This window comes from Pelophylax lessonae (genome assembly GCF_965119305.1).
Source record: "Pelophylax lessonae genome assembly, chromosome: 5".
NCBI lineage: Eukaryota > Metazoa > Chordata > Amphibia > Anura > Ranidae > Pelophylax > Pelophylax lessonae.
In genome coordinates, this window is record NC_138772.1 from 404,554,890 (window position 1) to 404,626,978 (window position 72,089).

Consider the following 72,089-nt stretch of genomic DNA (forward strand, 5'->3'; position numbering starts at 1 on the left):
ATGTGTAGCACCCTCCTGCTAGGCTGCTAGATTTTTTTTGCTTGGGCAAATTTACTTTGTGGCTCTCTTGTAATGAGCAGAGCATAACTGACTGCTTTGGGCTGCTCTGGGTTCTGTAGGCTGCAGGTCCTGTTTTCTGGAAATTTCCAGAATATAGTGGGTGGAAGAGTCAGATAGGCTGCCTAATATTTATGCAGCCTGAGCCAATCCCACACAAGGTGAGGCCAGATGCTGGCTGGGAAGTGCATATATTAGTCTGGAGCCTAGTGACCTGGTTTTTGTCCAGGAGGTGAAGTTTCCAGCCAGGGAGGGCTGCCTGCCTTCCTGGCTGTCCTGCTGAAGGTCCATTCTGCTCAGATCATGCTGAAAGGGTCTGCTCAGGCAAAAAACATTCCAGGGACTAAGGAGGGGTGCCACTGAAGACCTGCCTTTTTAGTTCAAAGGGGGAGCCTGTGGAGAGCAACATTCCAAGCTGGAAGGACACTGTGAGTACTGACCTAAAGAAGGAAGAACTTCAGTGACTGTTTGCTTTTAACACCCTCTGCTTCACAAAGTACAAGGCTTGCCTAGCCTGGGTTATTGCTATTGGCGCCCCAGTGCTGTCCACTTAATGTCCCACTGCTTAAAGTGATTGTAAAGTCTCATCGTTTTTCACCTTAATGCATTCTATGCATTAGGGTGAAAAACCTTCTTTGCTGCAGCTGCCCCCAGAGCCCCCCTCCGTGATGTGGTCCTGCTGCTGTCAATCAAATCATGTGACACGGTAGCGGAAGGCGGGGCTCCCACAGCTGTCAATGAAATCCTGTGACACAGGAGCATAGAAGAAGCACTTGTAAAATTCAGCCATATTATATGTCATTAATAGACACAAAAAAAGATGACATCACATCGGAATCCCTTTTTCTCCTTCGTAGAAAGGAAATAAGTTTCACTCACTTAATGCTATACTAAAATCTATTTTTTTTTTTTAGTTAAAAATAACAAACATGTCATACTTACCTGCCCTGTGCAGTGGTTTTGCACAGAGCAGCCCCGATCCTCCTCTTTTTGGGTCCCCGTCAGCACTTTGTGCCCCTTCCCCTTATCGAGTGCCCCCATAGCAAGCCGCTTGTTATGGGGGCACTCGTGCTTGCTCGTTCACAAAAGCTGGACACAGAAAGCATGGCTCTTCCCCCCCGCTCCCATCTCACTGGCTGTCATTGACAGCAGTAAGGAGCCAGTGACTCCTGCTGCCCTGCTGCTGCATCACAGTCAATCAGGAGGGAGAGACCTGGGAGAGCCTCAGGTCTCGTGCACATCGCTGGATCGGGATTGGGTTCTGTATTCTGAGAATGTAATCTAAAAAAAACTGAAGTCTGCCTCATCAAAGATTTTGACATCCAGTAATTGGTTTATTTTGGTGAAAGAAATTAATCAAAATGATGAAGGTTATAACATTGAGGACCAGTCATGCTGTGGGGAAACGGGGGGGGGGGGGGGGGCTTAGGAGGGCAATACTGGTGTCTGAGGTATGGGTGCTGATCCGTTCTGCACACCAAATAATCCATACTACCATTGGTTTGCATTAACAGACTATAAAATAGTCACTGCTGTTGAATGCTGCTTCTGTCATTGTTCTTGGAGGAACAAGAATGCTTAAGGGTGGAGAGTGGCAGCAGGGCTGGGACAAGGGGATGCATAAGGGACAGCTGCCCTGGGCACTGGTAACATGTGAGGTGGGGGGGGGGAGTTTCTGCCACTACAAGCAGACGGGAGTAGTGATAGTGGCATCGCTACTCCTGTCAGCTTACAGCTGGATAAGAGAAGCCAAATCAGGAGAGAAGGAGAGAGCCAGGAGGTACGCTGCGCTCTCTCCCTTCTAGTTTCACACTCCTGTCACTGCAGCGCTGTTGCATCGGGACTGAAGTCCCGATCTGACATCCAGCAGTGTTCCCTAGCCAAGACCCCTTTCAGCAGAGGCATCTCTCCCGCAGACTGCCTGTAGGAAGGATTAGAAATCGGCTTCTGCCAGGCTCCTTCTCAGCTGGGGTGTCAAAATGAGGAGGAGCCTAGGTAGAAGAACAACATACAGCCATGTGTCATGCTGTATCTTAGGTCTGTTTATTTGAGGGAGGGGTCACTGAAGACATAACTGGGGGGTAAAATAATTAATATTTGTGGTGAGGATTAGAGTATTTGTACTAGGAGGAGGTTGAGGGAGAAGATAATTGCTTCTAGGTGGGGGAATTCTGGGGGTATTTGTGCTATTGTGCTGGGGGGGGGGGGGGGCGACGTGATTAGGGGGATAACGGGTAAGATTTATCCTAGGAGGGGAAATGTGGAGGGATGTGCTAGGAGGAGTTATTTGGGGGTTTATTTTAGGGGGATGGGGGAAAGAGAACTTGTGCTGGGGGGGGGGATTAGTGGGGTTATGCTGGAAAGGGTGATTTCGGGGGGGGGGGGGGGGGCTGTGCTATCAGGGGACATTTTGGAGAGATTTTGGGGGTGTTAAAAAGGGGAATTCGGGGGGGGGGTTGTTCTAGTAGGAGTGATTGAAGGGGTACTTGTGCTAGGAGGTATTATTTGGGAGGAAAGGGAATTTGGAAGAGTAAGATTTGTTATATGAGGGGAAATTTGGTGGGGATTTATGCTGGTAGGGGGAATTTTGTGGGGATTTGTGCTGGAAGGGAAAAATTTAGGGTGTGATGGGGGAAATATTTGTTCTAGGAGGGGAACTTTGGGGGGAATGTACTAGGAGGGGTGATTTGGGGGTTTGTGGTAGGCGGATGGAGGGAACAGGATTTGTTTTAGAAGGAAGGGTTTGAGGAGTTGTGCTAGAAGGGGGTATTTGGGAGGGGGCATCTGCGCTAGAAGGGGAATGTTCGAGCCAGGAGGCTTGTGCTAGCAGGGAAGATTTGGAAAAAGAAAGAACTTGAACTGAGAGGAGAGGAAAGGTGGTTGGGAAAGAGTTACACTGGGAGGAGTGGAAATTTTGTTTTGGGAGAATTTCGGCTTGCAAAGTGAATTTATGCTTAGAGCTAAACATGCCAATTAGTAATTTTTTTGGGGGCGAGAGGGAATTTTTCCTGACACATGAGGGTCTTGGAAAAGGGGGGCAAAATTGGCATCTTTGCCCTGGGCGGTAAATTACCTTGTCCTGGAATTAAGTGGCAGTCTTTCAGCTGGAGGCTGCCATATTTGGTTGTGTTTGGAAAAGCTTGGGTGAGTTGGCTGCAGGCCAAGGCTTGATAATATTTCAATATAGCTTCTCTTTTAGAACCCTCCAAAGATTTCCTATGCTTTCTTAAAATTGCAGTCATCCAGTAGGCCTCTCTCTTTTCAGTGACTTTCCTGTCACTCTGTAAACAAATATATAGGCTGTGTAGTTGCCAAAGTGTTAGTCTGGAATGCATGATACCCTAAGTATGTAATTTGTTCATTGTCATCATAATCACTGTCAACATATGAGAAAAATGAAGGAAAAACCTTAGGTAGCTCATCTCCAAGCTTTGGGGGCTGCACCATCAGTCCTTCTCACCCTCACTCTCTTCTCTCTCCTAGTCATCCAGCAAAATATGATTATGTACAAAACTCTCCTGTTGCATCTTTCCTTTTTCCGTAGGTTCATTCACATTTACTTGTGCTCTCAACCAAACTGTCAAACCATCATTTGGTATAATAAATCATGCTTCAATAGATACTCGGTGACAACTTTGCTCTGCTACTGTAGGTGTTGGATCAGGTAGAGAAAGGATTTCCACTTGGTGTAAAGGTTACAGATCAGCTGTTGTGAAGTAGTCCAATGCATGGCTTCTAGTTTTGTGGTGTAGGATTTATATAACTGTTAGCTTAGTCTCCTGGTCAGGGCTTTTACTTCCTTCAGACCTGAAATTGAAACAACAGACGTGCAAAGACACCTGTTACTTGTGTGGGCTTTTAGGGCACATCATGAGACAGATAAATTAACACAAAAATTTAAAGAAACATTTATTGATTCCATATTAAAACCAATACAGATACAATGACGGAACTATCCCCAAAACAAAAAAAAAAAGGATTAAGCTAAACCTTTAAAGAAACACATACAAAAGGATGTTCTACTCAGTATAAGTCATGTACATAATGACAAAGAGTGAAATACATATCAAAATCACATAGATGTAAAAGTACGTCTGTTCATTGGTCGACGCGTTTGGCTTGGAAGAGACCGTAGTATCCCGATGTGAGCTAGGAAAACAACTCACACTCCCCCACTGGTATGTGATCCCACTCCCAATGAACTGGCCACAAACCGGAACAAAGTGCCTTCCATTCTCATGGACAAGGCAAACTCACTGTAAAACAACTCATCCTGGTCCCCTGGATGCTTGGTAACGTTCCTCCTTACACCTCCTCCTCCCTGGGTTGATAATGCAGGTATATGTAAAAGGAATAACTTCCACTGGATTATATTGTTAAAGGGGTTAATACAGTATCACACCAGATAGAGGACAGACAATAATCTTTACTATGTATTTTCTACTAAGAAGGCTTCCAGCACACCATACACTTCAGTAGTTGTTTCCAGGCTTGTATGTCATTCATTCAGAGTATCACCATGGGGTCAGTCCATCTAATTATAGCATAAAGGAAAAACAGCAAAGGTTTGGAGGTAAGTGGAGATATGCCTTACATCTAGACAAGTTCCTACTTTAATTTTCGAAAAGCTATATACCCATTAGGTCCTGACTAGGAAACAAATATTTCCACAGTACATGATGACTACCTCTTTTGGCTATTTGTAGAGTACAGGACGGTCATTTTTAAGATATGAAGATATACCTATCTACCACTCCTATATGGTGACTGGCATTATAGTGCATAAGTAGTACTGTATACTCTTCCCCACCCTATGATACACACTATATACATCTTTTTGTATGTTTTCTTTCTATTTCTAAATATATCTACTTATATATATCTGTGTATATATTGATTTGCCACATGGTCCCATTATCCCTTGTGTCCGCCTCAAGCGGATTTTCATTTGAGTGTTTGGAGGAGGGTTGCCTGCTAGTAAGCTTATGTTTGATCCATTATAACATTTATAAGTATACCTTGTATGATTATGAATTACTAATATTGATTTTGTTTATTTCAAGAGTATATTTGTCTGTGCATCCACACGGTCTTGATGAAGCTTAGTGCGAAACGCGTCGATCAATGAACAGACATACTTTTACTTCTACGTGATTTTGATATGTATTTCACACTTTGTCATTATGTACATGACGTATACTGAGTGGAATATCATTTTGTATGTGTTTCTTTACGGTTTAGCTGAATCCCATTTTTTTGTTTTTGTTTTGGGGTCAGTTCCTTCATTGTATCTGTATTGGTTTTAATATGGAATCAATAATGTTTCTTTTAATTTTTTGTGTACATTTATCTGTCTCATAATGTACCCTAAGAGTCCACACAAGTAACAGGTGTATTTGCACGTCTGTTGTTCCAATTTCTCATATTTATAGGATTGTGGCACGCTTTTGATAGGTCCTTTTTTTTCACCCTTCCTTCAGACCTGGTTACCTCCTCAAAGATCTTTTCGCAATCAAATAAACAAATGTTGTTGCTGACTATGGTGCTCACTAAAACAGCTGTTGATTTACTGTTGGAGACAGGACAAAAGCTCAACATCAGTATGATATTTTTCCCTAAAGTGTTTGTCAGAACCTGAATCTGAACCACGAACCTCTGCTGTGTCTGGCAGTAGCTCTCTGAGCCACCTGAGATACTGGACAACCCCCTGATCCCTTGGATAAACTTACTTTCTATCTTGTTTCTGATAAACATTAAACTGCTTGCTCCTCCCATAAATTTCCTATTTAGGCTATGCCTTTGCACTTCCTGTTTGCTAGATTACTGTGCTCTTCTCCGACCAATATCTTGCTTATATGTTCCTGCTGCTGCCTGCATCTTTATTACCATTTATAAAACTAAAAACACACCATGTGCCTGGAGATCCTGCACTACATCCATGAATAAAGAATGTATGACAATAGCCTTGGGATTTTGAAGGTGACATCAACATATAAAGGAGGGTGGAGATAGCTAGGTGTCCTCTGCCACACATGTCCATCAATAGCTCCAACAGCCTTGGTGAAGACCTGAGACTGTCAGCCCTTATATCCCAGTTAAAGCATTTATCCATCAGCTTGCAAAGTAATATACTTCTGTTTGTCTGTCTTAATCCTGGTACCTGCACTCCTTTGTCTGCACTATGCTCAGATTTCTGTTCTTGCTCTGCTATGGATTTCCATCATGCTTCTGTCATAAAGTCTTTCTCCCCAGGACTTTCCAAAATATCTACATAAAGCCAGAAATTCTCCTACTGCCTATAATAGTATGCAGCAAAAATCCTTGAGGGTACTTACGTTATCAGAGATTATATCCTCTTCCTGAAAGGTAAACTTATATGCCCTTTGTAAAAAGGTTTGAAACTAAAAATCAAACCAGAAAACAAATACTAAAGTACACAATATTGTCAGTTAAGGTAAGCCCGGGAACCACCAGAAGGCCCTCCCGCTGCTTCTAAAATTGATCTTGTGGTGAATCACTTTTACCTGAAAATCTGGCGCCTGAGGGAAAAGAAAATACCAGGGTTATGGCATCTAGCTGCAGCCACAACTTCGGTATTTAATGTCAAACAAATTACGTATTTTCCCAGTTAGGCAGTCGGCAAGTGGTTAATAACCAGCAGGTGGCAAAAATTAGCCATATACTTGTTCGCCTGCAGGCTAAGCAAAAAATAAATTAATAGATTTCGCCATCGATACTAAACAGCACAGATAGAAAAATCTCTTCTGCTGGCTATTGTGATCCGACACCTGGCTCCAGTGGTTGTATTTAATTTGGGCATACATGGCTCATTTTTTTTTTTTAGGTCTTGGGTCTAAATCCTTTGATGACTGTGGTCCATAGATGCCTATTCAAGTATTTAAACTTGATAATATCTCTTCACTTATCTAAAACTGTTTACACTTTATTTTAAGGAAAAGTAAACTTTTTTTTTGTAAGTTTGCCATATTAATTTTGTAAATACCACCCTGCTCAGATTTTTTATGCTCTGACAAATGGACAAAAAAATGCATTTTAAACTTTAACAGCATATAATAATCTTTTAATTGAATAAATATGTTTTTTTGCGTATTGCACTTTACTTTGCAAGACAGAGTCTGCCAACTACTTCTGTTAAAGTGCCTTTCTCTTTCTGAGGCACAATGACAGTTGACCTGGTGCTGGTTTGTTTGTAAACAATGTCATGTGATCACTATGACATGATAGCATGGTTCCTGATTGTTGCATTTGACAGGGTTTCTTGTTCTTTAGATCTAAGCAGCAAATTGAAATAAGTGCTAGAGGAGATGCTAGAAATAATAGAGAGGTCCCCAATCTCACAGCAATGTAAATTGTGACACCGAATGAAGATATAAATAAATAAAAGTTCAATATAGAAATGAAACAGAGGAGTTTCTAAAGAACTCTTAGTAGCGCAATAAAAGGATAATAAACCTAATATGAAAAAAGTGTGTAAGAAGTGCTTCAAATGTCCATTGATAAATATTATATCAACACAGTCTCTAATTAGCCACAAGCTGTGAGGGATCCTTCAAAGGTGCTGATAATGGGACCACCTTAGGGTAACACCACCACCAGTGCTGGGATATGGCCAGAAAACTCACTCACCAGAACTCAATGCCTGACCACTCTCATGGACTAGGCAAAGGCAGCAAAGGTTTAAATGAGGATAAGGTCAACTCTCTCCTGGCAATCCCGATACTTGTACGGATACCTCCTCTAATTGGCAATATATGAATAAAGAGATAGAAAGCACTCCCATAGCGTGATACCGTTTATAAAATTTTATTGAAAGAAAACCATAACCATCACACTCACATTCACATTGATCAAAATAGGCAGAAAGCTGATGGTTCCAGAGTCTGGTGCGTTGTGACCGCTATCCGAAAGCTCCTTCACCCTCAGTATGCAATAGTCTAGTGAACGCCGTATAGCCACGCCGGGGCATTATCAGCACCTTTGAAGGATCCCTCACAGCTTGTGGCTAATTAGAGACTGTGTTGATATAATATTTATCAATGGACATTTGAAGCACTTCTTACACACTTTTTTCATATTAGGTTTATTATCCTTTTATTGCGCTACTAAGAGTTCTTTAGAAACTCCTCTGTTTCATTTCTATATTGAACTTTTATTTATTTATATTTTACACTTGAAGTAGCAGCAACTTTGTTTTATTGTATTTTATCTACATCCGGTCAGCGCAGAGGATCACATTCATCCATTTTAGAGTTTTTATTTTGTGGTATTTATTGACCGAATGAAGATAATTGATCCCTCAAAAGCAGCTTACCTTGCTGCTAATAAAACCAGATTACTTTATCATAAATTCATAAATTGCTTATCCCTACTAAACTTTTAGATGCAATATATACAGTAATAATGGTAAAAAATGCTCCTCAGAGTGACATATACTGTATATATCTTTTACTATCTATACCATTAGGGTGTGGTTCCCTGTAACACATATATAATTATGTGCTGCTTTATGATATATATCCTGGCTAGTAATGAGACCTGCTATTGTATACTATTCTTAACATGATACGACAGGTTTTGCTGAAATCAACGGCTCCAGGCTTCCATAGATAGTAGTTAAACAAGTGTTTGCAACCTAGCATTGTCAACATGTATTGTTGTATAAAAAAATAAATGTCAAGAAATGAATGCTCTCAGCCTGTTTAAGGCATAAATAATAAATGTTGATGATGTTAAATAAAGATCTCAATTTTGTTTTATAGGTACTATGTTGTTGTTTACTCTATTAGTGCTAAATAAGAAACATAGAAAAGTAGTCCATTGAGTTGTTTTTATATATATATATATATATATATATATTTTTTTTTTTTTTTGTTTTTTTTTATTTTTTTATTTTTTTTTATTAACTTTTTTGTCTGAGTATCGATCTATGTTTGTCCCAAGCATGTTTGAAGCCATTTACTGTTGACTGTCTCACGACCTTATTAGCTTATTAAATGTGATTATATTTAAGTATAGATGTTGCCTTCATGCAGAGTGTTAAAAGATGAGCTATTAATAGTGTTTAAATTTATATAAATCATGGAAGCATTAAGTCTGCAGGTCATTAAATCTCAAAGTAACGGAGCCAATACATCAAGTATGAGCAGAGGTATGGAATAAGTTCCACTGACAGATACTGTAACTCTCTTTGTTACAACTTTTAGCTAAAAGATTTCTACAAGGTATGATTCATCCCTGCATTTTACTCCTACCCAGATATAGGTGAATGCCCATGCCACTTATCTGTCTTTTACTCTAAATATGTGTTCAGCTTGCAAGGACTGGTGTCAGAGTAAATTGGTTTCTTCATTGTCATGCTTTGGTTTCCTATTTCGGGATTCTTGTTAGTGATTCAATAATGACCTTGGTCTTTCTTCTAAATTCTGTTGCTTTTTACCCAACTGCTCCAACTTGTTGACTGCTAACTATCCTGACCTGTGTCTGATTTACAATTGTGGTTGAACTCTTCCTGCACTAACCACAGCTTATTATTGGACTACAATGGGACTACAATGGGAGAGAATTACTAAAACTGGAGCACTCGGAATCTGGTGCAGCTGTTCATGGTAACCAGATTAGCTTCTAACTTCAGCTTGCTCAATTAAGCTTGGGCAATAAGCCCCTGTTCACATTGGCGCGATTTGTCATGCAATTTGACATGTCAAATTACATGCCAAATCGCAGCCCATTGCCGGCAATGGCACTGTCCCAAACGGTGCGATGCCGACTTTTGGGGCGATTTGAATAGACATCTGTGCACACAGATGTCTTCCAAATCACCCCCGAACTCGCACTGAAAATCGGGTTGGAAATTGTGTGAGTTCAGCTGAACTCGCACAATTGCAATCCCGCGTTCAATGTGAGCGAAGGCTAAAACCTGGAAACTGATTGGTTTCTATGCAGAGCTGCACTAGATTTTGCACATTCCAGTTTTAGTAAATCTTTCCCAATGTTTCCTATCAATTAAAGCGGAGTTCCACCCTAATTTACAACATCGGCTGCAATTTTTGCCGACCGCATCCCTATTCACTTTCACATAGTTTTTTTTTTAAATTTCATCTTCTACCTTTTACTGAGGGAAAAGGCTGCACTTCCATCCATCCTTGCCACAGTCATTTCCTTTTTCCCATTGGCTCCTAGGATAGCAGAGTCATCAATCCCAGGAGTGAAAGGGCTGCTAATATTGCGGTATTTTACCTGCTATATACACAGTGGGCCGTGATTTGTTCCCTCTGCATATGCGTGAGATCAGGAGATGCATGCTGGGTAGCCAGTTGATATCAGAGAGAGTCCCAGAGGGCTTGAGATGCCCACATTCAGGATGGCTGCTTGCTAGATCAGCAGTTCAAAGTAAGTCCTAAGACTTGCACAAAGGCGGAAACTCTATAATATACATACTTCAGTATGCGACCATATCAGTGGACTCAATTTCTTGGGTTATAAAATAAAAAAAACAAAGAAAAGGCAACCAGCTCTCAGTCTAGTATTAGTGAAAATGGTGGTGTGCAGAGGAGAATTTAAATGCACCCACATTTTGGAGCTGAAGCATTGGCATTACTCATAAAGTCTAGTTGATGATGACCTCTTATCAAACCATGATGTTGATAGTAGGCACAGCAAAGTTCCTAGTGGATATCCTTGACAGCCAGTGGGGGTACACCTTTTCCAAAGTATAAAACAATTGTAGGCAAAGAGAACGTTTTTGCCACTCTAAGTGCAGTACCATATTTATTATAATCAGTACTTACAAAATTAAAAACAGCATTGCACGCAGGTTGGTAATACATACTGTAGATAAATAGGTATTATGAGCAGATATCAGCAGATGGTGCAATTTCATAGAATCCAATGGAAGGCAAATGGATGGCAAATGGATGACACATCTCCAATGACCACAGATGTATGGATCTTTCAGGGAATGAAGCAAGCCAACCATAGGCTGGAAATCAGGAAGAGACAACACTGATAGTATGCAGTCAGATGGGAGGCAGCAGTGGACAGCATGGAGGGGTGATGTCAACAGGAAGTGGGGTGGAATATACTAGTTTTTACTCTGCTTTGCACTAGGCTACATACACCACCCCTCCTAGGGTCTGTACTTGTGTATTCCATTTTCCATTTGTAAACTAAACATCTGGGTTTGTGCATCAGGGCGGTCTTTACATCATAAAGTATCTACACAGTTCATGATGGTTTTTTTTAACTGCAGTGTTGAAAATACTGTAGAGTTTTCCCGTGGTAGGTTGTACTATTGTATTGTAATATATGGCCAAGCTCAATACAGTTACAGCATCGCACTAAGCACCATAGGTGTGAACAGTAGGGAAATCTGCTTTGAAACAGGATCTTGGGGTTTCAGATCATTAGACATCTAAGATTTAAAAAAAAACGAAATCTTTAAAATGTCTGTCTTGTGTGGCTGCCTTACTCACGATGTTAAAAAATCAGCAGTAGGTAGGTCTTTTTTGGTTTTTATTATTGCGGATAAAATTCTGATATGGCATGGGGTACTTTTTGAGTGCACATAGAATACATATTTCATGAAGGTCAGACAATGTATCTATATTTTTATATAAGGATGGAACTCTACAATAAAGGGTAAGTCCACTTTCGCGGGGGAAAAAAAAACAGCAAACAAAAAATAAACAATATAGCGTATACAATTGTGACACAAATCATATTGTATTTGAATGTTATTAAAAATGACGTTTCCATTTAAATCTGCAGCTGTTGTAATTTTCTGAAAATGCAATGCAATATGGCTACCTGGAGGTGTTCTATACACAGAATGTATACTGACCACACCTCAGAAACATAATTTCCTGCTTGTGTGATTGGCTCACCAATATTCCCAGATGTCTGCCTAAGATACAAGTCAGATTTCTGGCATCCCCTGCAACAAAAGTGTCATTGGTGAGATACTCCCAATAGGAACACGTCTAAAGGGATGCAGGCCCAGCAGCTTTCCTCATTATAGGCCTGCAGCTGCCACAGCTGATAGATAATTATGAAACCACTCCCATTAGACCCACTCAGCACAGAGGCACAGAGGAACAAACAATGATTTCTTCAGAATAACAAAAGGTAGGAATCTGCATCAAAGTTTGTTAAAATACCTGCAATGTATAGAGATCACTCAGAGGGGAATGTTTTTTCTCAACAAAAGTGGAGTTATGCTTTAATGATATAAGTTTAACATCACTACTGGATATTAATGGATGTTCTCTAAGGCTCTGGCCTTTGGGTAAAATTGGCATATACATGGCCTCTAAAAGATGTAGATTACAGGTTGCTGAATAGAAATGTCTGCATTAGATAACGTTTACATGTATCATTTGTTGATAAAATGCCCTAAATGGTCAATTTATAAAAGGTCAGAATTTATATTTATGTATTTTTCATGGGAAATATTGACTGTATGTATTTTCCTTACACTTTGGTAATAAAAAAAACCCAGCAACATTCATTTTGAAGATAGAAATAGCCAATTTATAAAGGTTTTATGGTAGTTTTTTTCTTGGAAAACTTGCTATGAATTGACACTTCCCAAAATGTAGCATATTCTATTATTTTCAAAGCCAGTAAGCTGCTCTATTTTCTGAAATCTATCAATAGACCCAGTTTATAGACATACATTCTTCTTGGAAAATTGGTAATGGTTTGGAGTAAATTTTACATTTAAATTTGTTTTGTCAGTCCCTATCAATGGGACAAGGAATTTCTGTAAGCTATTTAGACACTATAGTTCTTTGTTTCTACGGTCAACACCACTGTGGGTGGCTCATACAATAGTGCAATGTTAAAGTAAGTTTAAATAGAGGGTTAGACTGTGCTCAAATTAGTGCACAAACAAAACAGTGATCAGTCCATCCAAATATAACTTGTTAATATCTCTTATAAAGTGCTCTGTGCTACAGTTCATTTCTAAATAGAATGTTTTTCCTTGTATCCTTAGTGCTGGTTCACCAGTGCATAGGAAAAATTGAAATGTTGAAATGTGTCCTCCACCAGGTGTCCTTCACCAAACCCTCAAGCCTCACAAGCTTCTTACCAGATCCCAGTGACCCCTAATTACAGGTGGTCAAAATGGGCATCAATAACCAGGAACAGCGATCCTTCTTGGAATTATCCTCATCAAGTATGACAGATGTGGGTGGCACCAGGCGATGACCCCTGATGATGTCAGTTGCTTACTGATAAAACGCGTCGGGACGTGGGAACGCCATACATCACATCCGGTCCCTGGAACGCAGGTGGAATGGGGAACCACGTCCCCTGAATCACCATCACACCAGCTTTCGTTTTAGACCGGCTGATTGCGGCAAATTTGAATGTAAGTCTCTACTTTATTTTTCCTAAATGGATATAACGTACTACACCATGAGGAGTATCTTGTTGTGTCTTCTGTTTATCTAAACCTTGCCTGGTGCCACACACATCTGTCATACTTGATGAGGATAATTCCAAGAAGGATCGCTGTTCCTGGTTATTGATGCCCATTTTGACTGCCTGTAATTAGGGGTCACTGCCATCTAGTAAGAAACTTGTGTGGCTTGAGGGTTTGGTGAAGGAAACCCGGTGGAGGACACATTTCAACATTTCAATTTTTCCTAGGTACTGGTGAACCAGAACTTAGAAAACAAGGAAAAACTTTCTATTTAGGAATGAACTGTAGCACAGAACACTTTATAAGAGATATTCACAGTTTATATTTGGATGGACTGATCACCGTTTTGTTTGTGGACTAATTTGAGCATGGTCTAACCCTCTATTCAATCTATGTTCAAGGAGCACACATTGTGCTTTCTTTTTGACGTGAAGCTCAATTATTTATATTTATTTCTAATTAATTTATTTATATATATATATATATATATATATATATATTTATCAATCACATATACAGAAATTGATGTGCAATAATTCATTCACTGGTATACATATTATTTAGGTGTATGTTTTGGCACTGCGTTCACTAAAATTGTGCGTGGCCATACATTTTTCAATGTTAAAGTAAAGTTAAGCAGGTGAGCTGAAGGGAAGCTTTGCCAATTATTTTTTTTTATTTCCATCTGAGATGGGACCATATACTTCTCAGCTCTCAATCTGTTGTAATCAAATTCAAACCCAGACTTTAAAGACTGCTAAAATAACTCATTCTCATTTATTTTTCCATAGAAAAAAGGATGACATCAAATTGCTTTCCTTCAGCAATAACTGAATCAGCCCCTAAACAACTGCATCATAATATACAAGTTTGGGAATGAATCATGCATACATGCTTGTTAATGGGGAATTGCAGTAAATACCAAATATAATTTATTGTTTTCATTTAAAAATGCCACATCTAACACTGTGTACAGTATACAATATGTTGTTAGGAAAAGAAAGTTTAAAGAAAAAGATCAATAACACAACAGTGACCCAATTGTTATCTGTAGCCTTGAATTAATGCACATCCTTGAAAACAAAGCAAGAAAAGATAGAAATAAAATTGATATACAGTATAATAACAGGATCAACAAAGGAAAAGAATTATCCATTTCAGTGATACAACACAAATGTATACTTCCCTAAATCGTTATTTACAGTTTCTCACAGAAGTGAGTGCACCCCTGACATTTTTGTAAATATTTTATTATATCTTTTCATGTAACAACACTGAAGAAATTACACTTTGCTACAATGTAAAGTAGTGAGTGTACAGCTTGTATAACAGTGTAAATTTGCTGTCCCCTCAAAATAATTCAACACACAGCCATTAATGTCTAAACTGCTGGCAAAAAAAGTGAGTACACCACCAAGTGACAATGTCCAAATTGGGCCCAATTAGCCATTTTACCTCACCGGTGTCATGTGACTTGTTAGTGTTACAAGGTCTCAGGTGTAAATGGGGAGCAGGTGTGTTAAATTTGGTGTTATCGCTCTCACTCCCTCATACTGGTCACTGGAAGTTCAACATGGCACCTTATGGCAAAGAACTCTCTGAAGATCTGAAAAAAAGAATTGTTGCTCTACATAAAGATGGCCTAGGCTATAAGAAGATTGCCAAGACCCTGAAACGGAGCTGCAGCAGTGGCCAAGACCATACAGTGGTTTAACAGGACAGGTTCCACTCAGAACAGGACTCGCCGTGGTCGACCAAAGAAGTTGAGTTCACATGCTCAGCCTCATATCCAGGGGTTGTCTTTGGGAAATAGACATATGTGTGCTGCCAGCATTGCTGCAGAGGTTTAAGTGGTGGGGGTCAGCCTGTCAGTGCTCAGACCATATGCCGCACACTGGATCAAATTGGTCCGCATGGCTGTCGTCCCAGAAGGAAGCCTCTTCTAAAGATGATGCACAAGAAAGCCTGCAAACAGTTTGCTGAAGACAAGCAGACTAAGGACAGGGATTACTGGAGCCATGTCCTGTGGTCTGATGAGACCAAGATAAACCTATTTTCTTCAGATGGTGTCAAGTGTGTGTGGCAGCAACCAGGTGAGGAGTACAAAGACAAGTGCGTCTTGCCTACAGTCAAGCATGGTGGTGGGAGTGTCATGGTCTGGGGCTGCATGAGTGCTGCTGGCACTAGGGAGCTACAGTTGATGGAGGGAACCATGAATGCCAACATGTACTGTGACATACTGAAGCAGAGCATGATCCCCTCCCTTCAGAGACTGGGCTGCAGGGCAGAATTCCAACATGATAACAACCCCAAAAACACCTCCAAGATGACCACTGCTTTGTTAAAGAACCTGAGGGTAATGGTGATGGACTGTCCAAGCATGTCACCAGACCTAAACCCTATTGAGCATCTGTGGGGCATCCTCAAATGGAAGGTGGAGGAGCGCAAGGTCCCTAACATCCACCAGCTCCAAGATGTCATCATGGAGGAGTGGAAGAGGATTCCAGTGGCAACCTGTGAAGCTCTGGTGAACTCCATGCCCAAGAGGGTTAAGGCAGTGCTGGAAAATAATGGTGACCACACAAAATATTGACACTTTGGGCCCAATTTGGACATTGTTACTTAGGGATGTACTCACTTTTGATGCCATTTAGACATTAATGGCAGTGTTGAGTTATTTTGAGGGGACAGATACTTTAACATTAAAAAAAATGTGAAATGATTAAAGTTGTAATGAAGGAGATTATTAGGCAGAGCATGGTTTCATTGGTAATATGTACAGAAAAAAATGGAAAATGAAAGTTGAAAAAATGCAGTTCCCACTACCATGCTTGACTGTTCTTTTGAGAGAACCTGAAGTTTTCCCCAAATATTTATTCATGTGAAGGTGGCACGCTATTCTGAATATAATGAAAGATGAGAATAAAAATAAAAGTGCTAATCAATTTGCAAAAGCATATTCAAACTCACACAGCTAATTAAAATATATATCAGCATATACATATGTGCCAATAATGCACCGTGCAATAAATCCAAAGTAGGTGTGAATGAGTTCATACAAATAGATAACAAATGACAAGGTATTGTGAAGAGAATTATCCAATAAATAGTGCATCAGTGAATCACTTTTAACATGCGGTGCTTCTTCAAAAAAAACTTCAGTGCTCATTGTGCTAAAATCATCCACCAGATGTCCACCTTTGAGTGCAATGCGCGCTCACCTGCAGCACAAAGGTAATGTGCAGTGTATAGAAAGCCAATACCCCTGGGAGAGTCCTATGATTTCCCTGGTATCCTCCTCATGAATCAGACTGGGTATGCTCCATGGTTATATGTATATGAACAGAATGGTTTCATAGTGTAGTAGGTTTTTAAAACATTTATTCAGTAAAAGATTTTCATGCAGAACACTCACATTTATGTAGACATAAAACCGCATAAGATCTTCATCTCTACATTTCATGTGCAGCTACCAATCCCGACTGCCCACTGTGGACAGACAAGGCTGAAATCACTGGCTCCTCCTACACGTTGCGTCACTAGTCACTTGACTTCTTCAGAATCCCCAAATATTGACTTGCTGGATTTAATACTTTGTATGTCATAATACTTTGTATGTCATTGACTAGAAACAAATATGCAAATTAGCAAGAGCAGGTAAAATCCAGAACTCCTGAACTGTTCTGGATGACTTATTCAAAGTGTTGAAGTTAGAGGTTCAGTATGACATCCAGGTAACTAGCATTTCCAGAATTTGATGTCAGCAGTGTCAGCCTCTATTTTCCTTTAAGAGTGTAGACTCTAGAGGGTCTTAATTACTGGGTGAGTACATTTTTTAATTTTACAAGAAATTTGATACACAAGCATATCAGCTCATGAAACCATTAAATGTATTAAAGTTGACCGATAGACATCAGGTGTAATTATGTGTACGAAGATGCTGGTAATATGAAATGTTAAATCCTTATCCAAAAAAAAAAAAGAAAGCTTACAAGAATTTAACCATTAAAAGATATAATTAACTTTTATCCTGTTGGATTGTGATTAGCAAGCTGTCGGTTAAAGGCTGAGCAAATGTTTGATAAATATACAGAACATGCTCCATATGGAATGAAGGAGATGAATAATAATGAGTGGAGCTTTGCATATAAATGTGAAACCATGCCTTTATTTTATGAAATGAGAAAGCAAAGAACTGGAATACAGTTCTTGTCTAGAAGTAGGCAATCTACACAACTGAAATATAAGAACCTTGTAAGTAATTGTTATTGCTAGTCTTTACAAATCCTCATCTTTTTTCAGCTTCTAATATTTCTTTTATGAGCCTAAAGGAGAAGTGTGCTTTGAATATAATATTCATTTTTACGTCCAACACTTCCAAGTTTCATACTTCCCTGCCCCTGCTCTACTGTATATTGCACCCCTCTAGACGTTGCATAGGATGTTCTCCAAAAATATCCCAGCTCTGCTCCTACTGTGAATGCATGTCAGTCTAAATTAACTCCTATGAAAAGGTAGAACAGCAAATATATTGAGGCCAAAGCATGCTAAAAGTAAAGTTGACCTTAAAATTGTTGCTACATGGTACTATTGTACTTACCCACTGGGTCTTTACTACTTCCCATATTCTTTTGAAGAAATTTCCACCCCTTCTTTAGCATAGTTGTGGTTAGGGTGCAAAACCGATTCCACCATCAGAAAAATGTTGTTTAAGTGGAATAACTCAATTCCACTCATTGACCTACTTAGATGAAATATGCCTAAAAAACCTCAACTATTGTTCATTTTTAATTAAAGAGCCTCTGTGTGTGTGTGTGTTTTAGTTATTTATTGTAGTTTAGTTTAGTTAATTTAGTTTAGTTAATGCTATCTATGTTCTTTGTATTGTAGTAATTTTTTGAGTATATGTTGCCTTAAGTTTTTAAAATTCTACATGCTTTTTTACTCTTTTTTTTTATTTAGGTAAAAAATGTAAAATAATAAGGTTATTGAGATGCAGTTTTTTTTGGCACAAGAACAGGTCCAGGTTAGTTTAATGACACTTCTGTAACCTTCAGGCACCAATTAAAGTGAAATGTACCCCTTACAAACCAAATACAAACCAAAAAAAAAACTTTAAAGGTCCATGCACACTGGGCTTAAAAAAAATGGCAATACTTTTGGCAGAAAAAAAACACTTATAAAAAGCCTTTTTGTACAGGCATTTAGGAGTGTTTGCCATTTTTTTCTGCCAGAAAACTGCTCTCAAAAACGCAAAAGGTTTTTTTTTTTCTGCCTCTAAACGCTGAGCTTAAAATATAATATAAAATATAAATAATATATAAAGCCTCGTACACACGCGTCGAAATTCGGCCGGGAATTTTTGTCCCACGACCGATCTGCCGATTTTCGGCTTGTTAGTATGATGTTTCCGACAACCGACTCTGACTTTTCGGCCGAAAAAATCCTGGTGTGCAGGCTATAAAATTTTTGTCCACCGTCAAAACACGTCCGATTTTCGTGCAGTCAGTACAGATTTTGACAGAGAAAAATCTTATGAGCAAGACTGGGCATGCTCAGAGAAGAAAGAACACAAAGAAAGCAAACCAACACATGACATCACTTCTGAAGTAGAATTTTGTCGTGCGGGAAAATTCGTGTGCAGTCTAGGCATATTCCAACCAACAAAAAACCACTCTGGACAAAAGACGGATAACCGGTCGGCGGAAATTCCTTGCGTGTGTACTAGGCTTAAGCATCCTAATGTGCATGGACACTTAGGATAACATTGAGCTGCTTCCACAGGCAAAACGCTTCCCCTTTGTCTTTAATGCATTTTGCCAAAATGGTAACATTTCACAGAAATTACTCTCAAGCTATTTTAGCTAACCAAGTGAGTATTCCATATACTACTATGTGGTTAGAAGAAAAAATAAATAATGAATAATTTGTTTGTACTTCAAACTTTAAAGAATTATCTTGTGGACAAAGGTAACTTAGCTGAACAACCAATCTAGACTCTTGCAATTGTGCAAAGGCCAGAAGATCATGTTGTAAGTGCCTGGACAGAAGAAAATACCTGGGGCAATCATACTTAGACATGGTGATGTAAATCAATAGAAAAGTGAGATTTCTTAAATTGCATACACAATTCAAAAAAAATCTAACTTAAATAAAGTTGCATAAGTAAGGAAAATGTCTTCTCTTCTTTGTCTTAGTATGTGCAACCTGCTCATCATGAAAAGATACTCTGTAACTAGAGATCCCCAGAGCTAAATATTCAAAAGTGACAGGAGAATTTCTAGTGGCACAGCAGCCTGCAGATATATATTTATGAGAACATCACTTTCTATTTCTTTACTTTATTATTTACAAGCTTCCTGATTGCTGGGAGACATGCCACATCAAATTCATTACCACTCCCACATTTCTTTCAGTCCAGTTCACTTTTTGTCTTTGTTGATAGCTGGTAGGGAGTTTCATAATTTTCTAAAAACCTGCGAGGTTGAAGCCTGGCACTTACAATCTCTCAGCTATATGGAAAGTTCATATCCTTTTCCTTTTAGTTTCCCATAAAATATTATGCAGTTTGGGGCCAATTCTCCTAGACCCAAGAAATCTAGGTCTTTGTCATTGTAAAAATGAAAACACATTAATCAAATTATTGTTGTTTTTATAAATAATGTTATTATATTTCTTAAATATTTTTGTTACAGTAAATAGTCTCTAATATAAGCTGATAAATAATGTATTTATATAATACTTGCTTTGCAATCATACAAATATTTTACAAGGCATATAAATGTACATATTATCTATGACATTGATATCCTATTGTCTTGATGCTACTCTACATAAAAATATTTCTGTATGTATTTATTGACTCCAAAAATAAAAGATAGAGGAGAGGGAGGTGACTATGTATAATTAAGTTCTGGGCACTGCTGGTGCTTCCATCACATCATAAAAATTGCTAATGCTAAGTAGGGATGATCGAACTTTTGAAAAGTTTGGTTCGGCCAGAACACCCGAACTTCCCGAAAGTTCGGGTTCGGATTCCAGAACCCCATTGAAATCAATGGGACCCGAACTTCAATGGGTGTTTTTGTTTCAGGCATTTAATGGGCATTTTTTGGGCGTCTTTGGAGGCAGGCATGACATCTGAACTTCTGTATAGGGGTATATATATATATACACACACACACACATGTATATATACACATACACACATATAGGTGTGAAAGGAGGGTAACACCATCCCTGCAAAAATTTCAGTAGCACAGGGATAGGGTTCTGCTCCTTTTACACCTATATGTGTGTATGTGTATATATACATATATGTGTGTGTGTATATATACCCCTACACAGAAGTTCAGATGTCATGCCTGCCTTCAAAGACGTCCACAAAAAAGCCCAATAAACGCCTGAAACAAAAACGCCCAGGTGTGACAGGAGCGGAGTCCCATCCCTGCTCTACTAATAATTCTAAGAAAAATGATCTTTTTCTTATGGCGGTCACCCTGACATGGATGAGTTCTGTCACCCTGGCATAGCAGTCAGAATCAGTTCACCCTAAACTACACTACGGTCACCCTGACACTTAACACTTTCCCTAAAGAAACTAGATTATTGAATCTAACTATAGTGGTATATGGTACCCTAATTACACTAGATATCCCTTTCCTCACACTAATAATTGCTAAATGACACTTTTGCAGCAGGAGTAACAGAACTGCTTCCACTCTCTTCCACAGCCCCTGTATTACAGTGCTAGAGATTTGGCGGGGCTATGTTATATACTGGGGGGTGTATTCACTACTGATTGGCCTCTGGACCCCCTAGTCACTCCAATCACATTCCTAGCATCCTCCTGTCCCCTCAATTGGCTTTTACTCACATTTCTGGTCCAATCACGGGCTTTTAAAGCCCAGTTCCTGTCCCATTGCATTTTGGGCGGTTCTGGTGCCGAATTCCGAATTTTTACCGCAAAAAGTTCGGAATTCGGCCGAATTTCGAACAGTCAATGTTCGGGTCGAACCGATGGTCGACCCGAACCTTTCGATCATCCCTAATGCTAAGCATTTATAATGTGGCATTAATGCCACTAGTAGGAAAATACGGTGTATATGTATCCGTTTAGAACCACTTTAATCTATTTAAGATAAAAAAAAAATAATAATTAACATCTCCAAAGACATAACATGATTGTTGGTCAGACCAAAAATGGTCAGATCTGGAAATAATAGTATGTTGGTGGATGTGCTAATCGATAAACATTGATACCCATGTAGCTTTGGGTATAAACTAAAATATACCTTCTCTGGAATCAAATTGCAAATGGATTTGTATTAAAGTGGATGTAAACCCCATTCATGAAATTTGACCTGGGCACATTTATCTGTAGTGTTTACTTATTTCTCTTCAAAGCCCCAAGTTCCATGCCTTTCTCCTGCTCCATTCTTTTGTTATCACCATGATAATGACATGATTTGACAAGTTTGTCGTCAACTGAGATAAAACCAGGCTGAAATTTGTGTCGGCGTGGATGCATAGAAATAGATTAGCAGACAGCTGGTCTATTTACAGCACAGCTCTGCATTGTTTCTACCTTTTTCTGCCTATGTGGAGAGGGAGAGTGTGCCTTTCTTCCAATCAGCTGTCTCACAGTGTAGCGCAAGAATCCACACCCACAGGTGAATCAGAAACAGAAAATTCTAAGAGGACGTGCACTTCCTAAACAGTGTAGAAAGCTGAAGACAGCACATATACAACTAAAACTTAAGGCAAAAAACTACAGCCTACAGCCTTAGATGATATACAGAGATGAAACTGTAAGGAGATTTGTTTCATCTCTGTATATCATCTAAGGCTGTTCACTTCACTGGGTATATGTGAGGGTTTACATACACTTTAAGGCAGATGAAGATTGTAAAGCCAATTGTCACCAAAAGGACTGGATGAATGCCTAAGATTGTACATCGAGCAGCAGGACCCCTGGTCTTGTTGACTGCTCACTCCTATTCAGCATTGCAGCATGCTTTCTGGAGGAAGCATCATATGGTCATTCTGTGGAATCATCTGCTCGAATACTCTGAGCCTTGAACAGGAATGATCTTTTGTGATTTCTGGTGCGAGATTTCTTCAATGATGAATGATGGATGTGATTCACTGGGATCCAACTGAGAACATGTCCCAGGACTAAACAAGAAGCACTGGTGTGAAAAATTTGGTCAGAATTGTTGTATGCTAGCTTAAGCCTGGTACAAACTATGATTTTTTTTTTTTTGTTCAACCTGCTGGGTACTAACTATCTGAAGTTAGTACACCAATCTCCCCCACTAAGCTGTTGTGCTCTGACATGGGGACACTGCCCCCCCCCCGCTGGAACACTCTGATCAGTGATATCTGCCATTGTCCGAGAGCGCCGGTCGGGAGCTGTTTGGCTGCTGGTTTTCCAGCATGTTTGCCGGACAGAAGTCGGTCAAACAGCCGGCTTCTGTTGGATCTGCTGGCATACACACAGGCTAAATGTCGGCTGTTTTTTTTTTTTTAACTGCCCAATGGCACCCAGCATTCGGCCCGTGTGTACAGGGCTTTACATAAGACCCCCTTCATTCCCTTCCCATCTCCCTCTATCTCCCTGTTACTTGATCCCCTTTTCAATTTCCCTATTTGTAATTATAATCTATGTATATCCATTTGTAAATAAAACCAACCCTTGTTTTAAGAGCTAGGGGTCCTTAATTAGAATCGAGGTACCCCATACAGAGCACATTATACGGTGGATATCCTGTTCAGACACCCAGAGGCTGGCCAATCTGGAAAGAATAATCAATCACAGAGTATACAGAAGGTATGCATGCTTGGCTGATGTGATTATGTAGGTTGGTGCTGCAATCATTCTATCGGGTGTGCAGCAGTTGTATCTTTCAATCACTGCTTGATTTCTGTTGGTACCTTTAAGCAAGTTACTTGCTAAACTAAATTCAACTGTTCCTACCTAACTAGACACACACACTCAGTGCGTGTTTTGAAATATCTACATTCTGATTATGGGTTAATAAATCTGTTCAGTCCATTTTGTCATTTAAGGCTGATGTTATATCTCTACTAAACCTCCTCAGCTCCAGGCTAAGTGTGTTAGCATATCTAATCTTTGTTCAACAACTCTTCTCTCACATTGATTTGGTGCTAGATAGAAATCATGCAAACTGACATTAGGTTTAGACTGTCTCCTAATACAAATTCTTCATAAATGTGTTGAGTTATAGACGAATATTTAATTTTACATTATTGACATTGTATTTGTTCTCTAATTTGATAATTCTTCAATTCAGGGTAATAAATTCAGTTAAAAAGACTGATGAATTTGACATTTTTGCTATTAAAATCACACAGTTGCTATCTTTTATACCCTGAAAACTGGATTTAATTCTTGATTAGAGCATTGGTGAGGGTACACATGGCTTCTGAGTCTAATATCCATTATATTTCTTTATGAACACAGTTGCTAAGCAAGTGTGTTTATTTATGTCATCATAGTGTTGGTGGAAGTGGTGGTTCGTGGTGTGGGGAGGGTTAGGCTACACTGACAACTCAGTATGTATGATGTCTGAAATACATATGCACCTTTTGTGTGCATGTTACTCATTATGGCATACTGTAGAAGAAGCAGATAGAAGCTGCTCTTGCATCACGAGATTTACATGAATTACTATTAGCCTTGCCTTTCCAGAAGAAAAAGGATTCACCAGTATGCTTCTCAAAGGCATAGCTAAAATTCATAAGGGTTCATTTCCTAAACCTGGAGAGTGAAAAATCTGGTGTAGCTCTGCATAGAAACCAATCAGTTTCCAGTTTTATTTTTGTCATAGCCTAAAGTAATATTAAAGTCTCTTTTTTAAAAAAATTTTAAATAACAAACATGTTAAACTTACTATCACTGTGCAGTGGTTTTTCACAGAGCAGCTCAGATCCTCCTCTTCTCAGGTCACTCGCCAGCTCTCCTGGCTCCTCTCCTACCTAGTACCATCATAGCAAACAGCCTACTATGGGGACAACCAAGCCGAGCTGCTGCTCTGTGTCCATTTACACACGGAGCTGCAGTTTGACCCCACCCCCTCTCTCTCCTCATTGGCTCACTGACTTTGATTAACAGCACCAGGAGCCATGGCGCCTGCTGGTGTGTCCCAGCCAATCAGGAGAGAAAGTCCTGTACAGCCGAGGCACTCGTGCAACATCGCTGTATCAAGATGCGACTTGGGTAAGTATTAGGAGGGCTGAGGGGGGCTGCTGCACACAGAAGGTTTTTTTTATCCTAATGCATAGAATGCATTAGGATAAAAAACCTTCCTGTCTTTACAAAATGAATTGCTGAACTTGGAAGTTGATTGGCCACCATGCACAGCTGCACCACATTTTGCATTCCCCAGTTTTAGTAAATCAACCCCACAGGGTTCTAGCTTGTGATCTGAACCTGGACCCCGTTCTATCCTCCTTGCTTCTTATTAATCAACTATGGAGAATCCCCTGCAGCTCTCAGCTACTGGGTTTACGGTACAGTTTCTCTAGTATTTAGGGCAAAAATCGATGACAAGTGAATAGAGGATAGAACCGCAATTCTCATATAAAAATCACATTTGTGTTTGGACTCTGGACTGTGCCCTAACCTGAGTAATACTTCTGTTCCTTGCATGAAGCAAGATTCCCATGACAGTCAGTATCTTTCAACTAATAAAATATAGTGGCTTAATTTACTAAAATCTAATGATTATTATTCACCATAATAACTGTTGTTTTTAGCAGACATGGCCCATGAGAGTTAAAGTAACTGTTATATGGCTAAAAATAACAATTGTAATGGCCAGTAATAAATGGTGTAGTGTAGAAGTAATTTGATCCTAATGTAGCATGTAGGGCGGAGCTGGTGACTTCACTACGCTATCCAACAAGTGAGCAGACACCAGGCAGAATAGTGTTGCCCATAGATGCATTCCTTAGGAGACATATACATGAGACATACCACTGTCCAACGGAATAGTGAACTATGCAATGTGAGAGTATGTATTGATTTTAATAAAGGTGACTGATTTTTACAGTAATGTTTTGCTTTGTGCCTTTTAGGTTATTTGTGTTAAAAGCATGAAAGCACAAAAACCTCTGTAGTGTATATTAATGTGTTTTACGAAACAAAAATGCTACACATACAATTGAAAGAGAACCAATTCAAGACATACAAAGTATTACAAAATATGCCTACAACATGCCTACAACATGCACAAGCTATCTATCCTTCCTAGCGAATAAGCATATACAATCAAACAAACAGTTACTTAACTTGCTTCTTCCTGGTGATGGAGTCTTCTTCCTTTTATTCAGGACCTCTCCAGACTACTCCCTCCTTCTTGAAGTCCTGGAAAACTGCAGTTCCTTCTTTTGTGCCCTGTGTCCAAGTCCTTTGTTCCCTCCCCATACTTCCTATGACTTCCTGTCATAAGCTCATGAACCAGTCCAACAAACTCATTAGCATATGAACATGGGAAGCCTAGCTTCTAAAAACAATACATGTAACTAAAATGGATCATTCTTATATTTATGCTATAAAAATCACTAAAATAGCTATAGCAATACAATTAAGCACTATGGTGAAATTTTTATTTTGAGCTGAAACATTGATGGCGGTAAGAGGTTAATGTTTGAGCCATTACCCTGGAATATGGAAAAAGTAGCAAGGTCGTTTCATATGATTCAAGGTTGCACTGAGGGAAAGAAGAAACCTGGAGTGTGAATAGGAGGACACCAAAGACTTTAGCCGCTTTAAGGGGAAGGGTCATTTTGACTTACATGATGTACAGTATGGGTCATTTGCAGAGGTGAAAATATTGTGAGCACAATAGGGTGAACACGTGGAGTGGAATTGGGGAGTATCACAGTTTATTACTGGAGCACAACTATTGAGCTGTTTAATTATAGAGTGGGCTTTATGTTTCCACATTCATGATAACAGGTTATGCATGGTATTGTGGTGGTAGTCTTATGGAACATGTTTATATTTACAATATAAGGGTGTGATGCAAATAGCACATATTTTCCATGCTGGATAATCATTCATGTTTCCACTGTATTAAGATGTATGTACAGTTTTTTGGTTTTGTTGAAGCTTAGGATACTGCATTATGTTTGTGATTTAATCCAAATACACTGCATGAATATATACAGTATGGATTTGTTTTAGGCAAGCTTGATTTCTGTGTTCATCAGTGAAGCATACAGTATAAATACCACGTTTTCCTTCTCTCAGTAATTCAACACCATTATTATATTAAAACTACCACTGAAAGCCAAAGCCTATTTTTAACCACTTGAGCTCTGGAAGGTTTTACCCCCTTCAAGACCAGGCTATTTTTTTCTATTCTGCACTGTGCTACTTTAACTGGTAATTGCGTGGTCATGCAACACTGTACACAAATGAAATTTAGATAATTTGTTTTTCACACAAATATAGCTTTCTTTTGGTGGTATTTATTTTTTGCTATATAAATCAAAATAGACCGAAAATTATGAAAAAAAATATTTTCTACTTCCTATTATAAAAAAAAGTATAACATCAAATTTCTCTTTAGAAATTTAGACCAAAATATATTATGCTACATGTCTTTGGTAAAAAATAAATCACAATAGATGTACATTAATTGGGATTTGTGTGAAAGTTATAGCATCCACAAACTATGGTATATATATTTTTGAAAATTAATCAATCCTGATGTACTGATGGCCTATATAATTTCTTGAGGCCCTCAAAATACCCCCCCCTTCCCCAAATCGCCCATTTTTTTTTTTCAGAAAGTAGGTAGTCTGAGGTATTTAGTTAGAGGCATGGCAAGTTTTTTGAATTTGTAATTTTTTGTCATATTTTAGAAAATAGAGAAATGAAATAAATTTTCTTTTGCATTTTTTCACATTTCGCATCACATGACTGCTGTGCCGGTGATCAGGGATACTGAGTGGTGACAGTATGTAAAAAAAAAAAATTGTAAATAATTTTATATTCAGTTTTTTTAACATTAACTGCGGGCGGTCCGGAAGCGTTTAACCTCATAATAACACATCAGCATGTCCTTCTGATGACAAAATATGATCAAAATATTGAATTTACTTGCTGGTAGGTAACATTTTTCTGCACTGAATTTATTTTCCCCTGGATATTTCAAGTATGATTTTCAAATGGTAACACTACTTTTGTTGAGAAAAAACAATCTCCCTGAGTGATCAGTTTACATTGTAAAGATTTTAAAACACTTTGTTGCAGATTCCTACCTTTTTCTGATCTGAAGAAATAGCTGATTGCTTCACCATGTACTTTCCAGGTAGATTCTTGAATTGGAGGGTATGTACCTCATGCTCATTCATGGAGTTGGGGTAGTATCTGGAGGTTCCTTATTTTTAAAGTGGGCTTCCAGATTCTGATAAGCCCCCCCACCCATAGTCTCCCACAACCACTGGGCTAGGGTTTTGGGGAAGAGGCCCTTTGTCTTCATCAGCATGCCTCCACTGACTGCTGGCTGCTTGCACCCTGCCCTGCTGTGGGTGGCTTGCTGGCACCCTGTTTTGGGGTGGCTGGCTGCTGTCACCCTGTTGTGGGTCGGTGGCTGATGCCTGGCAGTGTGACTGGCTGCTGTCGCCCTGTTGTGGGTCGGTGGCTGATGCCTGGCAGTGTGGGTGGCTGGCACCCTGTTGTGCGTCGTGGCTGATGCCTGGCAGTGTGGGTGGCTGGCTGGCACCCTGTTGTGGGTCAGTGGCTGATGCCTGGCAGTGTGGGTGGTTTGCTATCACCCTGTTGTGGATGGATTGCTTGGTGTCACCCTGTTGTGGGTGGCTGACTTGCTGGAACACTGTGGTGGGTGGCTGGCTTGGTGTCACCCTGTTGTGGGTGGCTGGCTTGCTGGAACACTGTGGTGGGTGGCTGGCTTGGTGTCACCCTGTAATGGGTGGCTGGCTTGGTTTCCCCCTGCTGTGGGTGGCTGGCTTGCTGGAACACTGTGCTAGGTGGCTGGCTTAGTGTCACACTGTGGTGGTGGCTGGCTTGGTGTCACCCTGTTGTGGGGGGATGGCTTGCTGGAACACTGTGGTGGGTGGCTGGCTTGGTGTCACCCTGTTGTGGGTGTCTGGCTTGCTGGAAGACTGTGGTGGGTGGCTGGCTTAGTGTCACCCTGTGGTGATGGCTGGCTTGGTGTCACTCTATTGTGGGTGGCTGGCTTGCTGGAACACTGTGGTGGGTGGCTGGCTTGGTGTCACCCTGTTGTGGGTGGCTGGCTTGCTGGAACACTGTGGTGGGTGGCTGGCTTGGTGTCACCCTGTGGTGGGTGGCTGGCCTTGTGTCACCCTGTTGTGGGTGGATGGCTTGCTGGAACACTGTGGTGGGTGGCTGGCTTGGTGTCACCCTGTTGTGGGTGGCTGGCTTGCTGGAACACTGTGGTGGGTGGCTGGATTGGTGTCACCCTGTTGTGGGTGGCTGGTTTGGCATCACCCTGTTGTGGGTGGCTGGCTTGGTGTCACTCACCCTGGCCTGTTGTGGGTGGCTGGCTTGCTGGAACACTGTGGTGGGTGGCTGGCTTGGTGTCACCCTGTGGGTGGCTGGCTTGCTGGAGCCCTGTTGTTGGTCGATGGCTGGTGGCTGGCACCCTGCTGTGGCTGGCTTGCACCCTGTGTTTGGTGGCTGGCTGGAACCCTGTGGTTGGTGGCTGAGGCCAGGGCTTGTGGGTGGCTGGCTGGCTGGCACTGTGACCAGAGTGCAGCTGGCTACACACGAGGCTGTGCAAGGCGGTTTTAGACGGCAGAGCGTGTGCAGCGTGCCAGAGAATGACATCACGTGTGCGTCGCGCACAATATCGGTAACTGCCGGGGCCGATTCCGATATATTGGGGGAAGTGCATATCGGCCCTCGATATATCGGTGTTGCTGATAATCGGTCGATCCCTACTAATAAGCATCTTGATATGCCTTACCTGTGAGGTGGATGGATTATTTCAGCAAAGGAGAAGTGCTCACGAACACAGATTTAGACAGATTTGTGAACAATTTTTGAGAGAAATAGGCCTTTTGTGTACATAGAAAAAGTCTTAGATCCTTGAATTCAGCTCATGAAAAATGGGGGCAAAAACAAAAGTGTTGGGTTTATAATTTTGTTCAGTGTATTATAAACAACACCCTTCCAGCACCAACAGACCATAAATCAAGCAAAAGTGAAAAATAAACATGATAGTGAAGCAAATAACTAAAAAACGACCTGACTAAAATATACTATATACATATGGAGGTAAGCTCACATAAGCAGAGCACAGTAAGACTGGGACTGAGAACAAGGGGAGCAGAGATTGAGTAACAGGATACAGGGTACGGGATCAGGCAGGGAATACCCTCACAGACAGAATACTGAGACACATATAACATTTAAGTGAGAGATTTCATAGATAAGATTTTTTATTGAACCAAAAGTAGCAATTACAAACAGCTTACAAAGCATTTCCAGTGCCAACAGACTTACTGTATACAGTGTGGTCAAAGGTACATCACAAGGAAACATTATAATTAGCATAATTTGAAACAAGTCCAACTTCACAGTTACTCAAGCAACATAAAAGAAAAAGTGGAATTTGTTCCCCCCGTATACTGTTGGTCAGCATTCCCCCTGTATACTGGTGGTCAGTGTGCTCCCCTATACTGGTGGTCAGGGTGCCCATGCACAGTGGTGGTCAGGATGCCCCCTGTATAATGGTGGTCAGTGTACACAGAGACATTGTTACAAATCATATTGACTAAGTGGTTAGTTCTTCCACCTAGCAGCACTAGCGTCGTCAGTCCAAATTCCAACCATGGCACTTCCTGCCTGGGGTTTGCATGTTTTTCCTATGCCTGAGTGGGTTTTTTTCAGATACTCTGGCAGATACTTATCTGTAAAAATACAGGCAGATACCTATCCATCCTATCATACCATCAGGGAGATGTGTGAATTACCCCAGATTTTTTTCGCAGCTGGACAACAACCTTAAGCATACAGCCAATGTCATTAAGAATTGTCTTCAGTGTAAAGAAGAACAAGGAGTCCTGGAAGTGATGGCTTGGCCCCCACAGAGCCCTGATCTCAACATTTTCTAGACCATCTGGGAATAAATGCAGACACAGGAGGATTCGAGGCAGCCTACATCCACATAAGATCTGTGGTTAGCAAGATGCTTGGAACAACCTACCTGTGGAGTTCCTTCAAAAAAATGTCAGCAAGTGTACCTAGAAGAATTGATGTTTTGAAGGCAGAGGGTGGTCACGGCAAATATTGATTTGATTTAGATTTCTCTCCTGTTGATTTACTTTTCATTTTGTTAATTGATACAAATAAACTATTAACACTTCTTTTTCTGAAAGCATTAATAAATTAATTTACAGCATTTTTTCACAGCTGCCTAAAACTTTTGCACAGTACTGTACTGGGATATATATAGTTTTTACTAAATATACCTTCAGATGAATGTTGCAGCAGAGTCCAGTTGCGGAGGCTCCTGAGGATGATCAGGATGCAGCTTCCATTTTGGTGTCAGGAGACCTGAAGACAATATCAGCAGTCATGGGGAGAGCCTCCAACCAGCCTGGAACGTAGCTTCTTACCAGCAGAAACTGTGGTATGGCACTGGAATTCAGAGTTAGCCTATTTACTCTGCATCTTATTCCCTTGTAGCTTCTAATCTGTCATGCAGCTAGACCTAGAACTACCAAGTGGCCATTGGAGAACTTACTTGGCTCTAGCCTATGCTGGTGATTAAGGCACTAGCCAAAACTAGCTTTAGAATCCCAGACCAGAAGGGACAGGGTTAACTAAAATAGGAGGCACTGCATATAAACTCTATTGCAATAAATATGTTGACCTACTGATATACTGAAAGGTAACCGACACAGGCCTAACTATCTGGCACTGTGCATTTGAGATAATAACAATAGGACAGAGATTTGCCAATCATTAGTATTCAGATCAAGAAGTTTTGGGCAGTTACAGTGAAACAGACAGAATACAGGAACAATTACCTAATAGTCTCTGCTTCTAGCTGAGATAAAATATAACAGCTCCTGTATGTGGAGATGTGGTCTCCCAAAAAAAGCTCTTTATCTACTTCCTTCTCCTGGAGTTTTTAACCCATCCTCCCCGAGACAGGAAGTGCATATATATTTAACTGTGTTGTATTAAGTGTACAGTAGTTCACAAATATGGACCGTAGCAGCAGACCCCTACACAGTGACCTGTTTATTGTATTTAGAGTACCTGGTGCTGCAAAGATCTCCAGTTTTGGTCACCTTGTAATTTTCTTTTACTGTGCTTGCAATTTAGAGACGGGACATGGGCATTATTGTGGGCATACAAACAGTGTTTAACAAAACCTCCATGACTCCAGCTCTATGTCAAATCAACAACTACAAAATTTTAAAAATTCCTGTTGTATTAAAACTTGGTGTTCATCAGGGTGTTTTACTCAACCACCTCAGCTTTGGAAAGGTTTTATCCCCTTCATGACCAGGCCATTTTTTTTTCTATTTAGCACTGAGCATTTTTGGTGGTATTTGATCACCACTGCGGTTTTTATTTTTCATTATATAAATGAAAATAATTTTGAAAAAAAAGAAAATATATTTTTTACTTTCTCTTATAAAACATATAAAAGAATAATAACAATATCAATAATAAAAAAAAAATTCTTTATAAATGTAGGCCAACATGTATTCTGCTACCTGACTTTGGTTAAAAAAAAAAAAATTCCAATAAGTGTATAGTGATTGGTTTGCATGAAAGTTATAGCGTCTACAAACTATGGTTTACATACTAGAATCAATGGCTGGGACCTGCTGACAGACTCCCGCTATGTACAATTACAGTGGGTGTCGGCGTGGGAGGGGGCATGTGCATGCCCTAAACCCGGAAACAGGCAGCGATGTACCAGTACCTTGCTTTGCCTGTACGGGCCACCTGTCTGCAGTACATTGCGGGCAGGCAGTCTGCAAGCAGATAAACATAAAAGAGTTCAGCATATAGTGATTTACTGTCATTTATATATAGCACTCTCTAGTGCTAGCATGAGATTTTTCTGTAGTGCAGGAAAATTGTTCATGCTTAGCTGGCACCCAAGCCTGTGTTTGTTATCTGGGTTGGGTGAGTGACTCAGGGAGGGCTGGGTGACTCACAGGCAGCATCTCAGAGACCTCCCCTTACTTCTGGAATTGGCTAGGAACTTCCAGAAGGATAGGAGTGAAGGTGAGGAGGAGCTGTCTGGAGTATTCTGAGGGCCCTGACCAATCCCCAACAAATGGGTTGGCAGGGGGCAGGCCCCCTTAAATTCTCTGGGTCAGCCCATCTGGGGGCAGTGGAGTTCAACTGGAATCTGGAGATGGAGTGTTAGGCCCTTGAGGGTGCCCCCTAGTCTGGGGGGGTGACCTCGGGCCTGGGCTCGCGTGCGGAATGGACCCCTTTCACCACACACAGAGGTGTCCTGACCGGAGGCACAGGAGCAGGAAAAGGAGAGCAGGACAACACTGCTGGACAAATCTCCAAGGAGGAAGACAGCCAGGTGGGCTGGTGAGTGTTACAGTTGAGAGAGGACTGAGAGGCATGCCTGAGAGAACTGGGAGAGAGCATTCTGGGATGGATGCAGAGTCAGTCTGGGAGGACTGTGGAGGAGTAGCCAGGAGGGCTAGTGATAGGGGCAGCTGCAGTCAGGTGGGCTGGCAGTGCCTGAAGAGGTGGTGCTGGGATCAGTAGCCACAGAAGGACAGCTGGGCACTAGGGCTTTGCTTCACAAACAAGTTGCCCTTGGTCCCTGTTTGTAAAGGGCTTTTGCTACCTTTCTGACTGAGCGTTTTTGTCAGATCAACCAACAGTGTGTCAGCTGATTCTGGAAGTTGTAGTGCTGCAATCAAGATAGATTTGTGCAGGAAACAGAGGAAAAGTGTAAATATGGACTGTATATAGTTGTTTCCCTGAAGGCTCTTTTCTACAAGTCAAGTGGGCATCCCATAATATTTCTATCCCTATCTAAGTGTATTCCCCTCAATAAAATATATAAAAAAAAACAAAGCACTGGACTGTTCTTCTGACTCAAGTGTGCTGTAAAGTGGTGTGCCTGGCTGTGCAGGGTGGGAGATTCCTTTACACTTGCAGCTTCCACTATGGCTTAATATAATAAAAGGGGTCAAGAATAAGATAAAAAATTGTAATCCTAAGGGATCTGATATCTGCTTCAATGTTTGTGTCCAGTGTAAAGATGAAGTGTATACTTGCAGTTTGGACCAAGAACAGGCACCCTCCCACCAACTTCCGTCTATGAGAGCCCTGTGGAACAGGCGATGTGGTCTTCCGGCGTCTGGAAAACCTGCTGCTCTCTGCTGCCTCAGGATATTTAGTCAACCTCCACTTTCTCCCTCAGTGATACTGCAAACTAGACATCCGCAGTGCAGTGACAAACATCCGCCCTGCTGAGGCTGAGTTCTTGTCAAGCCTCGTGCAGTAGGCCGCAATCAGCTGTCTCACACACCACTCAGCAGGCTGATGTGCACTCCATGGGTCCCAGGAGCAAGGGAGTTCAAGTTTGTCTCGCAGATAGTTTTATAACCCCTCCCAAAATGCTTCACTCCCTCTTGTCCTTCTGGGAAGGTACAAAGTAGTTTCCTGAGCAATCCAGGCACATAATCAGCACTCTGCACAAGACTACAGTTACCACAATGCTAATCTTCCAGTTCCTGCAAGATGACGATCCCATCTGAGTCCAGCATTAAAGGGGCACAGAAACGATTTCAACAAACAAAAGATAAGTCTGTATACTTAAACATGGTAGTCCGAACTCAGCTACATCAAAGTGATATTAACCACTTCTGGACCTGAAGGTTTTGAGCAGACCATTTTTTTGCAATTTGGCACTATGTGAGTTAAACTGGTAATTATGTAGTTATGCAATGCTGTACCCAAACAAAATTTATATCCTTTTTTTCCCACAAAAAGAGCTTTCTATTGGTAGTATTTGATCACCTCTGCGGCATCCGAAACTGTGATAGGTAGTGAGGAGTGAAATCAACAATTTACGCCCTTAGAATGCCTAAAGGCGGTGATTGGTTTTCAGGGTCCTGTACGCGGCTAGGCTTCCAAAAAGTCTCACACATGTGGTATCACTGTACTCAAAAGAAGCAGCAGAATGTATTTTTGGGGTGTCATTCCACATATACCCATGGCACGTGAGCAAAATATCATTTAGTGACAACTTTGTGTAAAAAAAAAAAAATATTGTCGTTTTCCCAAAACTTGTGGCAAAATATAAAATATTCCATGGACTCCACATGCCTCTCAGCAAATAGCTTGGGGTGTCTTCTTTCCAAAAAGGGGTCATTTGGGGGGTTTGTTTGAACTGTCCTGGAATTTATGCTTAATATTAGAAGTTTATGCCACACATCACCCACTCTTCTAACCACTTGGAGACCAAGCCTTTTCTGACACTTTGTTTACATGAAATTTTTTTTTTTTTTTTTACTAGAAAATTACTTTGAACCCCAAACATTATATATTATTTAAAGCAGAGGCCCTACAGAACAAAATGGTGGGTGTTGCAATTTCTTATGTCACACGGTATTTGAGCAGAGATTTTCCAAACGCAATCTTTTGGGAAAAAAAAAACCCTTTTTTAAATATAATGCACAAATACACACTATATTGCCCAATTGTTTGGTAAAGTATAAAAGATGATCTTATGCCGAGTACATAGATACAAAACATGACATGCTTTAAAATTGCGCATGCCTGTGCAGCGGCAACAAACTACAAACATTTTTAAAAGCCTTTAAAAGCCTTTACAGGTTACCACTTTAGATTTACAGAGGAGGTCTACTGCAACAATTAATGCCCTCAATCTGGCGTTCGCGCCGATACCTCACATGCATGCTACAATTGCTGTTTACATATGACACCAGACCGATGCTTGCGTTCACCTTTGCGAGGGACACGGGTGTTTACATTTTTTTTTTGATTATTATTATTTATTTTGCTTTTTATTTTATTTTGACCCCTTCCGTTTAATTTTTTTATGTTTATTGTTATCACAGTGAATTTAAATATCCCCTATGATAGCAATAAGTAGTGACAGGTACTCTTTTTTTTTTAAAAATGGGGTCTATTAGACTCCAGATCTCTCCTCTGCCCTTAAAGCATCTGAATCCCCCCCGAGATTGGTGTGATAGGATGCTTTCCCAATTTCCCAATGACTCAGTTTATACCTGGAGAAACCGAAGTCATAAAATGCTCGTAGCTTCCAATAAATTAGGCCATAGAGATGATTGGAGCCATTGGTCTCCAATCAGCTGAGGGAACCACCGGCTAAAGTCTACGGTTACCCGGTGGGACAGGAGAGCCTGAGAAAGGCGGCGGGGGGGGGGGGGGGGGTTGCTTGTAAAATTAATTATCTGCTAGGATTGCTTTTACATGAAAGCCAACCGCTGGCTGTAAAATACAATACCATAAAGTGTGTGATATGCCCACCATTAGACCTCTCAGGATCCACCCACTTCTAATTATGGGCATACATGCAGTGCTCTTTTTGTTTTATTCAGCCCATGGGCTGAACAAAAACAAAAGAGCATAGCAGATTCCTCCATTCGCATCGATTGATGTGGATGAAGAAATCTCTGCCGAGAAAAGTGTTAAAAAATATATGGCAAAGCATAGGGGGGATCTGCCCTCTGTGTCCACCCTATTCGCCATATATGCTCTTATTTTTAAAGCGGAGTTCCACCCTAAAATTATACCCTAAAATTATACTTACCTCCATCTTCTTGCTCCGGGTCACCTGAAAAACAAATGGATAATCGCAATTTTTTTTTTTACTTACCTGGTTTAGAAGTAAATATACTCACCTTACTTCCTCTTCCTCCCCCTCAGTGGCCACTGCGATTTGTCACTTCCTGGCATGCAATGATTCCTGGGAGCTGAACGTCATCGCTCCCAGGAATCAATGTGCCTGCACGTCAGTTCCGGTGCAGGCGCCGTCATACCTTGTAAAACAGCTTCTGGGCATGCCCAGAAGCTGTGCAGGGATGACGCTGCGGCACTGGAAGTGACGTGCAGGCACATTGATTCCTGGGAGCGATGACGTGCATCGTGGGACCGAAGAAGACGGAAGAGGACACAGAAGAGGATTGCGCTGGCTTCAAGCTGCCCACACCTGAGATGGCAGCGCTGGACAATACACTTTCAAGGTAAGTATTTCTTCTAAAAGGTAAGTGCAACCCGGGACAGATCAGAGGCTATCCATTGTGGAATGCACTAGCCCTGACTGTCCCGGGGGTATTTTTATTAAAAAAAACGTTCCCAGGGTGGAACTCCGCTTTAACTGTGGTGGTGAAATCACCTCCTACAATGCTGCAATCATTGATTTACGTAAATGCTTAGAGAATGGGGGAAGTACGGGCACTGCAGAAGTGGTGGGCAAATCAGGATTTTCAAGCGCATCAGGAAGGACACTATGGGCTCTACGGGCCTGTCTTCTAATTATTTTACGATTTTTGATCCAGGTATAGCCGGCTTAAGATAATGCTAGAGGCATTGTAGAATGTTGCTCCTCCCACCTTCCTTAACTTTTATCCCTCCCTCTTTCCCGCTAATTTTTTTTATTCCCCTTCTTACTTCCTTTTTTACCTCTTTACTTCTTTATCTGTCCCAACTCCCTTATCTCCTGTTTTTAAAACCTCCCTCACTTGCTCCATCACTCTTTCTGTGATACCTAAGTAGAAGGTCTCCCTACTTCTTCTTTTCATCTATTCTCTTGGTTTTATGGGTTTATATTTATATTAAACATGAACATGTATGCATACAGAGAATTCCTATAGAATGAGGTCATACTTTAAAGCCTTATCTCTCAATCCAAATCCACAGAAGTTTTCCATTGCAGCCTGCTTCTAGCAGGTTGTAAGTGGTCACCAGCATTATCATTGCTGAGCTAGGGACATCCTTCAGCTGACTTGTGAAACACAAGGGAATTTCCAACAATTTACTAGTTTAAGAAAAACATAACACATCCTATTCCCAGGGAACATCTTCCAGATAGCAGATAAAAGTATTCTACACAGAGGGGTTGCCAGCCAGCATTCTGATGTCCACACTTCACCCTCACACCTCCATACCCTGAAGCAGTGCCGGGATAAGGTCATCTGGAGCCCAGGGCGAAGATGGCAAACTACGACCCCCCCGGATATAAAGAAAAAGTCAGTGTCATTTCAAAACCAATATTTCCCATAGATGCCAACAGTGGCGGCCGGCCCATAGGGGGCGCAGGGGCGCCGCCCCCCCCCCCCCCCCCCAAAAAAAAGAAAAAGAAAAAAAAAAGATTTAAAAAAAAAAAAAAAAAAAAAGATAGACGGCCTTCTGGGGCGTAACTGTAGCGCAGAGCTCTGCGCTCCACCACCCCTCTTTCGGCGTCCGCCGCATTGGTGCCGATGGGGGGTGGGGTTTTCCACCAGCAGAGGCGCCAATTGGCGGCCTTCTGGGGCGTAACTGTAGCGCAGAAAAATGCGCTACACCACCCCCTTTTGTGATGTCTTGGATCATGATTGGTCCAGACTCCAGCCTGGACCAATCATGATTCAGGACATCCATGGTGACCTCGTTGGGGGCGGTGCCGGTGCGTGCATCAGTCACTCACCGTCACCGCCCGGTCACTTTCCCGTCGCAGCCCGCGAAGAAGAGGAGTCGCGAGGAGGGGAGAAGCCGCCGCCAGGAGCCGAGCAGAAGAGGACGGACATCAGAGTCGCGAGGAGGGGAGAAGCCGCCGCCGGGAGCCGAGCCGTCGCCAGGTAAGTGCCTATTCCACCACCTGCGCCATGCCTGTGCCATCTGTGCCATGCCTATTCCACCACCTGTGCCATGACCTTACCACCACCTGTGCCATGACCTTACCATCACCTGTGCCATGCCTGTACCATCTGTGCCATGCCTATTCCACCACCTGTGCCATGCCTGTACCATCTGTGCCATGCCTATTCCACCACCTGCGCCATGCCTGTGCCATGCCTATTCCACCACCTGCGCCATGCCTGTACCATCTGTGCCATGCCTATTCCACCACCTGTGCCATGACCTTACCACCACCTGTGCCATGACCTTACCACCACCTGTGCCATGACCTTACCATCACCTGTGCCATGCCTGTACCATCTGTGCCATGCCTATTCCACCACCTGTGCCATGCCTGTACCATCTGTGCCATGCCTATTCCACCACCTGCGCCATGCCTGTGCCATGCCCATTCCACCACCAGCGCCATGCCTGTGCCATGCCTATTCCACCACCTGCGCCATGCCTGTGCCATGCCTATTCCACCACCTGCGCCATGCCTGTACCATCTGTGCCATGCCTATTCCACCACCTGCGCCATGCCTGTACCATCTGTGCCATGCCTATTCCACCACCTGTGCCATGACCTTACCATCACCTGTGCCATGCCTGTACCATCTGTGCCATGCCTATTCCATCACCTGCGCCATGCCTGTACCATCTGCGGCATGCCTATTCCATCACCTGTGCCATGCCTATTCCATCACCTGTGCCATGCCTATTCAATCACCTGCGCCATGCCTGTACCATCTGTGCCATGCCTATTCCACCACCTGTGCCATGACCTTACCATCACCTGTGCCATGCCTATTCCATCACCTGTGCCATGCCTGTAACATCTGTGCCATGCCTATTCCATCACCTGCGCCATGCCTGTACCATCTGCGGCATGCCTATTCCACCACCTGTGCCATGCCTGTACCATCTGTGCCATGCCTATTCCACCACCTGCGCCATGCCTGTGCCATGCCTATTCCACCACCTGCGCCATGCCTGTACCATCTGTGCCATGCCTATTCCATCATCTGTGCCATGCCTATTCCACCACCTGCGCCATGCCTGTACCATCTGTGCCATGCCTATTCCATCACCTGTGCCATGCCTATTCCACCACCTGCGCCATGCCTGTACCATCTGTGCCATGCCTATTCCACCACCTGTGCCATGACCTTACCATCACCTGTGCCATGCCTGTACCATCTGTGCCATGCCTATTCCACCACCTGCGCCATGCCTATTCCACCACCTGTGCCATGGCCTTACCATCACCTGTGCCATGCCTATTCCATCACCTGCCCCATGCCTGTACCATCTGTGCCATGCCTATTCCACCACCTGTGCCATGACCTTACCATCACCTGTGCCATGCCTGTACCATCTGCGCCATGCCTATTCCACCACCTGCGCCATGCCTATTCCACCACCTGTGCCATGACCTTACCATCACCTGTGCCATGCCTATTCCATTACCTGCGCCATGCCTGTACCATCTGTGCCATGCCTATTCCACCACCTGTGCCATGACCTTACCATCACCTGTGCCATGCCTATTCCATCACCTGTGTCATGCCTATTCCACCACCTGTGCCATGACCTTACCATCACCTGTGCCATGCCTATTCCATCACCTGTGCCATGCCTATTCCATCACCTGCGCCATGCCTGTACCATCTGTGCCATGCCAATTCCACCACCTGTGCCATGACCTTACCATCACCTGTGCCATGCCTATTCCATCACCTGTGCCATGCCTGTACCATCTGTTCCATGCCTATTCCATCACCTGCGCCATGCCTGTACCATCTGTGCCATGCCTATTCCACCACCTGTGCCATGACCTTACCATCACCTGTGCCATGCCTATTCCATCACCTGTGCCATGCCTGTACCATCTGTTCCATGCCTATTCCATCACCTGCGCCATGCCTGTACCATCTGTGCCATGCCTATTCCACCACCTGTGCCATGCCTGTACCATCTGTGCCATGCCTATTCCATCACCTGTGCCATGCCTATACCATCTGTGCCATGCCTATTCCACCACCTGCGCCATGCCTGTGCCATGCCTATTCCACCACCTGCGCCATGCCTGTACCATCTGTGCCATGCCTATTCCACCACCTGTGCCATGCCTGTACCATCTGTGCCATGCCTATTCCATCACCTGTGCCATGCCTATACCATCTGTGCCATGCCTATTCCATCACCTGTGCCATGCCTGTACCATCTGTGCCCTGCCTGTACCATCACCTGTGCCATGCCTGTACCATCACCTGTGCCATGCCTGTACCATCTGTGCCATGCCTATTCCATCACCTGTGCCATGCCTATACCATCTGTGCCATGCCTATTCCATCACCTGTGCCATGCCTGTACCATCACCTGTGCAATGCCTGTACCATCACCTGTGCAATGCCTATTTCATCACCTGTGCCATGCCTGTACCATCACCTGTGCCATGCCTGTACCATCTGTGCCATGCCTATTCCATCACCTGTGCCATGCCTATACCATCTGTGCCATGCCTATTCCATCACCTGTGCCATGCCTGTACCATCACCTGTGCAATGCCTATTCCATCACCTGCGCCATGCCTATACCATCACCTGTGCCATGCCTATACCATCACCTGTGCCATGCCTATACCATCACCTGTGCCATGCCTATTCTACCACCTGTTCAATGCCTATACCATCTGTGCCATGCCTATTCCATCACCTGTGCCATGCCTGTACCATCTGTGCCATGCCTATACCATCACATGTGCCATGCCTGTACCATGACCTCAAAGTCATGCAATTTTTTTACCTCGTTTTTTGCCGCGAAGCAATACCTATTACATTTTTGTTTTTGCGCCCCCCCAAAAATTTTGAGCACCAGCCGCCACTGGATGCCAATGTTAAAAACCGGGAGCAGTGCCATGTCAAGCTGACCAAGATTTTCTATAGACGCCAATGTTAGACAGGGAGCAGTGGCATGTCAAGCTGACCAAGATTTTCCATAGACACCAATGTTAGACAGGGAGCAGTGCCATATTAAAAAGTAAAAAACGGGGGTGACCAGTGCTATGGAGTTATGAGAAAGATATCCAAATTGATTAAGAAGGTGTAAGCTGCCAACAACCAAACCCACAGGGGTTAGAAAATGAGATAGGTACAAGGAGGTTGCAACGGCGCTACCTTTAAAGAGGAAGTAAACCCTCCTCTACAACTTGTACCTATAGGCAAGCCTATGATAAGGCTTACCTATAGGTACTGTAAATATCTCCTAAACATGTACCGTTTAGGAGATATTTACCTTACATGTCGCCAGTGACGTCACTGGCGCATGCGCTCTGAAGGAACGGCCGATCGTGCCGTTCCTTCAGAGCCCCGTGCCGTGACTGTCGGCTCCCGCGCGCGTGCGCGGGAGTGACGTCACCGCGGCTCCGGCCAATCAGATGGCCGGATGCCGCGATCCCGGAAGACGGGCGACTAGACATGTCGCCCGTCATAGAGGTGAGTGAGCGGCACGGCGGGGGCTCGTTCTGAGGTAAGTATTGCATAATGAGCTAATATGCGATGCATACTAGCTCATTATGTCTTTCTTTTGCAGGGTGTAAGAAAAAAAAAAAAAATTTATACGAGTTTACAACCTCTTTAACCACTTTACCACCGGAGGATTTTCCTGCTAAAAGACCAGGGGTTATTTTGCGATTTTTTACTGCGTGACTTTAACGGACAATCGCGCGGTCGTGCGACGCTGTACCTAAACGAATTTCACGTCCTTTTTTTCCCACAAACAGAGCTTTCTTTTGGTGGTATTTGATCACCTGTGCGATTTTTTGATCACGCGCTATAAACAAAAAAAGAGCGTAATTTTTGCAAAAACAACAATATTTTTCACTTTTTTTTATATGAAATTCCCCCAAAAAAAAATGTAAAAATCAAAATTTTTTAAAATTTTCGGCCAATTTGTTTTACGCTACCTATGTTTGGTAAAAAAAATCGCAAAAAGCGTATTTTGATTGGTTTGCGCAAAAGTTATCGCGTTTACTAACAAAGGGAAAGATTTTTGTCATTTTTGGTGTTTTTTTTTTTAACGAGTAATGGCGGCGATCTGCGATTTTTTTTGCGGTACTGCGACATTGCGGCGGACAGATCGGACCCTTGACTGACATTTGTGACACTTTTGGGGGTACCAGTGACATTACTGCAGTAATCAGTGCTATATATATGCACTGTTACTGCAAAAATGACACTGGCAGGGAAGGGGTTAACAGTATTGGACAGGGAGGGGTTAAGTGTGTCCTAGGGGCGTGATTCTAACTGTGCAGGGACAGGTCTTCTAGTGTAAAAACAAAGATCAACAGTTCTACATAGTAGAACTGTTTGATCTTCACTTTTACACAGGGAGAACTGACAGGTGGCTTGTTTACACAAGCCGCTCTGTCTTTCTCCCGCTGTACCGACGATCGTAGTGTGACCGGCGGACATCGGGTCCGCCAGTCACACTCCCGCACTCCTCCGTGAACGAGCCGAGGCGGGCGCGCGCCTCAGCGGGCGCGCGCCCGCCCACTATTGGCTCTGGAAGGAGTGACAGGCGAGCGACGTAGACCTACGTCACTCTGCCTGGCCGGGGCCGACTGCCGCAGTAAATATACTGTGCGCAGTCGGCAAGCGGTTAAAGTGATTAAGTGCTGTATAAGTGCCAACTTAAATAAATGTGACAGTATACTATTTATAAATTCATTAAAGTAAAATGAAGTTTGGGTCCAAAGTAAAGTGCACCAGTGACTTGTGATGTGACAAGGATAACCAATTATTTATCCTGGACCCAAAAAAGTGCAAACAAATAAAGTGCTAATTGCTGTGCCATATATATACTGGAATAATGGAGAAACAGTGAATTCCAAAGAATAAAAGTGCAATTTATTGGTGATAAATAATATTTTGGTGAGAACCAACTTTAATAAAATATAAATAAATAAATGAGCAGATTGTGTTTTGTAATAACAGTGCTGTATGTGGTATTTTGTGAGGATACCACTTGGTGAAGGGTGAATAAAAGAGAACGATATTTAAAAGGAAAAAATGGGGTTGCAATCTCTAATGCGTCCGCTAGGTGTCACCCCTGATATACGACCTGTATTACTTAGGCGGTGAAATGATCCAAGGGTTCTCCAGCGGAAGAAGCGTTTATTCCGGCTTTAATCTCCTCAAATAAAGAAAGAGGACCCCATGATGCCGTATACAATAAGCAGTGCAAAGAAAGATAGCATTGACTCACAATTTAGGCTGTCCGAGATCAGTGGTGGCGGCCGGGAGGCTTCCGCGTTCCACGGCCCAGGCTCCGAAAACCGGAAGTGACGTAATGACGTTTTGACTCCACCCTACGTGTTTCGTCAGAGGACGTCTGCAGAACGCCGCTCCAGCAGACGTCCTCTGATGAAACGCGTAGGGTGGAGTCAAAACGTCATTACGTCACTTCCGGTTTTCGGAGCCTGGGCCGTGGAACGCGGAAGCTTCCCGGCCGCCACCACTGATCTCGGACAGCCTAAATTGTGAGCCAATGCTATCTTTCTTTGCACTGCATATTGTATACGGCATCATGGGGTCCTCATTCTTTATTTGAGGAGATTAAAGCCGGAATAAACGCTTCTTCCACTGGAGAACCCCTGGATCATTTCACCGCCTAAGTAATACAGGTCGTATATCAGGGGTGACACCTAGCGGACGCATTAGAGATTGCAACCCCATTTTTTCCTTTTAAATATCGTTCTCTTTTATTCACCCTTCACCAAGTGGTATCCTCACAAAATACCACATACAGCACTGTTATTACAAAACACAATCTGCTCATTTATTTATTTATATTTTATTGAAGTTGGTTCTCACTAAAATATTATTTATCACCAATAAATTGCACTTTTATTCTTTGGAATTCACTGTTTCTCCATTATTCCAGTATATATATGGCACAGCAATTAGCACTTTATTTGTTTGCACTTTTTTGGGTCCAGGATAAATAATTGGTTATCCTTGTCACATCACAAGTCACTGGTGCACTTTACTTTGGACCCAAACTTCATTTTACTTTAATGAATTTATAAATAGTATACTGTCACATTTATTTAAGTTGGCACTTATACAGCACTTAATCACTTTAAAGGTAGCGCCGTTGCAACCTCCTTGTACCTATCTCAGTGCCATATTAAGCTGACTGAAATTTCCCATAGACGCCAATGTTAAAAACTGGCAGTAGTGCCATGTCAAGTTGACCAAGATTTCCTATAGACACCAATGTTAAAAACCAGGAGTAGTGCCATACGAAGCTGTGTCCATACTCGTGAGTGTACGTAAAACTGAGTATGTCTGTATTTTAAATATCATTGGTAATTATTTAACCTCACCTCTCCTCTCTCTTTCAACCCCTCCCTCGAGTTAGCTGACTAATCAGTAGATGCCCCTCTGCTTACTTTTGAGATTCGCTGCCTGGTTGGTTGGTTCCTTCTCTTCAGTCACACTTCACTCGAGGCCCGGCTGCTCTCTATGATCCTCTCCCAGCCCACCTCCCGGCGGCCAGCCAGCCTCTTGGAGATGTCATGCAGTGCCGTTACTCAGAAGCACCTGTCAGGCCGCGATTACTCCGCGGCTCTGCCTGACAGGGAAGTGGAGGCTGGGTCCTAGGCTTGTGCTGGGTGCAGGAGCGCACTTGGCACATCCTTACAACTCTGCAGCATTGTAGTGTGGCCGGCTGAAGTCACAAACTTTTGCTCAGAAAACTTTTGGCAGCACACTGCCAGTACTTCACCTGTGCCCCCCCTTCCTACAATAAACTGTTCCGCCCAGGGCACCCGCCCCTTCCACCCACCCCTTGTACCGACCCTGCCCTGAAGGTATTCACAAGTCAGCCAGAGCTTACAAAGGGGAAAACTCTCAGGGCACCTTACTACAACATTTGAGGATTTCCAAGACAACTCCTTCCCGGCTGCCTCCTCTCAAACTCCTCCTTTCTCTTTATAACTCCCCCAGGTAAATGAAGCCTAGCTCATCCCAAATATGGAACAGGGGGAGGTCAACCTAAAAGAGATCCTAACCTTTGCTTACTCTCCCACCCTCTTTAACAGTGGCAAATCTCTGTGCCAGGCTTGTGGCATTTCAATACAATTTTAATACAATGCACTGTGGTACTGCAGGAAAAGAAGCGTACAAACTATACTGTTAAATTCAAATACCTTTATAGTAGTGCAGCAGAACACATAAGTAAACAAAAAGTGCAAAGAGCAAATTTTTTTTGAGTTTCATGGACACTTGACACTGATCAGTTGTTTGAGTGGATATACTGTAGTTGCTATGTAACATAAGATAATTTTGCACTTGCAGTTTATGTTTACATATGTGTTGCACTGCACTACTATGGAGGTATATGACTGCAGGAAGTGAGGTGAAAACACTTTTTAGCGCTGGCAGCAACTGATTGTGGGTTTATCTATTTTTTCACATATAACATTGATTCTTTATTTTTATTATTTTTTACTTTGATTATTGTGTGGAATAAGTTATTACAGATTTGCATTTGTAATTTTGTATAATCACTTTGATAATAGGGGGTTGCACTGATTAGGAATATACACTTTTGTTACACTATTAAATTGTGTGACTGGACAAATCTCTTTTGTATTAGTATCCTTGCAAACTAGTCTTGAAAATTTCTACACTTGATTTTCTTTTTTTTTTCAAATTCAACGTTTATTAAGGATAAGAAAGGCATACATAAGCAGTGAGAACATTAAATTGAGATACATCCGAGCATCAAAAAAGCCATGGAGCAGAAAAACAGGAATCATGGGGATGTAACAATAAGCATTATAAGACGATATACAGTTATTATAAGTATCCGCAAGATAACAGGCCCCAAGGGAGGAACCCCACTCCCACCGGCATCTGTCATATGGCCGGTATACAGGAGCGAGGAGGGCATCCCACGGGACCAGCCACTCCAGCAGATCCCAGAGAGGGGTCATGACGCGTATGCCGTGAGGGAATGGGAAAGATTTTAGGAGAAGGCATGGATAGTAGGAAGGAATAGAATCAGGAAGAACCACATAAGAAAGAAAGGTAGGTGAAGAGGGGGAGAGGACAGAAGGAAAAAAAAAAAAAAAAGGGGGGGGGGGGAGAGGGGTGAGAAAGGAGGGAATAGGCGTGCCGGTGGGGGTGAGGGGAGAGGTCCACCAACAGTGAGCAAGTCATTCAGGCAACAAGATCTCTGTATGCCTCAGAGGCACTGAATTCATGCCAGTAAAACCAGCGTTTAAGAAACTATTCTCTGGTACCACGTTCGGCCGCTGTCAAGTCTTCCATTTCATTAATGAACGCTACTTTACGTAGCCACATTGCAACAGTAGGAGGTTGGGACTGCTTCCAGAGCAGGGGAATGCAGCTCTTGGCGGCCGTAAGTAGGATTGGCAGGATCGATTTCCGATAGGATGTCCTCGAGTGGCCGTGGTGGTGTAAGTACACTTGATTTTCAAGACTCACCTCCCATAAGATTCAGTGGGGTTCGTTTTTAACCACTTGCCGTCTGCTCACTCGAGCACTACTGCGGCAAAGTGGTCTGTTATCGTCTGGCGACGTAGACCTACGTCACCAGACACTCCCCTTTCTCGGCGGGGCGCGCGCGCCGCCGGATGCTCGCTCCCGCTATATTCAGTCACAGCGGGAGTCGGGCCAGGGGAGGAGCGGCGGCGATCGCCGCCGCTTTTCCCCGATCATCGGGGATCTAGTGTGGAGATCTGCCTGCTTGTGTAAACAAAGCGGGCGGATCTCCTAAGTGATAGGCAGGGTCAGATTGCAGGGTTCAGCATAGCTGAACCCTGGATCTGTCCTTGTGTCACACAGTCACCTCCCCCCACACACGTCAGTAAGCACCAGGCATACATTAACCCCTCCCTCTCCAATAAAATTAACCCCTTCCCTGCCAGTGTCATTTTTACAGTAACAGTGCATATATATAGCACTGATTACTGCAGTAATGTCACTGGTACCCCCAAAAGTGTCAAAAATGTCAGTCAAGGGTCCGATCTTTCCGCCGCAATGTCGCAGTCCCGCAAAAAAAATCGTAGATCGCCGCCATTACTCATTAAAAAAAAAAACACCAAAAATGACAGAAATCTTTCCCTTAGTTAGTAAACGCAATAACTTTTGCGCAAACCAATCAAAATACGCTTATTGTGATTTTTTTACCAAACATAGGTAGCAGAAAACAAATTGGGCAAAAATTTAAAAAAATTTAGATTTTTACATTTTTTTGGGGGGAATTTCATATAAAAAAATGTGAAAAATATTGTTATTTTTTCAAAATTTACGCTCTTTTTTTGTTTATAGCACAAAAAGTAAAAATCGCACAGGTGATCAAATACCACCAAAAGAAAGCTCTGTTTGTGGGAAAAAAAGAACGTAAATTTTGTTTGGGTATGGCGTTGCACGACCGCGCAATTGTCAGTTAAAGTCGCACAGCGCCGAATCGCAAAAAGTGGCCCAGACGTAAGACAGCAAAATCCTCTAGTGGTAAAGTGGTTAAGTTTGGAATTAAGTTTGGACTTTATTCTGGGTTTGACAAGGCCCTGCAAACCAAGCCTAGATCCATTTGTTCTTCCCTGGTCACTACTGGCCTCTAATTACTGTTACAGTTGTGAGTGAAATATAAGGGAAGGCATGTAGCAGGGGTTTGTCTCTGTCCTGGCACGTAGGGGTATAGTCCACCAACACATAGTAAGAATATGTTTAGTCAGTGCCTGTCCAGCTAGTGTCAGTTTGAAAACTACTTTCTGTCTGAAGTCTACTTGTGCATGTGTCTTTACCTCAGAAAAATTGATCTCACAACAGTGATTTGTTGCTTTGCTCAAACACCAAACATTTGCTTTAACCATTTGACCACTTGACGGTTTTACCTGCGTCATAACCAGGCCCTTTTTTGCTATTCAGCACTGTGCTGCTTTAAATGGCAATTGTTTGGGAATGCAACACTGTACGTAAATTCATTTTTTTTTTTTTTTTTTTACATACTTAGAGCTTTTTATTTGGTGGTATTTAATCACCAGTTGGGTTTTTATTCTTTGCTTTTTAAATGAAAAAAATACCAAAAATGTTGAAAACAGACATGTTTTTCTTAATTTCTGGTATAGCATTTTGCAAACAAATAATCTTTTTAAATTTAGGCCCAAATTTAGTCTGATACATTTCTTTAGTAAAAATAACCCAATGCGGTGTATATTATTTAGTCGGTGTGAAAGTTATAGAGTCTACAAGCTATGGTATACACCAGGGGTACTCAAATGTAAACCTGAAAGGTCCACTTACAAATTTTCCATTCAGTCCGAGGTCCGGAAAAGTGACTGTCAAATTCCAAATACAGAACACCATTTTATTCAATTTTTAAATTTATTTTTTTTCTTTTTAAAACTTTTTTCTAGCTATTTTTTTTTTTTTTAACCTCCTGTCATCAGAGTAGTTCAGAGCCACTATAGTGATTTTCTTCCCCCACTGATGATCACGGTTATAAGCGATAGTTTTAGCTGTTATAAATGGCTTTCATTCATGACAGCTTGATTACTATTGTGATCTGTGATTGGCTACAGCTAATGACATGGTACAGGGTGCTGTAATTGGCCTAGATACTATGTGATTATATTCATGATTGTTTTGTTGACATTCTAATCATTCGATTACTTTGATTGGTCTTAATACTCTGGCAGCTCACAGCGGGCAGGTACCAATCACCGTGATCTGCTGTGTCCATCAGACAGTTGGTCGCAAAGTCTGCAGCTGACGCTCACTAGCCGAACATTTACTGTGAGCAGTTCGACAAGTGGTTAAAATGCCATAATGTTTGTTCAGAATTTATGCAGTATATATATATAAATACTTTAGTGTGCATAGTCTTGGCACTAATTCACCTTAAAGCGGGGGTTGGCAAGCAGTGAATCATGATCTACCTGTTGACCACTGGCAGCTGATGGGTAGATCATGAACACATTCCTGCTTTGCTGGTCCTTTCCCTTAGAAGCACAGTACAGGATAGAGCTAGAGCTGCCTCAGTTAACCTTTCAAGTTAACCAGCAGGTGAGTGGTTGCTAAGATCCCGGCAGTCCTAGTAAACAATCTCCAGCTTGTTAATATGACAGGTTAACTCCGGCAGCTCCCGCTCCCACCCTCCCTCCAGAAATGTACAACCTTCTCCTGTAGCACACCTGTGTAAGGTAGGAGATTGCTACCATCACACTGGTGTGTGTGTCAGGGGGGATGTAAAGGACACTGCTTGGGGGGACATAGGACACTGCTATTGGGGCCAGAGGGCACTGCTTTGGGGGGACATAGGACACTACGGTGCAGGAGGGGGCAGAGGGCAAAAAACACTACAATGGGGGGGGGGATGATGTGAAGGGGGCAGAGGACACTGCTTGGGGGGGACATAGGACACTACTGTGGTGGAGGGGGCAGAGGACACAAGGGGCAAAGGGACAACACAGTGCAGGGGGGGGGATGACACTACAGTGAGGGGGGTTATGTAAAGGAGGCAGAGGACACTGCTATGGAAGGTCAGAGGACACTATTGTATGTAGGGGAGGGAGGTAGAGCAGAGGCCATTACTGTGCAGGGGTGATGTAAAGGGGGCAGAGAACACAACCGTGTGTGAGGAGGCTGAGGACACTACTCTGTTGTGGGGGGGAGGGGTGATGTTAAGGTGGGCAGAAGTTACTGCTATGGGTGGGCAGAGGACATCACTGTATTGGGGGCAAAGAACAGTAAGTGTGGAGGGGGGCAGAGGACACTGCTATGGGGGGCAGAGTGGCAAGGGGACAGCACTGTGGGGGTAATGTCAAGGGGGCAGAGGACAATACTAGGTGTGAGGGAAGGGCATAAGTCACTATTATGAGAGGAGTGATGTGAAGGAGGGCAGAGAACACTACTATGAGGGGGCAGAGGGACAGAGGCGCAGAGGACACTACTGTGTGTGTGTGTGTAGGGGGGGGTTAGAGGACACTACTGTGTGTGGGAAGGCAGTGGACACTACTCTGAGAGGGCAAATTACACTACTGTGTGTGTGAGGGGGGAGCAGCAGGGGACACTACTGTGAGGGCGGGTGATGTTAAGGTGGGCAGAGGATACTGCAATGTGTGCGAAGAGGACACCAGTGTATTGGGGCAGGTGACAATACTGTGTGTGTGTGGGTCTGGGGGGGCAGAGGAAACTACTGTCTGTGGGGGGGGGGGGCAGAAGACACTATTGTGGGGGGTGATGAGAAAGGGGGCAGAGGACACTATTATGGGGGGTGATGAGAAAGGGGGCAGAGGACGCTATTGTGGGGGGTGATGAGAAAGGGGGCAGAGGACACTATTGTGGAGTGGAGTGATGTGAAGTAGGTGACTGGGTACAAAGGACACTACCATGGGGTGTTATGTGAAATGGAGCAGAGGACACTACTGTGTGTGGAGGGGGGGGGGGGGGTTGAAGACACTATTGTGGGGGGTGATGAGAAAGGGGGCAGAGGACACTATTGTGGGGGGTGATAAGAAAGGGGGCAGTGGACACTACTGTGGGGGGTGATAAGAAAGCGGGCAGAGGACACTATTGTGGGGGGTGATAAGAAGGGGGCAGAGGACACTATTGTGGGGGGTGATAAGAAAGGGGGCAGAGGACACTATTGTGGGGGGTGATAAGAAAGGGGGCAGAGGACACTATTGTGGGGGGGTGATAATAAAGGGGGCAGAGGACACTATTGTGGGGGGTGATAAGAAAGGGGGCAGAGGACACTATTGTGGGGGGTGATAAGAAAGGGGGCAGAGGACACTATTGTGGGGGGTGATAAGAAGGGGGCAGAGGACACTATTGTGGGGGGTGATAAGAAAGGGGGCAAAGGACACTATTGTGGGGGGTGATGAGAAAGGGGGCAGAGGACACTATTGTGGGGGGGGGGGTGATAAGAAAGAGGGCAGAGACACTATTGTGGGGGGGGGGGTGATAAGAAAGAGGGCAGAGACACTATTGTGGGGGGTGATAAGAAAGGGGGCAGAGGACACTATTGTGGGGGGTGATAAGAAAGGGGGTAGAGGACACTATTGTGGGGGGGTGATGAGAAAGGGGGCAGAGGACACTATTGTGGGGGGGGGGTGATAAGAAAGGGGGCAGAGGACACTATTGTGGGGGGTGATAAGAAAGGGGGCAGAGGACACTATTGTGGGGGGTGATAAGAAAGGGGGCAGAGGACACTATTGTGGGGGGTGATGAGAAAGGGGGCAGAGGACACTATTCTGGGGGGTGATAAGAAAGGGGGCAGAGGACACTATTGTGGGGGGTGATGAGAAAGGGGGCAGAGGACACTACTGTGACACACTATGTGTTCCTTCATGCTGTCTTTTTTATTGGGGGCTTAATAGGTTTATTTCTTCTTTTTTTTCTTTAAAGGGCGCTGTATCCCCCGGTGATCTATGATTTCCTCCATGTTGTCCGGGTATATTGAAACCTCTGAAAGGTTGCCTACCCTGCTTTAAAGTATATCTAAGCCTAAGAACAAATATTTAAACTATACATTTTGCAGCTTATCAGTCCTTAGTTGTGTTGGCTGCATTTGTTTTTTTTCTTCAGGCTATGTACATTTTCTGCAAATATAGAAAATATCTAATGATCCTCCCAATAATCCAATACCTTGTATGTGTTGAAGTAATAGCTCAAACAATGTTGTCAATCTTCCCAATTCTCTTCTATGGAGTACAGAACACTCCCCCTTCCCCCCTATGTAATGGAGAATAGCGATTTGCTGTGCAGGTGCTGACCAATCAGAATCTCTTTGGTCTATTCTGAAAACCCTGCACAAAGAAGAGGGAGAAGAGTAGGATTTCAAATTTCCAGACCGTTGGACTGGGGGCAGGTATGGGGGGGTTGGGGTGGGGAGGGTATCTGGTGTCAGTTTACTTATTCATTTATTCTGAAAAGGTAAACTAACACTTGCAGCAATACTGCCTTATCACTTCTTTGCCCCCAATCTTTTTCTGGACAGTGAAGGAGCAACATAATACGCATGAATCATTCCTGCTCTCTCCTCCTGTCAGCATGAACACACCGGACTGCTTGCTCCTCCCTTTCCCAGACTGAGTGCTACTGTCCATACAATAAAAGGTTAATGATAAGTAAAACTTAGGAACATACACCAAATGCATTCAAACATGAATTCCACATTGCTTTAATGAGCATATTGCTGTATTTTATATCTGCTGGAAGTCCAGCTTTAAATGACATGCCACAAATTATCTTTAGAGAAAGGTTTAATGAAAAACCGAAAATTAATATTTGCAGAAAGTAGACTATGGATTCACTTTAAATTAAATTGGTTTGTCATGGCATTGGTAACAAGCTGTTCACAGTGGCAGTTTAATATCTTGATCTAATTGATAAGTCTAAAGTACAGACTGGTTTAGATATAAAAGCTCTAAACAGAGTTGGATTTCAGCTATGCATCCTTCTAGTCAACCTTGAAGGAGCCTTGCCTATGGCTACATTTTCAAACATCTCATGTAAAATAAAGATATATGCAGACTACATATACTTGAAAAGAATCGTCATTGTATTTCATGCAGTGTTAAATGAAATAGAGAAGATAGTGAAATACACTTTGCCACCATAGCCATGTTTTATATACCTTTCTACAGACATGGACTTGCTATAAGTAATATATACAGTTACAATAAAAAAGATTAAGGATTGAAGATATTTAGATAAATGTTTATCATATGAACTACTACACTCTTTTAAATCCCTGTGCTCTAATTACCTAAAATAAACAGCATTTACAGCAGTCAAATCTCAATCTCACTGTAGCCTGAAATGCCTAATGATGCCTAACTATACAGAAAATGTCATTACAATATAAATACTAAAATTTTAGCCAAGATAGAGGAACACACACATATATTGTTTGAAATGCATAATGGCTTTTTATTCAAATGTCTGCTAAAATATTGGACTAACTACACTTTTTTAAGTTTCATTTAAAAATTACATATGCCACCTAGTGTCAAAAAACGATATGACACGTTGCATATTGCCTTTTTGTTCTCGTTAAAAAAAAAAAAAAAACAACTTTCCCCATGTATTCAAATGTAATAATTTAAGATATCCCATACATAAATTATTATTGTTTTCAGATTCCGGTAAAAAACACTACTCCAAACTCCACTAACCCTCTCTTTTCCAGTCTCAGGCATTATAGGTGCCGAACAAAGGGATCCCATCTCTGCTCTGTATATTGTCACTGTAAAAACACATGGCCACTCACTGATGATGTCACCTATCATACATTGTGTTCAGCCAGCACAAAGATGCAAAGAGACCTTGCAGGCGAGGACTCATTGGGAGACATTTACTAAAACAAAGAATCTAGTGAAGTTGTGCATAGTATTGAAGCTTAATTGAACATGCTGAAGTTAGAAGATGATTGGTTACTATGCAGAGATGCACCAGATTCTGTGTGCACCCGTTTTAGTAAATCCCCCACATTGTGTGCTGGAGGAATAAAGCTCATGATGGGGGACTTTGATTTAGTGAATGGCTCAGTGCCATACAGCAATAAATAATTTTTATATTAAGACCCCGTTCACACTGGGGCGACCTGGTCACCTGACAAGTCACCGCGGGTCGCCTGCCATAGAGCAGCACAGGACCCGTTCTAATAGGAGCGACACAAGTCGCTCCGACTTAGAAAAAGCGTCCGGAGCTTCTTTAGGGCGACCTGGAGCGACCTGCACTGACTTCAATGATATGAAGTCCGTGCCGGCCGCTCCAAGGTCGCCCGGCAAAGTCGAGTCGCCCCAGTGTGAACGGGGTCTTACAACGTACTTAAGAGCTGAGCATTGTTTTATTATTATTTTATTATAAAAACTATAAGGGAAAAACTCAATTAGCCAATCGTTTACTGCTGTTTTGTAAGCTCTTGTGGTTGTATTATTCAATGCATTAATAAAATAAATTAACACTGTATTTTAAAGGGAACTGCTTAGAGGAAAGTCTTTGTCCATTCACATGGTTTGCCCTGCTACTGGGGTCACTTGCACTTCATGGCAAACTCTTTCAATACCAGTCTCTCCAAAGACTGGCGTATCATTCCCAGCACTCTTCTTTCTTAGGTAATACAAATCTGGATGATACTTCTTGTGACATGATGGATAAGGGAGAAAAAAGAAATTGGATGGAAATATGCAATCCAGGCCAATAAAAATTGAAATCAGAAAAATGGAAACAGGAATGGATTGTCAGTACCTGAGGTACACATCCATATCCCATCTGTGATTCAATCCACGTGGAATGCAGGTTTGCAACCTATAAATCCAGAAGGCTTCACATTCTAATAATTGATAGTGTCCATCTCCACCCCTGTCAGCTGGTAAAACCCTTTCAATGTCACAGAACAAGAAGGAGGACAAGTCCCCCTCATGTACATTCCTGAAATGTTTTGAAACATTAGAAATATTCTTGGCATTGGTATTCATGCTGTCACAGTAAAGTTCCACAATACGTTTGCACAGCAAACATATCATGCAGCCCAGTGCTGTATCTTGGCCTAGGCCAACAAGGCCCAGGCCTAGGGCGGCACTTTGCAGGGGGGCAGCAAAAAAGCTGCTCCCCGCATGAAAAAAAAAAACAGCCTTCTCCTGGCTCCTACATGAAAAGGGTCCCCGCTGGCTTGCGCTACACTTTTAGTATAGTGCCAGTCTTATGGGGCGAATTGGGCCAGAGGGCAGGGTCCAGGAGAAAAAATCAGTCTGGCACCCCCATAAAGCGGTCACACTGCTACCTGCTGGTATGATAATAACGGCCAATGAGGACATTCGGACAGACCACAGGCCATCGACCACACTTAATACAACTGGCCTGATGGCCGCCAATGTTAATAAGTGTGGCGCTGCAGCATAATGCTCCACCTACCCTCCTTCGCCCCCAGGTACGGCAGGCATCATGTCAATATTTACATTTTATTTTAACATCCTTGTCCTTGAGCGAGAATATTGAATTGCATCATATACAATTAAGACTTTTAATTGTATATGATGGCAATAATATTTTGGACTTGCTCACCTCATATGTGAGATTGCAATATGTCACTGGGTTAGTAAGATTACTCCAATCTTATAGGATATTTGGACTTGTGTTTGCTGCCACAGATTATTTCATTTATTTGTATAATGACTCTGGACTTTCTATTTATTATACAAATAAGTGAAATAATTCTATGATTACAATCAGTGGCAGCAAACACAAGTCCAGATATCTTAAAAGAAAGAAGTCATCTTACTAATCCAGTGACATGAGGCTGTACTAATGGGCACTTATAAGGCTGCACTGATGACCACTGATGAGGTGGCACTGATGAGCTGCACTGATGGGGCAGCACTGATAAGGCAGGACTGATATGCTGCACTGATGGTTACTGATATGCTGCACTGATGGGTGCTAATAGGCTGCACTGATGGGCACTGATATTCTGTACTGATGGGCACTGATATGCTGCACTGTAAGCCCTAATTTGCTGCTCTGATTGCCACTCATGAGGCGGCAATGGTGGGTACTGATAAACTGCACTGATGGGCACTAATGAGGCTACACAGATAAGGCAGCACTGATATGCTGCAATGATAGGCACTGATGTGGCTGCACTGATGGGCATGAGGTGGCACTGATAAACTTCACTGATGGGACTTCACTGATTTGCTGCCCTGATGGGCACTGACATGTTGCACTGATGGGCACTAATAGGTTTCACTGATGGCCGCTGATAAGGCTGCGCTGATGGCCACTGATGAGGCGGCACTGATAAGCTGCACTGATGGGGCTGCACTGATAAGGCAGCACTGATGGGCACTGATATGATGCACAGATAGGCTGCACTGGTGGCCACTGATGGAGTTGTAATGATGGCAACTAATGAGGCCACACTAATATTCTCCACTGATGGGCAGTAATGAGGCGGCACTTATAAGGCTGCACTGATGAGGCTGAACCTATAGGAACTGATGAGAGGGTGGGTCATAAACAGGAAGGGGTGTGGCCTTTACAGGAAGGCGTGGGTAATATTTAAATTAGGGGGTGCACAAGTTTAGTTAGGCCTAGGCCAGCACAAAACCTGAATACACCACTGATGCAGCCCACATACTGCACTCTACAAATCATGCAATGTAAAAGATAAAACACACAAATGGCAACTGCCTTCACCTATAATTGGCCTTTGCAGCAAGGAGCACATGGAAGGGCAACGCATGCAAAACAAAACCAAAGCAATTTCAAGCTCAACTTACTGACCAGCCTGCCAACCAACCAAATTGTCCTGTCTAACAGAAAGCACACATTTGCAAATACATGCTACAGAGCCCCAAGGCACCCCAGTATTTCCTGTAGTTCTAACTCTAAATTCAAAAGCCTCCATAGTAGAAGCACATGCATTGTAATGGAATAGGCAGTGGGCAGGTGAGCCTGGAGGGAGCCCACCTCTCCCTAAAATCACAGGGGGGCACTGGACACCCAGCATATAGCACAATGGCAGCAAAGGTATCCAGTAAGTCCCCTCACCAATATTTCCACAGTATGAACAAATAACCACCGCCCTCATCTCTAACCAGCCTTTGTAGCAAGGAGTACATGGAAGGGCAACACATGCAAAACAAAACCAAAGAAATTCCTAGCTCAACATACCAACCAGCCTGCTAACCAATCAAATTGTCCTGTCAAACAGTATGCATTAAAAACAGGAGTTTAGTTTGCACACATTTGCAAATACATGCCTAAGCTACAGATCCATGTTAAGGCACCCTGGTATTTCCTGTAGTCCTAACTAAATTTGAGAGTCTCCACAATGGAAGCACATGTATAAGATAAACCACATGATCAGAGTTACAATTGCAAACTCTATGTTCCTCTTCTGTCAAAAAAGTAAAGTTTTTACTGACAGCATGTACCCTACCATATATTATTGTGCTGGTTCCACAATAGAATGAACCGGGGTAGGATAACCGAGTTTTCCTTTTGTTACTAAATTTGACATGACAGGGGAAGAGGAGAGTACATAAAGTAGGGGCAGGCCTTCTGGAAAAGCTGCAATCTGTGTACAAAATGTTATGTAACAACATAATGGAATAAAAAACAGGAAGATTCCTTTATAAAACATTAGCTATTTGATTTATACTCCACCAAATAGGTTGTTTCAAAAGTGACACAGTCAATAGACTTCCGTCCAGGGCTGGACTGGCCTACCAGGATACTGGGACATTTCCCGGTAGGCTGGCATGGCTGCCTGCCCTGGGGGTTCCTTTGAGGGCAGCAGCGGCCATAAAAAATATGGCTGCGGCAAAGCCCGGGCCGACATGTAAACTGCACATGCGCCACCGCTGTTCGGGAAAGCTGTACATGCTCGGCCATTCTCGGGCAGGCAGGCGCATGTGCAGTGCCCACAGCCTCTGCATCTCCTGTGCCATGCCTGCAGTCTCTGTATCTCCTGTACCATGCCCTCAGCCTCTGAATCTCCTGTACCATGTCGGCAGCCCCTGCATCTCCTGTACAATGCCTGCAGCCCCCACATCTCCTGTACAATGCCCGCAACCCCTGCATTTCCTGTACCATGTCCGCAGCCCCTGCATCTCCTGTACCATGTCCAAGCATCTGCATCTCCTGTACCATGTCCACAGCCCCTGCATCTCCTGTACAATGCCTGCAGCCACTGAGATCTCCTCCTGTACCATGTCCACAGCCCCTTCATCTGCTGTACTATGCCCGCAGCCCCTGCATCTCCTGTACCATGCCCACAGCCTCTGCATCTCCTGTGCCATGCCTGCAGTCTCTGTATCTCCTGTACCATGCCCTCTGCCTCTGAATCTCCTGTACCATGCCGGCAGCCCCTACATCTCCTGTACCATGCCGGCAGCCCCTGCATCTCCTGTACAATGCCCGCAACCCCTGTATCTCCTATACAATGCCTGCAGCCCCGGCATCTCCTGTCTAATGCCCGCAACCCCTGCATCTCCTGTACCATGTCCTCAGCCCCTGCATCCCCTGTACCATGTCCACAGCCCCTGCATCTCCTGTACCATGCCTGCAGCCACTGACATCTCCTCCTGTACCATGTCCGCAGCCTCTGCATCTCCTGTACCATGTCCACAGCCTCTGCATCTCCTGTACCATGCCCGCAGCCTCTGACATCTCCTCCTGTACCAAGTCCGCAGCCCCTGCATCTCCTGTACTATGTCTACAGCCCCTGCATCTCCTGTACCGTGTCTGTAGCCTCTTCTCCTCCTGTACCATGTCTGCAGCCTCTGGCCATATCCACCTGTATCGTGTCTGCAGTCTCTGACATGTCCTCCTGTACCATGTCTGCACAGCCTCTGACATGTTCTCCTGTACTATGTCTACAGCCTCTGACATGTCCTCCTGTACCATGTCTGCAGCCCCTGACACGTCCTCCTCTACCATGTCTGCAGCCTCTGACAAAAACATTGATTTTCTTGTTGTCACCTTAGAAGGTGATCCTGATGCTCCTACCACAAGTACCAAACCCAATAGAAATTCCTGTGCCAGGAGCATCAGGATCACCTTCCAAGGTGACAGCAAGAAAATCAATGTTTTTGTTATTAGAGTTACCTGCAAATTTAAAATGTACATTATTATCACTAATATAACTCAATAATTGCACACATCTAAATCCCCCACTTCCTAGTCCAAATATTTAACAAATCATTTATAAACCTAATATACCAAAATAAATAACCAAAACTGTAACAATTTGGCACCCATTGATGCACCTACCAGCTGTAAATATAAGTGTGATATAAAATAAAAAGGATTAGTGAAGAGTAAGTAACAAATCCAAGCAAGAAAGAAGGTAGTCATGAAGCTCCTCTGACTATGCACTATATTTATTGAAATGGTGAGGTATTAATGAATACAGGGCAGTAACATCCAGTGTTACCCAGACAAAATCTTCCATCCAGCATACATTGTTCAATTGGGCTAGTACAGTCCTAGTATCCCTGATGTACCCTGGGAGCCTCTGGACAAGGGGCTGAAGATGACAATCTACCCTACCTCCAAGGGCTCCAGAAGGGATCCGATTCCTCCCACAATAGGATAGCCCTGCAGCTTATGCACCTTAGGTAGGTGGTGGCACACTAGGGTGATCACTGACTGCCCGATATTCTGCCATTTTCGTGCCCATTGATTTACCTCTCTCAATAAGGTTCAACAAGAGGGATTTAAATGTGGATGTGGGGTTTTGTTTTAAAGGGAGGTATGTATTAACATCATTCAGGTGTCTCAGTGCCTCTGCACAATACTGTTTAGCAATAACTACTGTTCCACCCTTATCCACCTCCCTTATAACCAAATCACAATTAGAGCTGAGCCCCCCTTATAGCTTCCTGCCCCATTCTAATTAGATTTGATCTAGTATTATTATGGGCAGTATTTTGAAGCCTCACTAATTCCTGCTCTAATGTCTCTCGGAAAGCCTCGACTGCTGAGCCTCTTGCATGACAAGGGTAAAAGTATTAATGACTCCTTTGTATTAAACCACTGGAGGTTTCACCTTCTTTATTTAGGAATGGAGGGTTTGCAAAGCTGTTGACTCGTCTTTCTGTGGATCGGCCATTCAACCCATATGGCCACAGGCCATTACAGTGGCAGGTTAAACTTCCACCTTGTTGCCCCCTGCTGACTTAACTCAGACACTACCACAGTTGTTAGGAGTAACTGTAGACATTTTATCAGCACAAACCAAAAGCTTCCCTGTTTTGTTAGGGATTCTTATGCAACATCTCCCTACATACTCAGGCCCATCAACATTCTTCTTGGACCTCCATGTTACCTGCCTTTTAGAGCTTTTCTTTTTATGAGAACCACGCTTGCCAGGTGACACGATTTTTCTCCAACTGGAGTCTGAAAGTTTAGTAAGTAGTACAAGGGGATAGAAGCTCCTTAATAAACTCCATACATACAGAATATTTTCTCCTTTAATTTATCAAAGTCATCTGCATTTGTTCCCAGCTTGAGGTAGACCTCCCATTTTGAAGACAGGAAAGGATCGACAAGTGGCCTCTAGGCTTTCTTTGGTTAAGCTTCTTGTGCAGAAGCCTGGTCAAACTTGTGAAAGAATTCCACATAATCATGAGATGGCATCCTTAGTAGCAAGACAAAAACTCTAGCCCACCTATTTATACTGGCACCTACCAGGTAACACATGATGTGCTGTGAGTTTAAATAGTACGTGTTCCTCAATGCACACACATTTCATCCGAAAATAACTTACTTCCCACTGGGAATTAGCATACACCAAGCAAAAAAGCTCTACTTTTGCCATTCACATACCTGCACCAATCGTGACGTTTGGCTTCAAATGGAGAGATTACTCGTGACTTAGTCCACTCAACAAAGTCCATTTCAAGGCTCTTTGCTAATATTATTCATCTACACGTCAAAGTAATACAGGGGTTGTTTGGCATTACATCAACACAAATGGATTCAGCCTCTTGTTTATTTGGTCTCAAAGCTATTTTTATCTCTTTCCAGGACAGAGCTGCTCCATTCTCAGTCTCTCTGCTTAACTGCTTCCATTAATCACCGGACTAGACTTGTTGTCCACTCACATTCAGAATACCAATTGTTTTTCTCAGAGACACTGGTCTGTTTGGACAAGGACTACATTTGTGCCTACATAATCTTCAACTCTCTCAGACATAAGTCTAGCTTGGCATTCTGTCTATGTAGGCTTGTCTGGACACATGGCTTACATGTGCTAGGCTTCAAGCTACCCTTGCAGCACAAAGGAGCCATCACTGACTAGAGAATGCTTTCCTATTTTGAGCTATACCCACCTGACTCAAATCAGTTCCACACCTGTCCAGGAAATCTTCTATGCTGAAAAAGGCAATATCTGTATCTTTACACAGTGACAGTTCATCTGCATTTATATGTACACAGTATCTATCTATCTATCTATCTATCTATCTATCTATCTATCTATCTATCTATCTATCTATCTATCTATCTATCTATCTATCTATCTATCTATCTATCTCTATATATATATATATATATATATATATATATATATATACATAATTTTCACCATTCTGCTTTAGAAATCACGATTTTATCTTGTGTTTTGAGAAAACCTGTACTTAGAAAATGTAAGCTGCCTGGCTGTGTCTGGCTTTATTTCTTTCTGAGTCACTGACCTGGAACTACAGGAAAGTCAGTGTGCAGTTTGAACTCTACATTGACGCACAGTACTTGTTCCAAGTCAAAGCCTTGAAAAAGTATTAAAGCCATTAGATCAGCATGACAGCTAGCATTTTCAGAAACAGAGGTCTGCAATTTCAGTCTTCATATTCTGTCAGTACAGATTTCTTTGCTCTTTTTTTTTTGTTGTAAGAGACTTGTTAAAAAGAACACGTTCTTATCTTATCAAAGTAAAGATAAAATCACTAAAACCATTTTGTACTTTTGTCTTCTTTCCTTGAAATAGAATAACAACACAGCAAATAGCACAGCAGCACAGCCCAGACACCCCCTCACAAAATGTGTCTGTGACCATTCCCTTTATTATATCTTACTTACTGCACAAGTCATGTGAAAGCAAAGCCAGAAAATCTCAGAATACATGGGAGCTATGTTTTTTCCCAGCCATCTGTTCCAAGTAATTTTTAGCCATGATGTAGTGTGAACAGATAGGCATGAGTAGAAGCAATGCATCAAAGTACATAGCAGTTAATAACATTAATTTGTAATACATGCCTTAAATGCTCATAGTTACAGTATTACCTTGGTTTGCAAGCATAATTCGTTCCGGAAGCATGCTTGTAATCCAAAGCACTCTTATATCAAAGCAAATTTCCCCATAAGAAATAATGGAAACTCAGATGATTCCTTCCACAACCTTTTATTCATATAAAAATGATTACGGCAATACAAAATACAGTATAAAGTGTGCTGTGTACTTTGCCCCCCCCCGTATCACCTAAAATACCTAGCTGATTCTGCCAGTTTCTGCCCTCCCCCCTGTATGCTGACCATGGTATATCATGGCTGCTGAGCCCTGACACCGTGGCCAATGTACGTGTCTCCGTCATCCGCAGCCCTGCACTGTCCTCTCTGTTTCCCGCTGTCCTCTTCCGCCCCCCCCTCCCTGCTTTCTGCTCCTGTGTCAGGTGCCACACCCTCCCCTTCTAATGCTGAAAAACCTTTTCTTATCTTCTGTAATCCTCTTTGTTTACCAATGCTAGGTGCTCCTGTCTTTGTGTTTTATAAAAAAAATGCTGTCTTTCCCCGATTTCAGAGCGCCTCTCGGCCGTCAAGTGACCGACTGTCTCTCTCCACCTGACTGACAACAGCGGGGAAATCTCGGCCCTGCCCACTGCAGCTGTCAGGCGGGGAGAGGAGAGAGGCAGTGGGTCATGTGACCGGCCGGCTTTCTCCTCCTCCCCTCCTGACTGACGTCAGCTGGGGAATCTCGGCCCCGCCTGCTGCAGCGAGGAGAGGAGAGAGGCAGTGGGTCATGTGATGGCCAATCAGCGCTCTGAAATCGGGTAAAGCCAGCATTTTTTTTTATAAAACACAGAGACAGGAGCACCTATCTTAGGAAACAAAGAGGATTATATATACTTAGCAGTGTGGGTGAACAACCACTTTATCATTGTGAGTGTCATTCTTTTTTTAAGATTAAAACTACTGCTCGGATATTGCTCGTATATCAAGACAGTGCTCGCAAACCAAGGCAACATTTAAAAAAAAACTTTGCTCGTCTTTCAAAACGCTTGTAAACCGAGTTACTTATAAACCAAGGTTTTACTGTACATGGTTACATATAATTACATACAGTAGTTACATAGCTAGTCTGGTTGCAAAAATACACAAGTCCATCCTGTTCAACCAAAGCTGATGTGTCTAAAAGGATTCTTAACCACTTCTTACGACCAGCGACGTAGGCCTATGTCGGCTGGCTTTGCGTGGTTATACCGGGATGATGCCTCTAGCTAGAGGCATCATCCCTGTACTGTTTTTTAGAGCCGGCAATTGGCTTTCCTGGCGGTAAATGACCAATGCGGCTCGGGAGCCGCTCGATCGTTACCCCGGCCTTCCTTGGCTCTGCCCGGGTCTCCCGTCCCACCAGGAGACCCTAGCACCCAGCCGGCGCGTCCGCCGGCTGGATGAAGTCAAAGCCGGAAGCAGCTTCGATCGGGTCTCCGATGACATAACCCAGAGGCGGCGTCCATGGCGTCACGTCCATGTTACTCGGCTGGTAAAGGCAGGAGTTTCAAAAAGTGAATGTATTCAAAAATGCAGTTTTCTGTGTTTTGAATACATAGAAGTGCAGTGGAGGGGTCGAGGGTCTTTTAGACCCTCGATCCCTCCATAAAAAGTACCTGTCACTGCATATTGCTGTCACAAGGGATGTTTACATTGCTAATGGTAGCAGCATAAGGTTTACAAATAGTCAATCTTGACTGAGAGAGTGAAGTTCCTCTTTAACCACTTAAGCCCCGGAAGATTTTACCCCCTTTCTGACCAGGGCCTATTTTGCGAGACTTTAACGGACAATTGCGCGGTCGTGCGACGCTGTACCTAAACGAATTTGGCGTCCCACAAACAGAGCTTTCTTTTGGTGGTATTTGATCACCTGTGCGATTTTTTGATCATGTGCTATAAACAAAAAAATTGCGTAAATTTTGCAAAAATAACAATATTTTTTATATGAAATTCCCCAAAAAAAATGTAAAAATCAAAATGTTTTAACATTTTCGGCCAATTTGTTTTATGCTACATATGTTTGGTAAAAAAAATTGCAAAAAGCATATTTTGATTGGTTTGTGCAAACGTTATCGCATTTACTAACAAAGGGAAAGATTTTTGTAATTTTTGTTGTTTTTTTTTAACACGTAATGGCGGCGGTACTGCGACATTGCGGCGGACAGATCGGACCCTTGACTGACATTTTTGACACTTTTGGGGTTACCAGTGACATTTCTACAGTAATCAGTGCTATACATATGCACTGTTACTGTAAAATTACACTGGCAGTGAAGGGGTTAACTTTTTTTGAGAAGGAGGGGTTATGTGTGTCCCTAGGGGCGTGATTCTAACTGTGATTGGCTGTGGCTTGAGGTGTAGGAACAGTGATCAACGGTCCTACATAGTAGAACCGTATGATCACTATTCCTACACAGGGGAGAATGACAGGCGGCTTGTTTACATCAGCCGCCTGCCTTTCTCCCTCTGCACCGGCGATCGCCGAGTGACCGGCGGACATCGGGTCCGCCGGTCACACGAGCGGGGGGGTCCGTGACCACGCGGGAGCGCGCGCTCGCTCCCTAGACCCTCACAGGCAGAGCGACGTAGTACTACGTAAATAGTCATGCGGCAGTCGGCAAGTGGTTAAACCTGAAAACAGCCCTGAAATGGACAAACACACATTTTTTTTCATATTAAGTGCATGTACTGTATAAGTAACTAGAAAACGTACAATTTCCTGGGAAATTGTGTGAAGTGTTCTTGCTGTGTGTGTGTGTGTGTGGGGGGGGGGGGGGTGGTGTGTGTGTGGTGTGTGGGGTGTGATGTGTGTGGTGTGTATGTGTGTGTGTGTTGTGTGTGTGGGGTGTGTGGTGTGTATGTGTTTGTGTGGTGTGTGTGTGTGGGGTGTGGTGTGTGTGTGTGTGTGGGGTGTGGTGTGTGTGTGGTGTTGTGTGTGTGTGTGTGTGTGTGATGTGTGTATGGGGTATGTGTGGTGTGTATGTGTGTGTGATGTGTGTGGGGTGTGTGGGGTGTGTGTGTGGGGTGTGGTGTGTGTGGTGTGATGTGTGTGTGTGTGGGGTGTGGTGTGTATGTGTGTGTGTGTGGTGTGGGGTGTGTGTGTGTGGCATGTGTGTGGGGTGTGGTGTGTGTGTGGTATATGTGTTTGGTGTGTGTGGTGTGTGTGTGTGTGGTATGGTGTGGTGTGTGTGTGTGGCGTGTGTGGGGTGTGGGGTGTGTGTGTGTGTGTTGTGTGATGTGTGTGTGTAGTGTGGTGTGTGGTGTGTGTGTGGTGTGGTATATGTGTGTGTGGTATGGTGTGGTGTGTGTGTGTGTGGGAGTGGCAGCAGTTAATAAATTGTGAAAACTATCAGGACTATGGCTTAGCCGTGGACATTTTATTGGCAGCAGGGATAGCTGAAGGGTTTGATATACGATTTGTGTAGGTGGGCTTGGAAATGAGGGAGTGGTGACAGTTTAGAAATCATGTCCTGATTTTTCAGCTCCTACTCTAGTTTTGAACATTCCGCCATTCATTCCTATGGGACCAATTTCGCCACAAAAACGCTGATATTTCGTGAACTGTTCAGCAAAACGTTCCACAAAGTAATAGCACACCAATCGGGAACAATCCGCACGTTTCTGTATATTACTGTCTATGTAGTGTAAAAACTGTGGGAGGAGTTAGGGTGGTAAATTTGGCTATAGTAATAAGAATATATATGTGAGATAACAGTAAATGGTCTTGCCATGCAAGAACACTTAATAAATAGCTACAATACTTATTGTATTTATTGATGTAGTGGAAGCAGACTACCATTATCTGATAATGCTGAGATACTTTCTGCTCCTTTAGACTGTTTCTGTATCCCTCTAGTGTTGGTCTCAGGGTTCATACATCATATGTATCATACATAGTCCTTTGTAAGGCTATGACTGTATTGCTGGATTGTTTAGGAACTTTATTTCCCAGCAAGATTTGGATTACAAGAGAGCATCTTGGGAGAGACTATAAAGGGATCTGCTGAACAGGACCGCGTTCTCTTGCTTTCCCTTATCTATTGTGTGCACATCAGTCTGCTGTGCAGAGAGAGAGAGATAGCGGACTGCGGTCTACTGTACACCACCCATCTGCCTGCAGACTCATCCCGGATGTTCATTGCTGCATTGCAGACATCCCTGCAGCATCGCTGAACGTGTGAAGTTGGTGGGACTCACTGAGATAGCAGAGCATAGCCATCTTGGAGCTTCATATCGCAGAGGATTGCCGTCACCTGTTCTTCGAGGACTGTCATTGATGGACATCAGGATTTGGTGAGAGGGCACCTGCTCAGAGTTGAGAAAACAGTCACTACAGTTCTTTGATACACTGAACACAGACACTTTACAGTTGGATCAGTTACAGGATCTTTTACAATCAGAATCAGTTATTCTGCCTTGCCCGTTACCCATTGTGCCACATTGGGAGTCATTTGTTTCATGAGCTCCAACTGCCGGTGAAAATCTTAGCAAGGCCTTGCGAGTAGAACATTGCTATATTATTGCTCTTATAGGGTACACGTATCTAGATTACCTCATCTCTCATTAGGATACAGGTATTATAGGCCGGCCCGTGGTTCCCCTTTAGCCAGAGTGCTTATATGTAATAATATATCGTTTTCTGAGAGATCCATTTATATATTTCAAGAGACAATTGATGTCATTCTTTGTTAATAAAACCTGTTTCTCTTATTCTGGTTGGTGTTGGTTCAGCTGAGCCCTGGCTGTTTATCCAGAGACTAGTTGACTGATATGCTTTGTAAGTTCTTCTTTTGAGTAAAGTCAAAACGTATTCATATTGTTTCAGTGTGTTACCTAAAGGTATATACAATATGTCTGAACCTAGAGTGTCTGGAGGGTTCACAGGGTCAAAGCAGCACAGAAGAACATACACTTACAGTATCAGCAGCCCTCAAGGGGGTAATGCTACATTACCCTGCACAGAGATCACTGTACTTTCTCCTGACAAATCATTTTTATTCAGCAAAAGGATGACCTAAAGGGATTTTTAATGATCACCTTGGAAAGCAACCCATTCAGTTTAAAATAAAAATGAAAGGCAAAACATTTGTGTATAGATATATATATAAAAAAAATATTATAAATACCTTTTTTTCACTTTTTTTACAAGTGATCACAGATCCTCTGTTCTCAGCTGCATATGATCTGGGGGGAGGAGAAGCAGAAGTACACTAAGCTTCACAGTGAATGGCTGTGCAGCAGGGATGTGTCAGAACAAGTCTGATCATTGGAGGAGAGTTCACTGAGTTTCCAGCATAGCTAGAGAATGCTAGAGAATCGCGCTGGGCTCTCCTGCTTAGTGTGGTCAGTTTTCATTAGGAAATCAGAGGGACTGGCAGTAACACTGGGGATTGCACATAAGGGAATCAAAACAGAGAGAACAGGAGACTTTCCCATAAAAGTACATAGTACAGCAGGCACTTATCAGGAATATAAAGTGTCGGGTTAACAAACGCTCTAATCTTCAAGTATCTTCTGGGGTCAGCATCTACATCCTCACTAACAGAGTAATGTAAATTCTACCGTCTGTGCAGTTCTTGGTTTTCTGAACACAGCTCAGACTATTGTTGCAGCCTCTAGTTTGCTCGAAGGTTACAATGTTGCAATCTGGTAACTGGGTGAGAGGAGTGTTAAAAAATGCTTCCCCTGCCTACAGCAGACTAATGACATCTTCTAAAGCTGGATACACACTATACAATTATTTTTAGATATCCATTCCATTTTACCAAAACCATATAATATTAGGTCATACCTAAACACTTTCAATTTGTATGCAATCAGGCAGGCCCTTGCACTACATAGTTGATGATAAATCCAAAGGAAATCAAACAACAAAAGTTGTATAGTGTGTATCCAGCTTTAGCTTACACAAAGTCACTGACCAGGAGTGGAAGGTCACTTTTTATTGATAAAAGATAAAGCTTTTGAGAAAATTTATACCATTGCTTTATTTTGTGACTTGTCGGGTAGTATACTATTTGCCACCAAATACAGATTTGTTTTCTCAGTGTAGAGTTGAATCTTATGGTTTAATTGGATCTTCGGCCCATCTTACCTCCTGTCCACTTGTCCTCTTAGAAACATAGAAACATAGAATATGTCGGCAGATAAGAACCATTTGGCCCATCTAGTCTGCCCAATATATCTGAATCCTATGAATAGTCCCTGGCCCTATCTTATATGAAGGATAGCCTTATGCCTATCCCATGCATGCTTAAACTCCTTCACTGTATTTGCAGCTACCACTTCTGCAGGAAGGTTATTCCATGCATCCACTACTCTCTCAGTAAAGTAATACTTCCTCATATTACTTTTAAACCTTTGCCCCTCTAGTTTAAAACTGTGTCCTCTTGTGGTAGTTTTTCTTCTTTTAAATATGCTCTCCTCCTTTACCGAGTTGATTCCCTTTATGTGTTTAAAAGTTTCTATCATATCCCCTCTGTCTCTTCTTTCTTCCAAGCTATACATGTTAAGGTCCTTTAACCTTTCCTGGTAAGTTTTTTCCTGCAATCCATGTACTAGTTTAGTAGCTCTTCTCTGAACTCTCTCTAGAGTATCTATATCCTTCTGGAGATATGGCCTCCAGTACTGCGCACAATACTCCAAGTGAGGTCTCACCAGTGTTCTGTACAGCGGCATAAGCACTTCTCTCTTTCTACTGCTTATACCTCTCCCTATACATCCAAGCATTCTGCTGGCATTTCGTGCTGCTCTATTACATTGTCCTCCCACCTTTAAGTCTTCTGAAATAATTACTCCTAAATCCCTTTCCTCAGATACTGAGGTTAGGACTGTGTCAAATATTCTATATTCTGCCCTTGGGTTTTTACGCCCCAGGTGCATTATCTTGCACTTATCCACATTAAATTTCAGTTGCCAGAGTTCTGACCATTCTTCTAGTTTTCCTAAATCCTTTTCAATTTGGCGTTTCCCTCCAGGAACATCAACCCTGTTACATATCTTTGTGTCATCAGCAAAAAGACAAACCTTACCATAGAGGCCTTTTGCAATATCACTTATGAAGATATTAAACAAAATTGGTCCCAGTACAGATCCCTGAGGTACCCCACTGGTAACATGACCTTGTTCTGAATGTTCTCCATTGACTACAACCCTCTGTTGTCTGTCACTCAGCCACTGCCTAATCCACTCAACAATATGGGAGTCCATGCTCAATGACTGTAGTTTATTGATAAGTCTTCTATGTGGGACAGTGTCAAAAGCCTTACTAAAATCTAGATATGCAATGTCTACTGCACCTCCACCGTCTATTATTTTAGTCACCCAGTCAAAAAAATCTATAAGATTTGTTTGACATGATCTCCCTGAAGTAAACCCATGTTGTTTTTCATCTTGCAATCCATGGGATTTAAGATGTTCCACAATTCTATCCTTTAATAGGGTTTCCATTAATTTGCCTACTATTGATGTCAGACTCACTGGTCTATAGTTGCTCGATTCCTCCCTACTACCTTTCTTGTGAATGGGCACGACATTTGCCAATTTCCAATCTTCCTCTTCATGCAGAGCGCACTTTTTTTTCTTGTTTACTTTTTTTTTTTTGTGTAGAAAATTTCCTACGAGAATGACTTGCATCATGCCCTCTGTGCCTCCCGCAATATGCAAGTCACATATCCCAGGAGGCATAGTCCTTTATTAAGAAAAGAGAAGGGGGTGGGCCTAGTGCCGCATTATCATGATGGTGGCTTAACCCGAAAAAAATTATGTGTACATATATATATATATATATATATATATTTATATAATGTATACAGTTGGTTTGGGCTGCTCATTCACAAGAATTACGTATATATATATATATATGTATATATATATATATATATATATATATATATATATATATATATATATATATATGTATATATATATACGTATGTATATATATATATATATATAGGTATATTTATATATAAATATATATATATACTGTATATACGGATATATAGTTACATAAAAAGTACAGTAAAACTGCAGGAAAAGGCACTGGGGGGCAAACTAATGTGTTTTTTTTTTTTTTGAATGGTATCAGCGTGTTTGGTGTGTTTTTACATTTGAATTTGCCGCCGGTTCCACCCCCCTGCGAACGTCACGTCGCAGGAGACGGAAGCCAGGGCACGGAGAGGATCGGGAGGAAGATCCGCCGCGAGACACCGCCGAGACACATCACTGGATCCCGGTGACAAGGTAAGAAACCTCTTTTACAGGATCCAGTGATGCTTCTGGTGGTACCCCGAGTGTGGCTCGGGAATACCGCTAAGGAGGTTAAGTGCATGCAACCCGCAACAGAAAAGTAAAAAAAAAAAAAATATATATATATATATATATATATATACAGTGGGTACGGAAAGTATTCAGACCCCCTTAAATTTTTCACTCTTTGTTATATTGCAGCCATTTGCTAAAATCATTTAAGTTCATTCTTCTTCCTCATGAATGTACACATAGCACCCCATACTGACAGAAAAACACAGAATTGTTGACATTGTTGCAGATTTATTAAAAAAGAAAAACTGAAATATCACATGGTCCTAAGTATTCAGACCCTTTGCTCAGTATTTAGTAGAAGCCCCCTTTTGATCTAATACAACCAGGAGTCTTTTTGGGAAAGATGCAACAAGTCTTTCACACCTGGATTTGGGGATCCTCTGCCATTCCTCCTTGCAGATCCTCTCCAGTTCTGTCAGGTTGGATGGTAAACGTTGGTGGACAGCCATTTTTAGGTCTCTCCAGAGATGCTCAATTGGGTTTAAGTCAGGGCTCTGGCTGGGCCATTCAAGAACAGTCACGGAGTTGTTGTGAAGCCACTCCTTCGTTATTTTAGCTGTGTGCTTAGGGTCATTGTCTTGTTGGAAGGTAAACCTTCGGCCCAGTCTGAGGTCCAGAGCACTCTGGAGAAGGTTTTTGTCCACAATATCCCTGTACTTGGCCGCATTCATCTTTCCCTCGATTGCAACCAGTCGTCCTGTCCCTGCAGCTGAAAAACACCCCCCCAGCATGATGCTGCCACCACCATGCTTCACTGTTGGGACTGTATTGGACAGGTGATGAGCAGTGCCTGGTTTTCTCCACACATACCGCTTAGAATTAAGGCCAAAAAGTTCTATTTTGGTCTCATCAGACCAGAGAATCTTATTTTTCACCATCTTGGAGTCCTTCAGGTGTTTTTTAGCAAACTCCATGCGGGCTTTCATGTGTCTTACACTGAGGAGAGGCTTCCTTCGGGCCACTCTGCCATAAAGCCCCGATTGGTGGAGGGCTGCAGTGATGGTTGCCTTTCTACAACTTTCTCCCATCTCCTGACTGCATCTCTGGAGCTCAGCCACAGTGATCTTTGGGTTCTTCTGTACCTCTCTCACCAAGGCTCTTCTCCCCCGATAGCTCAGTTTGGCCGGACGGCCAGCTCTAGGAAGGGTTCTGGTCGTCCCAAATGTCTTCCATTTGAGGATTATGGAGGCCACTGTGCTCTTAGGAACCTTAAGTGCAGCAGAAATCTTTTTGTAACCTTGGCCAGATCTGTGCCTTGCCACAATTCTGTCTCTGAGCTCTTCAGGCAGTTCCTTTGACCTCATGATTCTCATTTGCTCTGACATGCATTGTGATCTGGAAGGTCTTATATAGACAGGTGTGTGGCTTTCCTAATCAAGTCCAATCAGTATAATCAAACACAGCTGGACTCAAATGAAGGCGTAGAACCATCTCAAGGATGATCAGAAGAAATGGAAAGCACCTGAGTTAAATATATGAGTGTCACAGCAAAGGGTCTGAATACTTAGGACCATGTGATATTTCAGTTTTTCTTTTTTAATAAATCTGCAACAATGTC